At 55.2% G+C, this 67,006-nt stretch overlaps 4 protein-coding genes and 1 long non-coding RNA gene across 10 annotated transcripts; 3 read left to right on the forward strand and 2 right to left on the reverse strand.

Moving 5' to 3' along the window:
- Positions 1-1,266: 1,266 nt before the first annotated feature.
- On the forward strand, positions 1,267-9,143 carry GPRC5C (G protein-coupled receptor class C group 5 member C). The gene is made up of 4 exons (XM_040989414.1): positions 1,267-2,314; positions 5,651-5,745; positions 7,330-7,482; positions 9,111-9,143. The coding sequence occupies exons 1-4, from the start codon at positions 1,267-1,269 to the stop codon at positions 9,141-9,143; spliced, it is 1,329 nt and encodes a 442-aa protein (XP_040845348.1).
- Positions 9,144-19,140: 9,997 nt separating this feature from the next.
- Positions 19,141-29,803, forward strand: CD300A (CD300a molecule). Of its 2 annotated transcripts, none has more exons than XM_040989590.1 (7): positions 19,141-19,498; positions 21,553-21,882; positions 22,403-22,520; positions 24,833-24,927; positions 27,971-28,008; positions 28,360-28,458; positions 29,241-29,803. In XM_040989590.1, the coding sequence occupies exons 1-7, from the start codon at positions 19,438-19,440 to the stop codon at positions 29,388-29,390; spliced, it is 891 nt and encodes a 296-aa protein (XP_040845524.1). In that variant the 5' UTR covers positions 19,141-19,437; the 3' UTR covers positions 29,391-29,803. The 2 variants fall into 2 exon arrangements, with proteins under 2 accessions (XP_040845524.1, XP_040845523.1); XM_040989589.1 differs by having other exon boundaries at positions 19,170-19,498; positions 22,370-22,520.
- Positions 29,804-41,791: 11,988 nt separating this feature from the next.
- On the reverse strand, positions 41,792-49,862 carry CD300LB (CD300 molecule like family member b). Of its 2 annotated transcripts, none has more exons than XM_040989596.1 (4): positions 49,649-49,862; positions 44,563-44,892; positions 43,928-44,006; positions 41,792-43,305 (listed from the first exon to the last, which is right to left on the reverse strand). In XM_040989596.1, the coding sequence occupies exons 1-4, from the start codon at positions 49,686-49,688 to the stop codon at positions 43,140-43,142; spliced, it is 615 nt and encodes a 204-aa protein (XP_040845530.1). In that variant the 5' UTR covers positions 49,689-49,862; the 3' UTR covers positions 41,792-43,139. The 2 variants fall into 2 exon arrangements, with proteins under 2 accessions (XP_040845530.1, XP_040845528.1); XM_040989594.1 differs by having other exon boundaries at positions 43,928-44,009.
- Positions 49,863-54,164: 4,302 nt separating this feature from the next.
- CD300C (CD300c molecule) lies at positions 54,165-57,714 on the reverse strand. Of its 3 annotated transcripts, none has more exons than XM_040989593.1 (4): positions 57,632-57,714; positions 56,758-57,087; positions 55,409-55,484; positions 54,165-54,362 (listed from the first exon to the last, which is right to left on the reverse strand). In XM_040989593.1, the coding sequence occupies exons 1-4, from the start codon at positions 57,684-57,686 to the stop codon at positions 54,236-54,238; spliced, it is 588 nt and encodes a 195-aa protein (XP_040845527.1). In that variant the 5' UTR covers positions 57,687-57,714; the 3' UTR covers positions 54,165-54,235. The 3 variants fall into 3 exon arrangements, with proteins under 3 accessions (XP_040845527.1, XP_040845526.1, XP_040845525.1); XM_040989592.1 differs by having other exon boundaries at positions 55,409-55,520; XM_040989591.1 differs by having other exon boundaries at positions 55,409-55,526.
- Positions 54,465-58,338, forward strand: LOC121162534. Of its 2 annotated transcripts, XR_005884807.1 has the most exons (4): positions 54,465-55,205; positions 55,590-55,658; positions 57,018-57,113; positions 58,298-58,338. It is a non-coding gene; the product is annotated as an uncharacterized LOC121162534 (long non-coding RNA). The 2 variants fall into 2 exon arrangements; XR_005884806.1 differs by lacking the exon at positions 58,298-58,338 and having other exon boundaries at positions 57,018-57,637.
- The last annotated feature ends 8,668 nt before the right edge of the window (positions 58,339-67,006 follow it).

Consider the following 67,006-nt stretch of genomic DNA (forward strand, 5'->3'; position numbering starts at 1 on the left):
GGCCATCCTCGACTGCTTTCCCAGGCTGCAAGCAGGGAGCTGTGTGGGAAGTGGGGCTGCCGGGATTCGACCCAAGCGCCGTTATGGGATCCCGGTGTGTTCAAGGCGAGGACTTTAGCCAGATGATGCCATTTCCCTGTCAGCCAGGGAAAGCCTGACTACTTGTCTCCCACAGTTCCTACTCTGACTGGCAGACGCAGGGTTACAGCTGGTCACTTGAACAAATGTGGTGACTTAGATTGGGGAGCTTGCATTTCGTTCATCTGCACTTGATACCTTGCTTTTTAAGGCGCTTAACATTTCTGTCGGTGAAGCCAAATTTTGATTGGAAAACTCAGATTTGCTTCGTCACTTCCCTCTGCCTGTTTGTTTTCATCCTCCTTGCCAGACTGGGAGAATCGGACAGACATTGCGAGTTGGGGTTGGTATGGGTTGGCACAACTTCCAGGAGCAGTGGGGGAACAATATGTTACCTTCCGGGTGTTAAGATCTTCTCACTTGCTTTCTAGAAGTCTTCTATTACAGGTGCATTCCTTGGGGTTTTGCGTTGCCTGGTTCTTGGCTCTTGGCTTTTTAAAATGTTCATGCCTCACCGGAGAATTGTTGCATGAAGTCATCAACTCCCTAGCTGAAGAATGAGTTTATTTTTCCCCTTGCCTGGAGCATCTGAGCCACAAAGAACTCCAGCTTCAGAAGCGGAGAGTAGGCACTGAAGGGGAATGAAGGGCCGAGGGGAGCTGGAGGGCGAGCAGGTGTGCGTGGTCAGCCGCTGTCTCTTCATGTAGGAGTGTACACAGGCCGGGTGCTCATCAAATGCTTGCTGCATGAGTGAGTGCCTGGCCGTGGGTTTGGGCATCACAGGGACGGAATTTAGGGACCCAGCACCTTCATCCACCGGACTCTGGGAGTCCATGGGCAGAGAGCGAGTGCTGAATGGATAATCTTGGTTTTTGACTTGTTCACATGTCTCTCTGCTCCATCCCTGGCTGCTAGAGCTTAGGGAATATTTGAACCCAGATTTCGGGGTGGAAGGGAGTGGCTCCCTTTTCCCTGGTAGGGAACAGGAATGACAAACAGGCTTCATTTCATCTGGCTGTGTGTTCAGAAGGATTCAGAAGCACAGGTCCTCTAGCCCCTCGGCTAAGGTCTGGAGGGGCTGGGGCAGAGGCAATCCTACGTGTGCTGGGGTCTGGCCTTGGCGCACTGACTTTGTCCCTTATCCTTCTGTCTCCAGGGTCCCAGCTGGAGCCTGGCCTGGGAGCCAGGATGGCAACACACAGGGCCATGCTGGTGTGCCTGGGCCTGGGCCTCTTCCTCCTGCCAGGAGCCCAGAGTGCCCCACCAGGCTGTAGCCCGGACCTCAACCCCCTTTACTACAACCTGTGTGACCGCTCCGGCGCCTGGGGCATCGTCTTGGAGGCAGTGGCCGGAGCGGGCGTCGTCACCACATTTGTGCTCACCATCATCCTTGTGGCCAGCCTGCCCTTCGTGCAGGACAGCCGCAAGCGCAGCCTGCTGGGCACCCAGGTCTTCTTTCTGCTGGGCACTCTGGGGCTCTTCTGCCTTGTGTTTGCCTGCGTGGTCAAGCCGGACTTTTCCACTTGTGCCTCCCGCCGCTTCCTCTTCGGAGTCCTGTTTGCCATCTGCTTCTCCTGCCTGGTGGCCCACGTTTTTGCCCTGAACTTCTTGGCCCGGAAGAACCACGGGCCGCGGGGCTGGGTCATCTTCCTCGTGTCCCTGTTGTTGACCCTCGTGGAAGTCATCATCAACACGGAGTGGCTGGTCATCACCCTGGTGCGTGGGGCCGGCGAGAGCAGTGGTGGAGCTGCAGGCAACGGCAGTGCCAGCTGGGCCGTGGCCTCGCCCTGCGCCATCGCCAACATGGACTTTGTCATGGCGCTCATCTATGTCATGCTGCTGCTGCTGGGGGCCTTCGTGGGCGCCTGGCCCGCCCTGTGTGGCCGTTTCAAACACAGGCATAAGCATGGGGTCTTTGTACTGCTCAGCACGGTCACATCCATCACCATCTGGGTGGTGTGGATTGTCATGTACACCTATGGCAACGAGCAGCACAACAGCCCCACTTGGGACGATCCCACGCTGGCCATTGCCCTCGCTGCCAATGCCTGGGCCTTCGTTCTCTTCTATGTCATCCCCGAGGTCTCCCAGGTGACAAAGGCCAGCCCCGAGCAGAGCTACCAAGGGGACATGTATCCCACCAGGGGCGTGGGCTATGAGACCATCCTCAAGGAGCAGACTGGCCAGAGCATGTTTGTGGAGAACAAGGCGTTTTCCATGGATGAGCCTGCAGCAGGTGTGTCTCCCGACCCCCACCTGTGCCCTCCTGCCCTCCATCCGGCGTGATTTCGCTGCAGGCTGGGGAACCCACCTGCTCAACAAAAGGGAAGATTGTTTTAGGTTACCTAGATTGCTGCTTTAAAGTCCCCAGATACCACTTAACATTTTTTTTTATAAATATTTATTTTAATTGGAAAGGTAGAGTCTACAGAGAGAGAAGGAGAGACAAAAAGAGAAGCTATTTCATTCACTATATTACTCCCCAAATAGCCAGAGCTAGGCTGACTGAAACCAGGAGTATTCCACGTGGGTGCAGGGGCCCAAGGCTTTGGACCATCCTCCACTGCTTTTCCAGGCCATAGGTAGGAAGATGGATTGGAAGTGGAGCACCTGGGATACGAACCAGTACCCATATAGGATGCTGGTGTCACAGGGCAGGGTATTAGCCTACTGTGACACCTCGCTTGTCCCCTCCCGGGAATTCACTTTTAAAAACAATCATTGTGTGATGGAGACATTTTTCAGCTGCTGGTTCACGTCTTAAATGCCAGCAACAGCTAGTCTGGGTCAGGCTGAAGCCAGGAGCAAGGAACTCCTTCCAGAAGGGCACAACCCCAAGTGCTTCAGCCGACACCTGCTGCCTGTCAGACACATTAGCAGGAAGTGGATCAGAATTGGAGGTGGGACTTTGTCGCAGGTATTTGGATTTGAGTGTCCTAAGCAGCAGGTGCACCACACGCCCACCCCTAAATCCCATTTTCTAAACATTATGGCCCCTGCATGGTGGCCTAGCAGCTAAAGTCTTCACCTTGAACGTGCCAGGATCCCACCCATATGGGTGCCAGTTCTAATCCCGGTGGCCCGGCTTGTCATCCAGCTCCCTACTTGTGGCCCGGGAAAGCAGTCGAGGATGACCCAAAGCCTTGGGATCCTGCACCTGCGTGGGAGACCTGAAGAGCTCCTGGCTCTTGGTTTTGGATTGACGCAGCTCCAGCCATAGTGGTCACTTGGGGTGTGAATCACTGGATGGAAGATCTTCCTCTCTGTCTCTCTTCCTCTGTATATCTGACTTTCCAATAAAAATAAATAAATCTTTAAAATCATTATTTACTATCTGAATGGCGAATTATAATGACAGAAGGATGGAGGGAGAGAAAGAGATCATTGATTCATTGGTTCTCCGAATGGCTGCAACAGCCCTGGCCAGACCGAAGCCAGGAGCCTGGAGCTTCCTGGCCTTCCATGTGGGTGCAGGGGCCCAAGCACTTGGACCATCTTCTGCTGCTTTCCCAGATACATTAGCAAGGACTTCGATGGGAAGTGGAGCAGCTGGGACACAAACTGGCGCCCATAAAGGGTCCCAGCATTTGCAGGGAGAAGGATTAGCCAGTTGGGCCATCGTGCCAGGCTTCTCAGTGTAAATTTTCAGACATTCCAGATTAAACCGGATTTCCCTTCGCTGCCTCCTCAGTTCTGCCTTGTACCATCCTGATCCTTCCCCATAGGGACCACTGCTCGCTGGTGCCTCTGCAAGCCTTGGCATGCTTGCCTGTGACCCCTCTTGCATGGGTTCCACATGTGGGTGTGCACTGCTCGGGCCTGGCCAAGTGTCAGCTGTCTGTGTGGCTGTTATTTTACTGTTAATGTCTTGCTAGACTTCACTTTTCTTTCTCTAAGGATGCATTTATGTGTTCAAAAGACAGAGTTACAGACAATGAGAGGAGTTCTTCCATCCATCGGGTCACTCTCCAGTGGCCAGGATGGCTAGAGTTGGGCCAGTCCCAAGCCTGCAGCCAGACACTTCTTCTGGGTCTCCCGCATGGGTTCAAGAGCCCAGGCACTTGGGCCATCCTCTACTGTTTTCCCAGGCACGTTAGCAAGGAGCTGAATCGGAAAGGGAGCGTCTGAGAATCCAATCTGCATCCTTATGGAATGCTGATGCTGCAGGTGGTGGCTTAACGTTGCTATGCCACAGTGCCAGCCTTGAACTTGATTTTCTATTATGTGTGCATTCATGATTATCTTTATATTCTTTAAACAAAGGCCTTCCCAGTGAATGCTGCTTTTCCGCTGTGCAGCGTCTGAGCAGCCTGGAGGTCAACGGTGAGGACCAGCGGCAGTTGCTGAACGCCCTGGGCCCTGCCTCTGTTGTGGGGTCACAGTCTCAGCTGCTTCACTTGCAGTCCTGCTCCCTGCTAAGCCTTCTGGGAAAGCAGTAAAGGATGGCACGAGAGCAGGGGGCCCTGGTACTCATATAGTGAGACTCGGATGGAACCCTTCAGGCAGTGGCCACTGCTGGGGAGGCAGAGGCTAAGTGGTGAATCAGGCTCCTGAATGAGAGAAATCCCTGCCGCTCCACAGGCTGTGAGACCCTTGTTCTGCTGGGCCCTTGATCTTGACCTGTCCACCTGGGCGGCCTGAACACTGGCCCGCTCTGCCAGGTGCCACTGAGTCTGCATGGGGAGTGGCAGCTGATGAAGCCACAGGACAGAGAGGAACCGGGAGCCCTGGGGACACGTGCTGGGAGTCACTGCCCCGCCTCTGTTCTTCCCCTCGTGTCTGTCCATCCAGGCCAAACACCTCCCTGCTTTTGTCCTCTCAGCAGACACTTCTGGGGTGTGAGTTTATTTATTTATTTTTTAATGAAAAAAATCAATGGAATGAGGCCAGCACTCAGAGGATCCCCTATAGGTTGTGATCCCTACGCCCTAGAGGAGCCAGGCAGCTGCAGGGTGCCCCTGGCCTGCCTGTGGGCTCTGCGGGTGCAGCATGTCTGGAGTATTGCTGCTGTTACAGACAGTTCTGGAAACTTGCCTTGGGGGCCACGGGCCAGTTAGGCATTTAGTCTCCCCAGCAGGTTCCGGGTGTTGAGGGGGGGTGGTGCGGAAACTCCACTCAGCGTAGCCCTACTAAGATGTGAGGAGTCTTAGGCTGTGGGTGGGGGAGGGAGGGTCTCAGCTTGTTTACCCTGGCACCTGGCCTGTAGCGGCAGGGGCCGGAGCTGGAGGCTGGCCATCTCAGGAGGCCGGGGCGGAAGGCCCGTGTGCCCCTCTTGGCCTCTGGTCCTGGAGGGCGGATGGGGATGTGAAGGTGCTGACATAGCATTTTTTTCCAGAGCTATTCTAGAGGAGGGGGGTAGCCTGGCAGGGAGGTGGGGAGGGGTGGGGGAGGCGTGGGGGGAGTTCCACTTGGCAAGGAAGTCAAGCAATGGGAAAGGGCCCCAGTGCCCGCAGCCCAGCGCCACTGCTCTTCCCTGCCCTGCAGGAGAACCTGGCTTGGGTTGAGGGATGGGGGGTGTGGAGGGGAGCCCAGAGCCCAGGCACCCCCTAAGTGTTCCTGTTTGCCATTACAGCCAAGAGACCCGTGTCTCCATACAGCGGCTACAATGGGCAACTGTTGACCAGCGTGTACCAGCCCACTGAGATGACCCTGATGCACAAGGGCCCGGTGAGTGGGGTCCCTGGGCTGCAGGGGACAGTCCAGCAGGTGTATCGGGGAGGGTTAGGGCAGCTGAGGGTTGAGATGGAGCTGGCTGGCCTGGGCCAAGCCCAGGGTCAGTTCTCAGGCCCTTTTCTGAGGTCCAGATAGCCACTGCCTTGGACTCTGGCCCGGGGACCCCGCCTATGTCACTGACTGGCAGCACACCCATGCCAGGCAGGCTGCTGTGGAGCCAGCCCTCACTGGTGGCTTGGAGCTTGGGAAGTGACAGGAGGGTCACGGCCAGGCGCTCTTCAAGGGGCCAAAGGCTGTCTGTCCCAAGAGGGGTCTCCAGCTCCCCTCCTCATCCCGTGCACACAGGCAGCGCGTCCTGACCTTGCACCTCCTCTGGGGTCTGGAAGCCAGATGCTTGATTAGCCAGGAAAGCAGTGGGAACAGGAAGGCTCTGGGCTAGTCAGCACTGAGGGGGCGAGCTCACTGACCTGCCCGGGCAGGATGCTGGGAACAGGAAGCAGGGAAGTCAGCGGGCGGGGTTCTCACCACTCTCCCGCCCCCTCCCCTCCAACACACCAGCTTGGGCAGGCTGGCCCCAGTTCCTGTTGCCGCTGGAGCCTGTGATTGGGGCGGGACTGTGAAGGAACCTCTAAGAACAGCAGAGGACCAGCAGGGCGAGGGAGGAAGCCATGCTCCCCTTCCCTGGTGTGTGCGCTGAGGGCCACCTGCCTAGCTGGGCTGGTTTTCGTTTTTTCCTTCTGATTCTTAGAATGCAGTGCCCAAGCCCCCAGCATTAGGTTATCTGGAAACTGGCTTCCAGCATAGTAGGCTGCGTGGGGTGGCAGGCGAGAGACGCTGATATTCTCTCAGGATCTCTCTGATGTCACCTTGTGGCCCTGGGAGTGGAGCGACTGCCCCAGGCACATATGCCCTCTGTGTGAATCAGGGCTCCCACTCCCCACCCAGTGGGCTAACATTTACTGCCCCCTTGCCCTACCCAGTTCCAAGGGTAAGAGGCCTGACAGATCAGGTGAGTCTGGTGCCAGCAAGCCAAGGTTTGAACCGGCCCCTTTCTGTGGGGGTAAGGGAAGCAGGTGGACCTGGGAGTTCACGCTCCCTCCATGGCGAGAGCTGGTGCCTCAGGAGCCTCTGTCGCAGTCCCTGCTGCAGAATCTCCAGCTAGAAAGGGGCCTTGGGGGAGCGGGGAAGTTCAGGTTTCAGATCAGACCAGCCAGTCCAGGACCGTGGCTGGAGAGGTGTGGGTACTTCAGGGCCCAGCAATGGGGTGCTGGGCATTGTAGGAGACTCAGGCAGACAGGCTGGGAGCTGTGGCGAGCAGGGAGTGGTGACCCAGTCCTGGGTGGGGGATCTGGAGGTGCCCGCTGAGGCGACCCCAGGGGCAGGGAGAGGCTGCGGGCACCAAGCCAGCTCCTGTCTTCAGGGAGGCAGTCCTCCAGCCCAGATCTAACTGGAGCGGGTGGAGGGAGATGTGGGAGCCTGGCAGGCAGGCCCTGCAGGAAGCCAAGCCTGCATGCGTCCCGCCAGGCGGACACCTGCTCCCGGACCCCTCGCTGTGACACCGCCTGTTCTTCTTTGCAGGCTGAGGGAGCGTACGACGTCATCCTCCCGCGGGCCACTGCCAACAGCCAGGTGATGGGCAGTGCCAACTCCACCCTGCGGGCCGAGGACATGTACGCGGCCACCCGGAGTCACCAAGCGGCCACAGCGTCCAAAGATGGCAAAAATTCTCAGGTCTTTAGAAACCCTTACGTGTGGGACTGAGGAGGAGGTGCTTGGAGGAGCCAGATGGCTCTGGGGATGGCCCTGGTCCGGGCGAGGCAGCCTCGCAGAGCCTGTACCCTAGCTCCAGGCAGCCTTGGTCTCCGAGCATGAGGTTCCCTCTGCCAATGTCCCCGGATGGGGGTGTGCAGTCCTGGGCACGCCCACCCACACCTCAGTATTTGTGGAGTTGGGGAGCCAGCCCTAGCTTCGTGCCAGGACCCCCCAATGGTGCTCCTGCTCCGGCCAAATAGTATTTGTGGGGTGGTGGCCGCCAGGTGCTCCGGGCCTGAGCTTGCTCCTCTGTGAGGACCAAGATGCCCTAATAAACGTGTCTGCTTTATTAACCCGTGCTGCGCCATCGTGGTTCCTGAACCGGAAGTTCAGCGGCTGCGACCCAGTCTCTGTCCACAGGAACCTCTGGGTGGCTCTTACTGAAGATTTATTTATGTATTTGAAAGGCAGAGTTAAACACACACAGAGGGACAGATTTTCCATCCACTGGTATATTCTCTTGAAGGCAGCAGTGGCCAGGGCTGGGCCAAGCTGAAACCAGGAGCTTCTTCAGGGTCTCCCCTGTGGGTGCAGGGCCCCAAGCATGCCTCAGCAGGGAGCAGGATTGGAACTAGAGCAGATAGGACTCGAACTGGCGCCCACGTGGGGAGACCCACTGTTGCTGGCAGTGGCTTAACCCCACAAGCCTGACATGTCAGCCTCCGGGTAACTGTTCTCTTCCCAAACCCGGCTCTTGTGGAAAGTTGCTGTTGAGTTTTCCATCCATGGAATTCAGTGGCGGATGCCGCCGTCTGAGCAAGGGGGCTGGAGCGGGCCCCATGCCTGTGTCGAGTGTGGTCAGGAAGAACTGTGGACTCCTCTCGTACCTGGGATGCAGGCCTATGTCTGGATGGGGCCAGTGCAGGCAGCTTTCCCCTGGGGTGTCCTGCACTGGGTGCAACAGGAGCATAGCAGGGAGGCAGCCCCAGGAGCAGGCAGCTCTGGGGGAAAGAAGAACCACTCCTCACTAGGAAAGGGAGTGAAGAGCCTCGTGGGTTTCCCTGATGTAGGGGTGAGCAGAGAGGGCCAGGGCTGGCTGACCCCGGTGGAGACCCTGGTGGCTGCTGTCCTTCCTGGGCAGTTGTTGACATGTCCACGTGCTTAGTACTTGACTGGCAATAAGGGCTTTGTGCATGCACTTCCCTGGTGCCCACCTGAGACCCTCCTTGGCCTGCCCTGGGGAGGTGGGGTGGTCCACAGGCTCCAGCGTCCTAAGTCCTCCAGTAGTGTGGACAAGGAGGGGCACAGGCTCCAGGCTGCTCAAGCTTGTCCTGGGGACCTGCCCATCCCAGGCCTGGGAAAGTTGCCTCTACAGCAGTCAGAAGCTATTTTCTGACATTGGTTGTAGGGAAAAAGAATGTTCTAGTTTGAAAGGAGAGAAAGGATGCCGGAAGGAAAATGAGACGTCTGGCAAACTTCGCCCTCTGTTCAGACTGCAGCAGGCCCCTGGGGACTGAAAGCCTCATTTTTTATTTTTTATTTTTGCTAAATAAAATCACCCAGGCAGAGTGATTCCTTTGACTCTTTTTTTTTTCTGGTTACTTTAGGCTCAGTCCCCGCAAAATCCAACGAGATGGTAACGCCCTCTTCCCGGATGGCGCGTCGTCCGGGCCCAGCATCTTCCCTGCCCTTGGCCTTGGAGCCAGGAGGGACCAGAGGTCACTTACCTGACACAGAGCACTGGGTGGGGAGTGACTACAGCATCCCACGTGGCTCCCTGTCCCCTCTCAGTCCCCCTGCTCCCACAGCGTGGCTCTCCAGGTGGTCCTTGTACTGTGAGCAGTAGCCACAGAGGCTGTCTCGACACGCGACCTTCCTGGCCTGGTCACCTGAGTGCCGGCTCTGGGCTGTCCTGCTCTGGGCCTGGGTGGATCTTCTCTGGGAGTCTTCAGAGACTAGTCACGGTGACAGGTGGCCACCTCCTTCCCCCCACGACCACCTCAGCCTGGGCTAGGGAAGCCCGTTGAGCCGAGGCCAACCTCAGCCTGGACACCTGTGTGTCTCTTCATGGCCTGGGGGCCCTGACTGTGTGCCCTTCCCATCGTGACCCTGGCCAAGCCGTGCCCAGCTTTCGGCTAACTGGGTCCCACCACCAAGCCTGGACCTGGCCCGTCTGCTGTCTGTTCCCAGCTGGGCCACCTGGGATGGGACCACCACACTGGCCCCAGCTGAGGATGCGGTCTTCATCCAGAACTACCTCACAGGGAGCCCCGAAGAGTCGGAACTTGCACGATTTATGAACCACAGGTTTTCTCTCCGAGGCAGTTCAGAAGGTGGCTGTGGAGCAGGTACGGGTGTAAACGCTCCTGGGTGATCTGAACCCCACAAGTTATTGGGTGTAGTGCGGACTCCTGTGGCTATCTGGATGTCTCCAGTAAGGACTTACAAGCACCCTTAGGAGACTCCAGCAGGCTGTCAGGCTGTGTTCTTAGGGACCAGCGGAGGGTCCTGGACCAGACGGATCCAGGTCTGGGCCTTGGCTGTGACTGGGGCTTAGCGCTGGGTAGCGCTTTAGGGCTCCAGGACTGGTGAATGTGCCTCACCGTGGACAGCAGGTGGATGAGACAGTACTGCTTGCGTCACCAGCAGACCCTTGGAGTCCTCAGCCCTAGGACGAACCCCAGGGGTCCTCACAGCCACCCTGCAAGAGGGGGCCTTTCTCAGGATTTATATGATCCTGGCACCCAGGACAGAGTCCAGGGAGGGGACTTCTGGTAGCATCCTGTGTCTTGCACTTGGGGTCCAGGCAGGGCTGGCCTACTCTTGTCACATGGTCCCTGGAGTGCAGGCCTCAGCCCTGCATCACCTCCGGGTGCCCAGGGTTGGGGGTGAGCACCCCCAGGGTTGATGCCCAGGGTTGGGGGTGAGCACAAGGTCAGTAGGTGGTCCCACAGTTCTCCAGCACCACCCTGCTGTCCCCAGCTGCCAGTGACTTTGGACATATTAAGCCCTGACTTGGGACACCTGCACCCCAGAGTGCATCGGAGTGCCTGGTTCGAGTCCTGACCACTCCCAGATTTCCAGTCCAGCTCCATGCTATTGTGCCCGAGAGTCAGCACTTAGGTCCCTGCCACCCACCTGGGGGAGACCCAGATGGAGTTCCTGGCTCCTGGCTAAGTGCACATGGACAGGGCAAGAGGAGCTCTGTGTATCTCCACCTGCTCTTGACCTGGGTCAGTGGTCCCAGGATCCCTTGTAGTGAATAAAGGTGTTATCTTGCTTCCCTAGGCAAGCGCATCACAGGAGCCCCTGGCGGTGCCAGGCAGCAGGTGAACGTGGGTGTGTTTACTGCCAAGTTCCAGGGGTGGGGGTGGTAGGTCTGTCAGGGAGGCTGGGGAGGGTGGACCTGCCTGGACTCAGCAGTGGGCAAGGCCTTGCTTTCCAGTCCTGAGCTGCAAGGAGGAGACGGGGCTTTCTCAGAGGGGGCCGAGCTGCATCCCACCTGCTGTAGCTTTGTGGTCACCAGGCTAACGCTGGGTCTCTGCTGTGCCCAGGAGTTCGGCCTCATGCTGCCTGCTACTTTCTTCTGGCTGCAGACTGATTCTCCGAGCAGGAGGGAAGCCAAGCCTCTAACCGATGCTGAGTTCTCAGCTAGCCCAGAGACCAGGGGTCCCCTGTTTCCACATTCTGTGGGAAAGAAGGCATGAGTCAGCCTGGGGCTGGAGGAGGATGGGTCACACCTCCCACAAAGCAGTGCGGCTCCTGGTGCAGGTGCACCTGCGCAGCCCAGCTCACAGGTGAGTGTGGGGGACAGGCGGCAGGACGCCATCTGCCCCCAGCAGTGATTCAGCCCTCTGATCCTCTTTCACCAAGCCCAGCACTTTGTCCAACCCCCAGGGGGACCCGCCAAGGTCAGGGGTAGGGGTAGGGGGCTGGGCTTCCAGTCTGCTGTCTCCACCACCGCCACTGGCGGAAGCTGCAGCCCCTGCTCGGGGCCGCCTGCGTGAATTATTTAGCATTGCACCAGCCCGGTAGTGCTCAGCCTGCCCTCAGTCTCCTGGGGCTCCGGGTGTGGCTCTGACCTCATCCTCCTTGAAAAGAGCCTGCTGCTAACAGGCAGGGGCCCGGAAGTGGCCGGGAGACCCAGCTGTCCCGGGGCAGGGCAAGGAGTGGGGACAGGACCAGGATCTGCAGGTTCAGGTGCTGGCTCTTAGGGCTGCTCCCTGAGTCCTCTGTTTATTGGTAAAATGGACCTCTCCACTCATGCAGACGCCACTGAGTTGGGGGTCACCTGCAGCAGTCCAAGAGTACTCAAAAGTTTTACACCAGATCCTCAGGGCTGTAGAATCCCCCTGAGGACACCCCCACGGCCCCCAGCGCACCTGGAGTGGGGGCACAGCATCCGCATCCGGCACCCCAGCCAATCCAAGGCCGTCTGCCCAGGCGCCGCCTCCTGCAACCTGACCCAGTGCCCGCTGTCTGGACTCCCGCAGCAGCCCCCCCCCTCCCCCGGCCACGTCGCTTCCCAGCTTCCCAGACTGCAGTGGTCAGCTCTTGGCTGTCCCACCCTGGAGCCGGGACCTGCCCCCTTCCCGGCTGTCGCTTTCAGCCCAGAGCAAAGCAGGGCGTTGAAGAAGCAGGTCCCTGTTTCCGAGAGGGGAGATCCATGTGGGGTGCACAGGGTCTCCGTGCACACAGTGTGGGGCAGAGGGCAGCGTTCCTAGCCTGCCACCACCGGAGGCCAGCAGCACTGCCCAGGCTTCCCAGGATGTGACAAATGCCCTGTGCCAACAAGGCCATCTTCAACTTTCTGGGGGTGGGAGGTGAGGGAACATGGGACCAGGACATGGGTCCAGTCTGGAGACTGTAATCTTGGCCACCACAAGTGACCTGCCAACTCCTCACTCCATGCAATCCCGGCTGCCGCTGTGGGTGCCAAGCAGGTCCTGGGCAGGCCACCACAGAAGGCCCCTGATGCAGCCTTGGGGTCATGGGGAAAGGCTGGCTGAGGCCACCCTGAGCCTAGGGGCTGTCAGGGCATGTCCTGGGCAGCAGGGCCCAGCTGTGGGGCACATGTTGTACCCGGGACCCGGTCTGTCATCTCCTATAACTGTCACACATGCACACACAGAGCCACTTCAGTCATACAGTCACTCATACTCCATCACACATGCACACACAGAGCCACTTCAGTCAGACAGTCACTCATACTCCATCACACATGCACACACAGAGCCACTTCAGTCAGACAGTCACTCATATCCATCACACATGTACACACAGAGCCACTTCAGTCATACAGTCACTCATATCCATCACACATGTACATATAGGCACACACACGCAGTTCACGGAGGACCTTGTTCAGTCCCTATGCCAGACCCATCAGAGTCAGGGGGATGACGCAGAGACGGTGGGCAAGGGGTACAGGCAGCAGTGACCCCCTCACCCCAATATGCCTGGTAGAATGCAGAGGGGCGGTGTTTTTTTGAAAGTGACTCATTTGAGAGCTGGAAACAGATGGACAGATGCTGGTTCTTCCCCCATGCCTTTAGCACCTGGGGCTGGGCAGGAGGCGTGGGTGAGGCTGTCGGGCGCGGCCTGGGATGCAGGTGCCAGCCTGAGGCAGCTGATGGTGGGGGCGGGTGCCGGGCTGAGGCCCGCCAGTGCAGCTGCCAGAGGCGCAGGACCTCACGCCGTGGCAGCTGCGATGTCCACTAGGGCGTGGTCCTCGAGCCTAGATTGTGGCATGCAAGGTGTATGGGACAGTGGCTTTCAAAGGACCGATGCTGGGGCCAGCACCGTGGCTCAACAGGCTAATCCTTCGCCTAAAGACACTGGAGTCACATATGGGCGCCTCACCTCTTGGCTGCTCCCTGCTTATGGCCTGGAAAATCAGTAGAGGATGGCCCAAAACCTTGGGCCCTTGCACCCACATGGGAGACCTGGAAGAAGCTCCTGGCTCCTGACTTCGGATCAGCTCAGTTCTGGCTGTTGTGGCCATTTGCAAACTGAACCAGCAGATGGAAGATAACCTCTCTCTTTTTCTCTAAATCTGTCTTTCAAATAAAAGGACATGAGAATGGGAAAGTGGAAGGACATACATGGCTGCCCTGGGGCCAGCTGGGCAGGGGCAAGTCAGGGTCAGGACCCCTGGGAGAACTGCCCTTCCTGTCCCCTCCCCTTCTGAGGTTGAAAGCTTGCAGTCTTAGCTTCTGCCCCTCACCCCTGTGCCCCTTCCCCAGGCTCAAGGGACCGTGGCCCCAGCCCTTCTCCCTCCCCTTGCACTCTGGAGACCACAACCCCAGCCCCTCCCCCTCTCCCCTATCCAGACTCAGCCTGGAAGCAGAGTCCTGAGCCAGCCGTAAACCCTGGCTGCGGGCAGGGGTGGGCAGCGGTGCTGTGGCCTTGCCAAGCACCACAGGCGGGCCACGCCCTTGCAGCAGCCTCCTGGGTGTGTGTGGGGGGATCGTGGCCATTGCCCTGGCCTCCTTCCTCCTCCACCCGCTCCTTCACCCCTACTCCCTGCTGCTCTCCCAGCGGGAAAAACTCCAGGCAACTGAGCCCTTAGCATCTCCCAGGGGCGTCCAGAGTGCTCCACCACCTCCTCTCCTGTCAGGTGGTTAAGATAACCACCCAGGCCTCGGCGCCACATGTGAGATAACCAGACTGGGGTCTTGATCCTTGGGAACTGAGAATTATCACGTAGGTGGCTGGGCCTACTCTACCCTGCCCTGCCCACCCTGCCTTGCCCTATACCTGTACTGGACCATCGCATCTGCCACTACTGAACACCAGAGAAGTGCCAGGTGTTCCCCCAACTCCTGCATGTTCAAGCTTGCTCAAGCAGCAGGTCCCCTAACTCAGTAAGCCCGACCCCTTCCCAGACTCTGCTTAACGCAGGGCTGGGGGGAAGGCCTCCGGGGAAGCAGTCGCTGCTGAGGGCCAAAAGCTTTCACCTGCTCACCTTTTGTGAGGCGCAGAAAAGAGAGGAGCCTAATAACCCGAGGCTGTGCCCCAAGTCCAGTGTCTGTTTAGATGTTTAGGGACCGGCTGCATGGCCTGGAATGTCCACGGGCCTGCTGTCCTCCCCTTGGCAGAGCTGGGGGACCTGCAGGTCAAAGTGAGGACTGGGGTCCAGAAGCCTGGGCTGCTGGCATTTCATAGTAATTCCTGCCTTAAGGAGCCCTCTGTTTCCCTGTCTTTCGTTACACGTTTCCTACCGAGCCGTGAACTCCTAGAAAGGAGGTGTCGTCGTCGTATTTTAACCTTCCTGTCTTCCGGAGGCAGCCTTAAATAAGGTGCACCGTGGATGGTAAGTGGTACCTGGGCTTTGCGCGCCCCCTGGTGGACATGGAGGAGCATGCCGCATCTCAGATTCCAGCAACTGCATGAAAAAGGTCGGGGCAGCAGGGCAGAAAGTTCAGGCCTGCGTCTTAAAAAAAAAAAAAAAAAAAAAAAAAAAGCTCCCTGTATGATTGTTAAGATTTTTAAAGGCAATTTTTTACAAATGTATTTATTTTGGGGGCTGGCTCCATGACACAATAGGCTAAGCCTACATCCCACATAGGCGCTGGTTCAAGTCCCAGCTGCTCCACTCCCATCCAGTTCCCTACTCATGGCTTGAGAAAGCAGCGGAGGATGGCCCAAGCCCTTGGGATCTTACATCACACGGGAGATACAGAAGATGCCTCCAGTTCCTGGACTCAAATCAGCTCAGTTCTGACCATTGTACCCAGAGAGTTCTTCCATCTGCTGGTTCACTCCCCAAATGGCTGCAACGGCCTGAGCTGAGCTGATCCAAAGCCAGGAGCCAGGAGCTTCTTCCATGTCTCCCACATGGGTGTAGGCTTTGGGCCATCCTTAACTGCTCTCCCAGGCCACAGGCAGGGAGTAGGGTGGGAAGCGGGACCGCCAGGATTAGAACTGGTACCCATTTGGGAACCCAGCTTGTGTAAAGCAAGGACTTTAGCCACTAGGCTACCATACCAGGCCTGAGTTTTATTTATTTTTAAAGATTTTATTTGCAAAAGTGAGAGATCTTCTATTCTCAAATGCCCACCATAGCCAGGGCTGCACCAGGCTGAAGCCAGGAGTCAGAACTCATTCTGGGTGTCCCATGTTCGTGGCAAGGATACAACTGCTTGGAGCATCTCCTGCTGCCTCCTGGTGTGCACAGCCCCTCTGGGTCTCACTGGCTACCCCTTTAGGCAGTCAGTGGCATCCCAGAGCAGAAACCTCAGACGTTCTCGGCCGTGGGTGGACGAGGGCTGGGCACTGTCCCCTTGTGCCCTCTCCTTTCCCTCCTCCTTCTCCACCATGAGTGCCACTGATCTCTGGCATTTGGAATCCTCTCCCGCAGGGGCGGAGCCCCCCGCTGTTCCTGGTCTACTATGTCCCAGGTGACACAGAGTCCTCACTCCCTGGCTGGCTCATTTCTGACCAGCCCATTCCTGACCGGCCATTCCAGCAGCCACCAGCAGGTGGCAATAGGGGCGACTTGTGGCTGGCCTTGGACTCTGAGTGGAGCAACTTTGCTACGGGGGACAGAGTGGCTGGCCCGCCTGTGTCGGACCTGCCCTCCTTTGCTCTAGACACCCCTGGAAGTGACACCAGAATAATGGGTCTTTCCAAACACCAGCATACAACTTCTCTGTTCTGAGGTTGGGTCTGGCCATCTGGTCTACCCCAGCTCTGCTCTGTCCAGTCCAGGTGCTTTGAGGCTGAATGGTCCTCATGGAAACCCTGGAGACCCATCAGGCAGAGGACCCATGAGCTGGGACAGGCTGAGCTGGAGCCACATGGAGCCAGGTGGGAGCTGGGGTTGAGAGGGGGTGGCAAGGGCACTGGGCTGTTCGCCACACCCAGCTCCTCAGCTGCTTGGTGGGACGGAGGCCACCAGTTCCACCAGTTGCTCTGCGGGGCTTTCCCTCCAGTGGCGCACAGCTCCTGGCCGGCTCTCCCTGCACCCCTCCCCCAGTGTGGCAGGAGGGGACTTGCCCAGAGTCGCAGGCTCAGCTGGACCTGTGCTGAACATTGTGGCCTGAGGTTCTATCTGCTGTGGACAGTTTCCTTGTCATCGTTTCCTAAGCCATGCCGCAGACCACAGACAGAGTCATCTGTGTGTGCACAGTGCTGAGGGAAGGGAAGTGGCCAGGTGGGCTGGGCCTCAGGAAGTCAGAGAAGTGGGGAGAACTGCCTGGCCGCGTCCCAGCCTCTCCTTTTCTCTGTAAGTAGCTTGGACAGCGCTCCCCGGGGTAGGAGCCCCTTGTGCCCACAGCTAGCCCTGGCCCGTTCCAAGCACTGCTGCCGTTGGTTGGCCTTGTCCACTCTCAGAAACACTCATTCTCTAGCCTCTGGGACCCTCTGTGGGCTGGAGAGGGGGGAGTCGGGGGGCGTTGATGTCTGAGGGTGAGGTAGGAAGAAGCGTCCACCTTCCAGGATCCCTCCCTCAGGGCAGCGTCAGACACTTGCATGTCCAAGCTCGGGCTCACACGTGTCCCCAGAGCAGATCCTACCACCAGGTGGCCTGGCTACTGCTGGTCCTGCAGCCCCGAAATGAGCACAGGGCCAGGGGCTGATGGGACAGGGTCAGCATTTGATGTGTGGCTCTGGAAAGTGCCAGTTCCTGGGTCCATGGCTAGGACATCTCCACCGCCTTCCTTAGCTCTTCCACCCTCTGTTCTGGGGGTCACCCCTGCGTGTCACTATGTGTAGGGCAGGTCGTGGTGGCCGACTCACCGCATACGTGGGTGGGGTATGAGGGTCGCACAGCTGAAGGGGCTCCCTTGTCCAGCCGAGCAGAGTGCTTGAGCCCCCTCTGGAACGTGCCGGGGTGCAGGAGGCAGGTCCTGAGCTGTGACTGTGTGTGGGAGCCTGGGCTGGGGCAGGGACGGGGACTCCATGTGGCTTACACAAACTCTCCCAACCTTCTCAGCACCAGAAAGAGGCTCACAAAGGCCCCCAGTGTGGTGACCTGCCAGGGTGGGCAGGTGACCTGTGCGAGGCACCCTGGGCGGGGCACCCTCAGGAAGCACAAGGCGAAGGAGTGTGCCCAGGGGGAGGAGTCAGAGACAGGGTTAGGAAGGGTTAGTCAAGCAGCCGGGAGGTCCAGAGGCCAGATGGCCAGGAGCCACTGTCACTCAAACCCTGGGGAAGGGACCCTTTCATTGCCACTCCCCGACCCTGTCCCCCATCCTGTGGTTTCTGACTCAGGCTCGGGTCTGTGTACTTTCGGGACCTAGCAGGTGTTAAGCCCTGGCTGGGTATGTTCAGCCATAATGGGAAGCAGGCACGGGCGGTGCTCACTCCAGGGGGTTTGGTCCCATCATGCTGTGCAACCCACGGCATGGAACACCATTGCACAGGCTGCCTCCTGCTTCTGGTCCCTGGTGCCCGACATGGGGCCACCCTGGGGCCAAACCCACAAGGTCAAGGCCTCTTCCCGAGCTTCCCACTGTCCTTCCCACTCAGGGAAACCAGAAACTCCCTCCCATACCCTCAGGAGGTAAAGGGGAAGGGGACTCTGCCGAGGGGTCCCACGCCCCAGATCTCTTCCAGGGACCTTATGGTGGATGGACCTCCATTTGCACCAACATATGTCCCTCTGGTCTCTGAGCAGGTCCCTGCTCACTGGGAAGAGCTGCAAGCAGAGGCAGAGGCGCTGTGGCTGCCACACGGTACATCCTAAGCAGGGGACTCACCCCAGGGTGAGGCCCGTCGCCCCGCAGCCAAGAACTGCCCTTCCCCCTTGCCCAATCTCGCTTGCTCATCTTCCTCGGGGCCAGTGGACCGGCTGGGGTTGTGGGGAGGGAACAGCAGGAGTCGAGTCCCCTGGCCCGTTGGTCTTGCTGTTGGGACAGGGGATCGCATGCCCTGGACTGAGATGCGTCTCCGTGTTGAATGTCATTTCCTCTTGCTCTCGTTGCCAGCAGGAGGGAAGAGACGGGCCTGAGGACGCCAGACACAGCATGATCGTTATCATCCAAGTCCCTCGCGTGGATGATCTGTGGTTTGCTCTAGGTCACGGTTCAGTGGAGTCCCACGAGGACCTCGCAGGGACATCCGCCCGATGCCCTCGGGGCTCTGTCCTCACCACTTCTGGTAGAGCCAGCAAGTCTTGGCTCGCCTGGCAGCTGGTACACTTGTGGCCAGAAGGAAGGAAGGGCGCTCCTGGGGGGTCCCTCACCAGGCCATGAACAGCTCCATGGGATGGACACCAGGAGAGAAATCCCTGCCAGCTTCCAGAGGAGGTGTCCATGAGAGGGTCAGTGTCAGCTGCATTTGTATGGCCAGTCCGTGCAAGCTGAGGGGTGCAGATCTCCACGCGTCTCTGAACTGCCAGTGGCCAGAGCAGAGCGGGCTCCCTCCAGGCTGGCTGAGTCCCTGCTCTCCACTCAGCCCTGAGCGGGGTCCAATGGAGATGCAGCCTGATGACCCAGTCTGAGGTCACATGGAACCCGTATGAGAGTAGGAGTCATCCATTGCGCCAACTTGGGCTCCTGGCATGGTGTCTTCATGGTGGGTTCAGCTGGCCCCGCCTTACAAGGTGACTTGTCCTGACCACAAGGGGACCACAGGCTGCCAGCAGGAAGCAGGGCCCCGCAGTCCTGGGGAATGTGAGAGGAAAGCAGAGAATCTGTCGGAAGAGAGACCCTGTGACTGGGACGGCCGAGCCCCGCCTGCCAGGGCGGAAGAGGATGTTCGAGTCCCCGGGGGTCTCAGCGGGTTGTCAGCCCCTTGACACTTCCAACTTCTCCATTTTCTGACCAGCTGCGATTCAAGAACCAAGAGAAGTCAAACAAGGAAGCAGCCAGCACAGAGAAAAAGCAGAAGTGGGGGCCCACGGTACTGTGCACCTCGCTGAGTGGGCCTGCCAGCTCGGGTCCAGCGGGGGCCTGGCTCTGCGGCCACGGTGACACCTATGCAGGAGGGATGACCTCTCGGGGCCCTGCCGTGGGGCTGACCTCAGCGCTGCTGCTTCTCTGGCTGCCAGGTGAGAGGCTCCCCGCCCCCTCCGGGGAGGAGTAGGAAGGGTGTCACATGGGACCCTGCACGGAATGTGGAGTGGGTTGCCTTCTGTCCATCGTGTGAGATGGGTGGACAGAAGGACCCCAACCCCAGGAGGGGAAGGGGTGAGTGTCTCTTCCTCCTCTGCCGCTGCCTGGGCCACAGAGGGGTGCGAGGCAGAGGCAGGGAGGGTACCCAGAAGGGGTGCGGAGGAGTTGAAGTGTGTTGGTGTCAGGAGGGATCAAGAAAGAGGCAGTTGTCCCGAGAGGGGAAGGATGGCCACAAGGAGTACACAGATTGCTGGAAGGCTCTGCAGTTTGGGGGTGTGGACGAAAGGTGGAGACAGGGAGGAGCAGGTGTTAGGGTGTGCAGACTAAGCCAAGGTGGCCCTGCAGTGTGCTGGGCAGGTGGCAGCTCCAGGGAGGGGGTGGGTATTCAGGGAGGCAGAGGAGTGGGGAGGGGAGGTGAGCAAGGGGCGAGGGCTTGGTCTGGGAGAGGCTCCGGGGTCTTCTGGTCACAGCTCGCCCTCTGCTCATGCGGGGCCCCTGGCAGGTCCTGTAGTCTGGGCAAGTTGAGTCCCGGGAGAGTCAAAATCTTTTTGGCTGCATTTCTCGTAAGTCACACGTTCCTTCTCTTGCGGCTGTGGCCCCACGCAGAGCACTCACTTTCTGCGGGTTCATGGACATGGGGGCGTCTTCCCACGGCCAGTGTCTTGTTGGTTCCCCTGGGATTCCTTTGGGACGGGCTCTCCTCCCCTGCACAGGGGATGGCCTGGACTCGTGTCACAGCTACACCGTGGTAGGGACCTCTGATAGGATTTTCTCTGCAAAAGCTTAAGCACAATTGGAATTGTTCCTTCCTTGAACTTGTAAAACTGTCCCAGGTTTGTGCATTTTTGGGTGGGGATGAGGAGGCAGGAAGGAACTCCCTGAAAACCCTGCCACTGATCTTGCTTTTATTTTTTTGCTTGAAAGACTTACAGAGACACAGAAAGAGAAGGAGGTTTTCCGTGCTCTGGTTCACTCCCCAGATGGCCACAGCAGCTGAGGCTGGGCCAGACTGGAGCCCTGAGCCTGGCCCTCCATGTGGGTCGCCCCTGTGGGTGCAGGAGCCCCGAGCCCCTCCTCCTTGTGGGTCGCCCCTGTGGGTGCAGGAGCCCCGATCCTGGCCCTCCTTGTGGGTGCAGGAGCCCTGAGCCTGGCCCTCCATGTGGGACACCCATGTGGGTGCAGGAGCCCTGAGCCCCCCTTCTTGTGGGACACCCCTGTGGGTGCAGGAGCCCCGAGCCCCTCCTCCTTGTGGGTCGCCCCTGTGGGTGCAGGAGCCCTGAGCCTGACCCTCCATGTGGGACACCCCTGTGGGTGTAGGAGCCCTGAGCCTGCTCCTTGTGGGTTGTCCTTGTGGGTGCAGGAGCCCAAACACTCTGGCTGTCCTCCACTGCTTCCCCAGGTGTGTTCACAGGGAGCTGGATTGGAAGTAGAACAGCCAGGACTCGAACCAGCGCTCATGAGATGCTGACTTCCCAGGTGGCAGCTAAGCCCACTATGCTGTGATCCGTTATTGATTTTAAAAAGACCCAGGAGGGAGGCATTTGGCACAGTTGTTAAAATATCTAAGTCTTATAATGGAACGCCTGGGTGTGAGTCCTCGCTCTACTTTACAGCCAATTTCCTGAGGGGCAACAGGTGATGGAGACAAGTGTGCCTGGCGCTAGGGTCAGATGCTCTGCCAGCCCATTGAGGTCCTGGCTTGTGTGCCTGTGGTCAGGCCCAGCGGGGCAGTCAGGCTGGGATAGCCTACCAGGGAGCAGGCAGCTTTGCTGCAAGTGTAGAGGCCCCTGGGGGAAGTTGGGGGGCTAAGGGGAGAGGCCATTGTGATGAAAATCCTGGGGTGTCTGAGTGGAGGGGAAGGTGCTGGAGCTCTGAGCAGGTGGATGGGGTTGACATGAGGGGAGAAGTGGGGGGCCGTTTGGAGAAGGTGACCCTAAGCACTGACCCAGATCCACCTGGTGAGGACCTGTCCCTGGCTTGTGTCTTCCAGGCTGTTTGTCCCTGAGCTGCCCCAGAGTCGTGGCAGGCACAGTCGGGGGCTCCCTGAGTGTGCAGTGTCACTATGAGGAGAAATATAAAAACCACAGAAAATTCTGGTGCCTTCAACCGTGTTGGGCAAACTGGGAGATCGTGAAGACAGAAGTGTCAGAGAGAGAAGTGTGGAATGGCCGTGTGTCCATCAGGGACCATCCTGCAAACCTCAGCTTCACAGTGACCCTGGAGGAGCTCCGCCTGCAGGACGCGGGCACATACCAGTGTGGGATCGATATAGCATTGAGATGGGATACCACCTTCTTGGTTGAGGTGCGCGTGTCCCCAGGTGAGTGCCAGGACTGCTGCAGTGGGCACAACTGGAGAGACCTGGACTTGGAGCCAACTGTGTGTTTGTGTAGGAGGGAGGTGCGGGGAGAGGAAGGGAGGCAGGGAGGCCTGCAGGAGCAGCTGCAGCCTCAGGGACCCAAGTCCCACGGAAGGTGTGCATGAATCAGTCGGAAACCCAGGGCTGAGCAGTTGGGGTGGGGTGCAGGGTGGGGCAGGTGACAAGTCAGGTGGCAGCACATGGCTGTGGTTGGATGGGTGAGACCCGGCTTGGTGGGGGTGACAAAGGACTCCTTGGAGGGCCCCCTCCCCACGGGCAGTGTGGAAGCAGGGGTGCTGGGGCGGTTTCTGTGTTCTGGTCAGGAGAGCCCCGCAGGCCCTGGGGTCCTGGGCCCCCTTCCCTGGAGAGCCTTCTGTGTACAATCAGACCAAGCCATGGGAGCGCCACAGATGAGATCCCAGTGTCTGATTCGGGGTTTTGCCACCAGCACTGACAACGATGACGTCACCAACACCTGCAGATACCACTGCCACCTGGACCACAATCAGCATGACGACAGTGCCAACTGTGGCATCCACTGTGTCAGCTGCAGACAGTGCCAGCAACCAGGAGGGCCACCACAGGGACCACGGCATTGGGTAAGGCATCCTCGCCCCGACCTTGTCCTTGGCCCGCTTCGTCCTGGGCATCCAGCTGGGATCAGAACCCACATCCCTGCTGTTTAAGGCTTAGGCGGGAGACTGAGGTGTGTCTGTCCACGTCGGCCTGCTGAGGCCACACTGGACACCCTCAGAGGGTGGGGGCAGAAGGGGAGGCAGAGGTCATGAACATGGGTGACGTCCTCTTAGCCCCATCTGTGCTGAACGTGAGCTCTTGATTTTCTCTTTGGTTCCTTACTGTCACCTGTACCATCATTGTGCCCATTTTACAGATGGGCAAACCAAGGCTCGGAGATCTTCAGTGATTTGCCCCCTTCAATAGCTATAAGCACCAAGGCTGGGCTCAGGTTTAGGGGACCCTCAAGGGGCCAAGCTCTTCTAAGCAGTGATTCTTTGCATTTCCTGAAGTCACCGGCCCCACCAAGAGTATGGTGACATTTAAAGACCCTCTGTCCACCCTGACACCCTCTGGGACACCACTGGACAGGTGTCACTGACCACCCAGGATTGCCAGGACCCCATGGGTTAAGGGCTCTGTCCTTCACCCTTGTGTAGGTGCCAGCTGTACTTTGGGGATCCCAGGCTATGGGAGTGCCCATGACCCCTGAGTTTATTCATTCCTTGGACTCAGAAACATGGAAAGTACTATACAGGGAGACTTGGAGAGCTGTGGAAAAGAGGAACAAAATATAAGTGTATTTTGACACCAAATGTCTTAAATTCATATATATATATATTACATCACGTATGTTCAATGAACTGTTGAACAACTTTTTAGCTCTATTTTTTATGAGCTTTTAAAAGCGTTATCTATCTATTTGTTTGGAAGGCAGAGCATCAGAGACAGAGAGACAGGGAGAGACACAGAGAGATCTTCCATCCGCTGGCTCACTTCCCAGGAGCCCACGTCAGCCAAGGCTGGGCCAGGCCAAAGCCAGGAGAAGGGAACTCCATGCAGAGTTCTCAAGTGAGTGGCAGGGACTCCGGTATTGGAGCCATCTCCCGCTTCCCCTCAGACACGTCAGTGAGACCCTGGGTAGGGAGCTGAGCAGCTGGGACTCAAGCCGGGGCAATCAAGTAGTGGCTTAGCGTGCTGCACCACATGTGAGCTAGATAAGTTCATAACATGTCTGCACTAAGACAAACTTATATTGTAATTTTGTCTTCCCTGGACTTTTCAGAGTGACCTCATAGATTCATATTTGCTTGTATAGAAATAAAATGTCTCTGGAAGATTCTAGAATACTGTGTGTGTGAGAGAGAGAGGTGTAGGTGGTAGAAAAGATTATGGGGCATGGCATGGTAGCCTAATGGCTAAATCCTTGCCTTGTATGCCCAAAATCCCACATGGATTCGTATCCTGGCTGCTCCGCTTCCCACCCAGCTCCCTGCTTGTGGCCTGGGAAAGCAGTGGAGGACAGCCCAAAGCCTTGGGACCCTGCATCTGCATGGGATACCTGGAAGAGGTTCCTGGCTCCTGGCTTCAGATCGGCTCAGCTTTGGCCATTGCAGCTGCTTGGGGAGTGAGCCAGTGGATGGAAGATCTTTCTCTCTGTCTCTCTAGGAAAAATAAATACATTTAAAAATGAAAACAAAACAAAAAAAAGATTATGGCATCTATTTTAATTGTCACTTCTGTATTTGAGAAAGAGAAGTAAGCAGTGTTCCGTTTTTTAGAAGACATTTATTTTTATTGGAAAGGCAGATTTACAGAGAGAAGGAGAGAAATATTTTTCATCTGCTGGTTCACTCTCCAAGTGGCTGCAGTGGCTGGAGCTGAGCCGATCCAAAGCCAGGAACCTCTTCTGGGTCTCCCACACGGGTGCAGGGTCCCAAGGCTTTGGGCCATCCTCGACTGCTTTCCCAGGCCACAAGCAGGGAGCTGGATGGGAAGTGGAGCAGCTGGGACACAAACTGGCACCCATATGGGACGCTGGTGCATTCCGGGGAGAATTGGCCAGTTGAGCCATTGTGCTGGGCTCAGGTAGAGTGTTCCTACTTTATCTACTAGTTCACATCATGACTCCTGTGCCTGCAAAGGTTGGGCCTGGAGCCAGAAACTCTATCCAAACGTTATGTATGAAGGGCCGTAGTTGAGCCATCACCTGTTCTCTTCCAAGGTTGTGAATTAGCAGGAGGCGGGAATCAGGGCAGGCAGTTGAAGCCAGGTGTTGGGTGTTCGACCCAGGTGCCAGGCTAGAGGACTGCGCCTCCTGCTGGTGACTTGAGAAGCCAGGGGAGGCAGGCTGTCCCGGGCAGGCCGGCCACCCAGTCTCGCACCTCCCCTCCAGGCTCCCGCTGCTGCTCTCCCTGTTAGCCCTCCTGCTGCTGCTCTTGGTGGGAACCTCCCTGCTGGCCAGGCGGATGCTTCAGAGACAGGCCAAAGGTGAGCTCCCTCCGCTGCCCCTGACCTACGGACATCTCTGATCACACAGGCTGGGGGCCCTTGGCCGGTGGGCCCCTGGAAGTCTTCCTAGAAGCGGGGGCCTTTTCTGCTGCCGGTGAGGGATGGGCTGTGATTCTTCAGAGAAGCTGTGTCCACTTCTGCTTTCACTCCAACCCTGGTACCTTCCCATGAACGTATTATTACTATTATGTAACATCTCCAGCCACAGGCAGCAGGCACCCAGGACACTCAAAGCTTTAGCCGCCCTTCTCTGAGCTCTGAGAAGCAGAGAGCTAACACAGTGCACACACAGCACCATGTCCAGGGTCAGGAGGATGGTGTTCAGGGAACAGCCGATGGGCAAATTGAACATGGGAAAGGAGGCAGGTACAGCGTGGCAGCAGGAACTGCAGTGACCCCAGTAGGAGCCGCCTCTGGCCCAGGTAGATGGAGGGTGAGCCCTAGGGTTCCTCCATGCTCTTTGTATTAGAGAGAGAGAGAGAGAGAGACTCGGTCTCCAATGTATTGGTTCGCTCCCTGAATGACCATGATGGCCAGGGCTGGACCAGGTTGAAGCCAGGAGACAGGAGCCTCATCCGGTCTGCCGTGCAGGTGGCAGAGGCCCAAGCACTTGGCTCATTCTCTGCTGCTTTCCCAAGTACATCAGCAGGGAGCCGGACCGGAAATGGAACAGCCGGGACTTGAACTTGCGCTCATGTGGGGTCACCAGTAATGCAGGCAATGTCCTTACCTGCCTCCTGCTTTGTGAGCAGAGGCTGTGAGGACTGTGTCTGCAGCGGCTGGAGTCTTTCAGGGCCGAGGGAGATCGAGGCAGGGTTGAGGGGCTTGGGTTGCTGCAGGTCCTGTAGTATAGGGGGTGCCACTGCCTCCCAGTCTGAAAGGCACTTCCTGTCCTGCGGGGCTCAGCGTCACCCCCTGCATGGCCCGGGCTTTGGGGGTGCTGGAGGGGGAAGCCCAGCCTGCACTTCCTCCTCCTCCTCTGTCATCTCTCTGGTCCCCCCCTTCCACACGCTTGCCACAGCCAGGTTTTCCCAGCCTGGGGGCCTCCCAGCTGTGGCTCCCAGCAGTCGCCTCGGTTGCCCTTTCACCCAGAAGCAGGGCTCTGCCATCAGTACAGGAAGGATGAGGAAGACATGAGCAAACAAAGAAGGGAATAAACTCCCTGTGGCCAAAATTCACACTCCACCACCCCAAAAAACCCAGCCCGCCGCACGTGTCCTGCAGTCTGGTCTCTCCTGTACCTACTACGTGTGTGCCCAGGAGTCCTTCAAAAGTTGGCTGCACATCCCAAGTCCTCTTTTAAACTGGGATCTTTGTACTTGAACCATTTCCCCTGCTCTTTTATGTAGTTTTAAAAGAGACAGAGACATCCTCCATGCTCACTCCCCAAATGGCTTCACTGGCGGGGCTGGGCTAGGCTGATGCCAAGAGCTCCACCCTGGTCTCCCACATGGGCAACAGGGACCCGACCAAGCACTTGGGCCCATCTCCCGCTGCCTTCCCGGGTGCACTAGCGGGGAGCTGGATGGGAAGCAGAGCAGCCGGAATGTTGACATCACAACCAGTAGCTTCGTGTGCTGTGCCATGCCATGGGCCCCTCCCGGCTCCTCAAGGCTCAGCAACCACAGAGCTGGCCCGCATGTGTGGGCAGCTTACACCTTGGCTTACCCTAAGTCACTGTCCAAACGCCTGGACTCCCCGTCTGCTGCTTTGCATGTCCCTGTCCTCTGCACCCCCACCCTAGGTCTGATCCACCCACATTCAGCCTGCTCTCTTCAGCCATTCATTCACTTATTCATTTCAAAACTCTTTCCTGAACACCTGCTGTGAAGGCCTGTGCTGGCCTGGGGGACACCCTCGTGACCGGGGTAGGGTGGGCAACACCTCCCATGAACTTCCTGTGAGGCTGGCTGCCCACAGACCTGCTCACAGCCTCGCTCCTGCTCCAGCCTGCAGCTCCCGTCTCCTCCCCGCCTCCCTCAGCACACCCGCTCCACACGGGGAGGGCACACAGAGCAGTGGGGAGCAGAGCGCCCGGCTCCTGTTCTGTATCAGCTCAGGTCTCAGCACATTGGTCATGCATGCTCTGTGCCTCCCTTTAACCCCAGGGCTCCCTAGAGGGAAAGCAGGGTCTCTCCCAGCAGCGTCCAGTGCTGAGGGCCCTGGACTGCCTGACTTGGACCTAGACCAAGGACATCCACCTGTGCTCACCTCACCCACTGCCACTCACTGGCGCCTGGATGAAAGGGTCGGGGTGGTGCCGATGTTGTGGCACAGCGGGTTGAACTGCCACCTCCAATGCTGGCCTCCCATATGGGTACGGCTGCTTTACTTCTGGTCTAGCTCTCTGCTAAATGCACCTGGCAAAAAGAGGATGGGCCAAGTGCTCAGACCTCTGCACCCATATGGGAGACCCAGATGAAGCTTCTGGCTTCTGCTTGGCCAGCCCTGGGTTGTGAGTCAGTGGAGCAAAATTTTCTCTCTCTGTAATCCTGCCTTTCAAATAAGTAATCTTTTTTTTTTTTAAATGAATGGCAGGAATCAGGTGTGCAGAGCTGGACATAAAGGCGGGACACCCCCCGCCCCCCGGCCAGCGCGGCAGGTGCTGGAAGCCGAAGTTTGGCTGAGTCTGAGCTGGGATTCTCTGAGTCCTTGAGCCTCCTTCCCAGAGGCCTCTGGGGCAGCAGGCGTCTGAGGAATGGAGCTGTGGCTCAGGGTGGTACCACAGACACCCCAATGACTGCTTGTGGCTTTGTGCAGTTTCAGATCTCTATAAGGACCCCCTTGGGGGTCCGGCTCCCCCTCCTACCTTCCCCCCCAAACCACCCAGTCATGTTTCCGTGACTATTTGGACACCTCACTCTGGCTGTTCTCCATTCACTAATTCACTCACTCAGCGAACCCCAGAGTGGCTGCCACACTGACACCCGTGGGGCAGGTGCCCAGGGCTGACTGAGGTCTCCAGGGAAAAGCCTGTCCCTGTTCGGGGGCTCAGCCTCCTTCCTCTCCTCATGTCCCCTAGGTGGACAGCATCCAGAGCCAGTCCAGAGCACCGGGCAGGTAACGAAAGGCCATGAAGGAGGAGGGTGCTGGGGTGGCAGAGGAGGGGCACGGAGGCTGTTGGGGGCTGCTCAGGCCCTTCTGCTGGTGGAGGTTCTGGGAAGACCCTAGATGGCTCAGGTGCATGGCCCAGAGATCTGTACCCTCCCTGCTAGGGGCAGCGCAAGGTGGAGGGGTCTTCTGGGTGGATCTGCCCAGAGCCGGACATGGGGTGGCAGAGGAGGCAGGGCTAGGAGGCTGAGGCACCCACAGTGGGGAGGGAAGGCTGGCAGGAGGGATGAGCCCAGAAGCAGGGCATGGTGGGGTTGCTCGCGGATCCCTACCAAGCGCTACGCGTCCTGCCCACCCCAGGTGGCAGAGGCTCACTATGCCAACCTGCAGCTGCAGCCACTGCGCCCGCGGGAAGGACCAACTCCCGCCAGGCAGCAGGAAGTGGAATACAGCACCGTGGTAAGCACCACGCCCAGTGGGGGCGGGAGCAGGCAGAGATGGAGAAGGGGTGTGGATTTTGCCAGAGCCCATCCCCACCTGTCCCTACCCTGGCCCTGGTGCCCACTGAGTCCCTTCCCAGACATGCTGAATCACCTGCTGGGGAACAGGGGCTTGGCTCCGAGGGACATATCTACTGGCTCTGTCCACCCAGGGGACGGAGGACTCCATCCTGCACCTTTCTGGGTTCCTGGAGAGCCATGCCCTGCCCCACCCCTGCCAGCTGTCTGCAGGACAAGCCACTCATCTTGGCTTCCTCTGCCAGGTCCTCTGTGGAGCTGGCACAGTCGGGGCCCTTGCTGGTGGCTCCTGGCCATGTGTCTGGAGTCCCCTGTGACCAGCTAGCCTAATGCTTTCTTCACATGACACGTTCTTGTGGCCACACAGCACCTGGGCCCTGGAGCAGGCTGGCTTTTATGACTCGATGATGAGACTTCAAGTCTCCTTGCTACAGGCCAGCGTTGTGTCCGCAGCACACAGGGTTTATCAGTGCCCTGTGCTGGCCAGGCTGTCTGGGGCCTGAGGAAGGAAGGGACTCATGGCTCGGGGGTGACCTGGGGGGAGCCTGGCCTACCCCGTGGGATGGACGGAGCTGGGTCTGCTTTGAGCATCCCAGGGACCACAGTGTGCTGTGGCTGGCACAGGCAGACAGGCAGCCTCCACTGCACAGCCCCTGAGGCTCCCTCGGGAGTCTCCCTGCTGAGCTGCATGCTGCCCCGCCCTGTCTCCTCCTATTGTTGCAGGCCCTCCGAAAGCAAGATGAGATACACTACTCCGTGCTGACGTATGACACACAGCCGCAGAACCGCCCCGCAGGCGGCACCCCTGCCCAGATGCGCGCCAAGGAGGAACCCGTTTACACCATGATTCAGAGACCCAGGGGCTGCCCCTGAGTTGCTCCCCTCCTCCCACAGCGTGCTCCCCTCCATGGTGACTGATGGGCAGCTGGGCTTCCCTACTGCTGACCCTCCTATTCCACCAGCTGGGCTGGGACGCTGGGAGCGGCAGGAAACCCCCTCCTCCTCCGTTTTTTTCTCTTTTTCCCTACTTCCCTCTGGTTCTGTATGTGGGGGGAGAGGCATGCAGCTCCTTGCCCCCATGGCTCCAGGAGGCGACAACTCCTGCAGGGCAGGCCCGCGGCTCGGGAGACCTGGCAGGGGCCCACATGCATGGGGACGTGGGGACACCACAGAACCTCCTCTTTCCCAGCTCATCCACGAGAGAAGCAAGGCCCATTATTAGTTTTATCTCAGTGTAAGAGATACAAACAGGGGCTGGTGTTGTGGTATAGTGGGTAAAACCACCACCTGCAACAGCAGCATCCCACATGGGCACTGGTTCGATGCCTGGCTGCTCCACTTCCAATCCAGCTCCCTGCTAATGCTCCTGGGAGAGCAATGGAAGACGGCCCAAGGGTTTAGGCGCCTGCACCCATGTGGGAGACTTGGGAGAAGCTCCTGACTTCAGCCTGGCCCAGCACAGGCCATTGTAGCCACCTGGGGCATGAACCAGCAGGTGAAAGATTCTATGTAACCCTGCTTTTTAAAATATTTTTAAACAAGAGATACAAATAAAGTTATTAAGAGAGAAGGAAGACAGCAATCGTAGATTAAAGGAAGCCGCGGGCATGGGGATGCTTGGGCAGGGAGGGGCGGTGCTGGGACTGGGGACATCCCGTCCATGCTGTCATCAGAGGGAGATTCTGACAGGGCTGCTTCCCCGCGGACAGACAGCACAGCTGAGTAATTGTGCTGGGTAGAGTTCAGATGTAACACAATCGGCTACTGGGTGTGTGAGGTGGCTCTCAGTCCACCTTCCCCACTCTCTGGGCCATGACGTCTCTGATTTTCTTTGGACTGTTGATGTCGTTTTGACTTTCTGTTTATGGAAGCTTGGCCAGCCTTTCCCTTGAGTGGAGTGTCTGCATGCTGATGTCCTAAGCAGATCAGGCCCCCAGGGTGGTTTTCCATGGGATGTGGCCCTAGGCTTCCAGAAGGATCTTGAAGGGCGAGTGGGTGGCGTCTCCTTTAGATTTCTCATGATTCGTGTGTACACGGCGTGTGGTATCTCATCTTTTCTTCTTCCTTGTAGTGATGCTTTGAGATGCAAAAGGGGAACCACAGACACACTGTGCCCACCGCGAGGCCCATGGGGTGCAGGATGATGGGAAGGGCTGGTCTCAGTTACAGAGGCCAGGGGTGCAGTTCACAGCGCTCCCATGCTTTCAGGTCAGCCCGAGGCAGTGGCTAGGTGGGACACCTGGCTAAGGGGACTTAGCACAGCATCAGTACCACCCTGGCTATTCATCTAGACCCCAGGCAAGCACGTGGGATCCTTCCTCTGGGGAGGAAGAAGTCTCAGAGACAGGGTGGCAGGGAGGAGGGAGGGGACCCCATTTCTGGGTGTGGACTGACTCATTCTGGGAAAGTCCTGTTTCTATTACACAATGAAACACTCCTTCCCTCCTCCCCTCCCCAGGCCGTGGCCGTTTCTGCTTCCTCTATCTGCTTTTTTGCCCTCCTGGGATAGGCCAGCGCAAGGGCAGCCAAGGTGAAGGACAATAGCACCTTCCAAAAAGAAGCACCAGAGTGGCCATCAGGGCTGATGGCACTGTCGGGGCACGAGTAAGGCCCAGGGTGGGTGTGGGTGCAGCAGTTTAGATGCCATGTGGAATGACCACATCCCCGATCAGGGCATCTGGTTAGAGTCCTGGCTCCACTCTCAATTCCAGCTTCCTGTTGATGTGCGCCGAGAGGCCACTCAGGTCATTGAGTCCTTGCCGTCCACTTAGGAGACCCAGTGAAGTGCCAAGCTCCTGACAGGCCTGGCCCAACTTCACAGCTGCTGCGGGCACTGGGAAGAGAAACAGCAGCTAGCAGCCCTGTCTCTGTGCCTCTGTGCCTTCCAAATACACAAAACACATTTTTGTTTTTTTAAAGTCAGGGCGGTGGGTCCTGTTTCTTCTGACCCTGGACTTGGGAGTGAAGCGGGGAGAGGGGTAAGATGCAATGAGGAACTGTTGATCGAGCATCCACTTTCTCTGGGTGTTCAGATGCAACGCCATCTCAGAGGATTCCCATCCGTCTTGGGTGGGGTGTGAATGCATGTGCGGTTAGATTACAGGAAGCCTGTGGGGAGAGTGAGAAACTGAAAGACATCAGAACCTAAACGGAGCCACTGGTGTCCAACCCTAAGAAGACCGAGGTGGGAGGCCGTGGTCTCTGTTGCCTGTGGCTTCATAGAACTCCCAGGACTGGGCAACAAGGCTCATTAGGCTGGAAGATCTGATGTCTGGCCAGCTCAAGATGAGGTGACCACACTTGCTGAGGTCCTTCCTGCTGGAGGGGACTCTTCTGGGTGTCACATGGCAAGAGGGGAACCTTCCAGAGAGCACCCACAGGATCCCGGTTCCACTGATCCCTGGCCCACTGGACCCCCATCCTATTGACCCCTGGCCCATGGGACTCCCGCCTTATTGACTCCTGGCCCATGGGATCCTTGCCCAATGAGACCCCTGCCCTATTGACCCCTGGCCCATGGGACCCCTGCCCTATTGACTCCTGGCCCATGGGACCCCTGTCCCACTGACCCCTGAGCCACGAGATGCCCTGCCCTATTGACCCCTGCCCCCATGGGACCCCTGGCCCACAGAACCCCTGCACCATTGACCCCTGGCCCACGAGACCCCTGTGCCACTGACCTCTGAGCCCAAGGGTCCATTACTCTGTGACTGGCTCCTCCCATTCAGAGGGTGGAGTTCCTGAGACCTCATCACTGCCTATGCCCTCACCTGGTTCCACCTGGTGGTGCCTGGAGCGGGGATTGAACTCCAGCGTGGCTTTTGGTGGGGACGTAGGAGCCACAGCAGTCACAAGTGGCGGGGATTCCTCGTGTGTATCTCTCAAAATCACCAGAGACTGTTGAGCCATCAACAAGCCCACTTGTATGAGGGCTCCTGCCCTGCCCTGCCCTGTCCCGCCTGGCAACATCCTGTGCTGGCCTTTATAGCCCTGGGGAATTGTTTCAAAGCCACTGATGTCACCTTTCTCTTTCTGCCTTCAAAAGCCCTTGCCTTCCTCTGCCTTCTGGGTGCAATGGATGACCCCCAGGGTCACCACGACCGGAGTGTCCTAGGTCGCAGTCCCTCGGTCTCTTGGATTGGAGGGTGCTGGGGTGGAGGCCCTGAGCAAACCACGATGCATTGTGAGGAGGGCAGGGGGAGACTGGGTCCCCGTGTGTCTGTGCAGTCACTTCTCTGCATACACTCCGCCAATGCCAGGCTTAAGCAGACGGCCCGATCTTGGACTGGGACCCTCCAAAGCCTTCCTCCCTAAGTCCCTCCTCTCAGTTTAAAGCCTTGAAATCTGATTAATTCAGGCCGAGGATGGGATGGGGATATCTGGTGAGGGTCTTTTTGTTCCTTATAAAATGTAGCAGAAGCATCTTTGGGCAGGAGAGCATCTGAGGGGCACATTTTTACAGGAAAGCTGCTCCCATGAGAACTAACTGGTGACCTCATGGTCTAATCACCTCCTGCAGGTCCCACCTCCTAAGCCCACCACTTTGGAGGAGACATTGGAGCCATAACAGAAACAATCCAACATTGTGTAGCAACAGGGGCACGTCCTGGGCAAGTGTCATTAGGAGATGGTGTTTCTGTGCCGATGTTACAGTGTTTTTACCTTCTGGAGGCCTGCTCTCGATGTTACAGTGTTTTTACCTTCTGGAGGCCTACTCTTGATGTTACAGTGTTTTTACCTTCTGGAGGCCTGCTCCTGCTGACTCGAGAGCTTGCAAAGGATGAGTGGATCGGCGAGAAGACAAGAAGAGGCAGAGGAGGCATGGACCACTATAGCATGATGCTCATAATGGACAACTCAGAAAAGTTGCCTTCTTTATTTATACACAAATATCACAGGCTTTTGCACAATATCCAATTGTTTTATTTTTACTTCCATTATAAAAGAATGATTATAAAACCAATCCTAAAAAAACATTATTATTATTTTACATCAGAGAAAATATTTTCAGCAAGCTATTAGTCATTCAAACCTGCAGTGACCTGGCTGAAGCCAGGAACTCCACAGTTGGCAGCACATACGGTTACGTAGTGACAAGTGGTTACTTATATCCAAAATCAATTTTCACTAAACATAAACTAATATTACTTAAAATATCAAGAGTACAGAATTAAATGGAAAGCTCATAAACGAAAAGAGTTTATAAAGGCATATCACAGATTCTTTATTAAATCTTATATTCAATCATGCATTAATTACCATCACCTTCACCTAGTGCTGATTCAATTGTTTTTTGTTCTTTTGTTAAAGGGCAGTGAAAGGAATCAAGGCAGCTCAGCCATTCCACAAACAGAGGGCCTTTACAAGAAACTTAACTATAAGTGCCAATATAAGGTAGAAGTTTTTATAAACCATTTTCTTTCCCTAACTATAAGTGCCAGTATAAGATAGAAATTTTAAGCCATTTTTGGGGAGGTTCACATTTGTCTCCCTTTGGAAGATGTCCCATATACTTTCTGCTTTTCCTGGTAAGAAACCAAAATGTGTCATTTCATGTGTTGTAACTGTTTGAGGCACATGGTGAACAAATTCTTTGTACCTCTATGATTGCCATCTGTTCCAAGATAATATCAAGTCATTTCTTAAGGAAAACGTTACTTATATTAGGGCAAGCTCCAGACAAAGGTGGGCACATAACAGGATGTTTGGAGGTGCTTTTAACTGTGTGTCATTGCCTTACATCACTAAAGATGTTTTTATCATAACATGATTCATCAGCTTGAGGTGTTATACCAGTTACAGGAATCATCTCACATTTGCAGAAAAACAACAACACCCTCAGAAGAATTCTATGAAACATCAGAGAGGTGATTGAGTGTCCATGCAATGGGGTGAGGCAGCAATGAGGTGACCAGAGACATTCTGCCGGGCCTTGCCTCGCAGCCAGAAACTCCTTGTAGCCTTGCTAACTGAGGAGCGGTGCTCATCACACACCCATGCCATCCGACCCAACTGCACGGCTTCCCACACTTACCCAGGCTGGATGCCATAGTCTGTTATAGCTCTGGGCTAAGTGGAGGTGAATAAGGCATTGCCTGAGGCTCCTTGGGCCATACTGAGCAGAAAAGTACAATATTAAATCAGACGTAAGAGAAACATGTTCCCCAGCTGTAGGCAACTTCTGGAGCCTTCCATGGGCCAGGCACTGTACTCACAGATAGGCAAGGGAGCTGAGGCAAAGTGGCTTGGTGTGGGAGGCCCCAAGGGCATGTCTAGGTCAGGCCAAAGTACTTGGCCAAATAGGAGACCTGGATTGGGCTAAATAGTATTGCTGCCTGCTGGCACATGCAAAAACTGGCTGGGAGGCATGCCTGGCGGGGCTAGTTCATAGTGCCTGCCCATGAGTATGAGGCAGGGGCAAGATCCAAGACTGAGAGCATGCCTGTAATGGAACTGTGGGCACTCCCCTGCTAAGCTTACCTACTGCTGGTGAGCATGAGAACTAGGGCTGGGTGCACACCAGGCTGGACAGGGCAACAACACCTATCAGTACATGTGAAGGTCAGCTCTGGGGGTGGGTCAGGCTGAGCTAAGCCACAGCACTCATGGGTGTGCACAGGAGCCATACAGGATGTGGGCTGGGCCGGGCTGGGCTATAGCATATGCCAGCACATGTGAAAACTGGGGCTTGGGGCAGGCCTGGTGGAGTTACTGCAGGTCTCTCCAACTAGGCTGTAGCATGCGCTGCCACACGTGTGGACCAGGTCTGTGGTGATTTGGCTGGGCTGAGCTGCAGCACGCAGCAGTTCCACACTTCAGTGGAACTGATCAGGCAGCTGCATCCACCAGTATGTGCATTGGCTGATGCAGATGGTAGACTGAGCCTGACCCTACACTGGTTGGAACATACAAGAGTCAAGTCCGAGGTCACCGCAGGTGAGGTTTCTTGGGAGATCAGATCACCAGACTAAGACCCCAAGCTGGATGCCATAGTCCGTTGGGTCCTGGCCCCTCTGCTTCCAATACAACTTCCTGTGAATGCATCCAAGGAGGCATCAGGATATGTGGGCTGACCTTGGAGGGCATGTATCAAGACTGGGCCTCCTCAGTAGCTGATGCCTGTGCAGTGGACAGTGTGCCTGAACACACACGGGGGTCATGACGGCCAGCTTACTCAGGCCAGCAGGGGATGTTGATTGCCTCGTAGAAAGCAGAACAGGTTGGGCAGTTCTCCTGGCCAGGCTTTGCAGCATGTTCCTAGGTGTGTGGATGCCTTCGGGTGCATCAACCGATAGACTTAGGAAAGATTTTCTCAGTCCTGGTGCAATGAAGCCGATGCTTCTGAACTATCAAAACCACTCAGGTAACACCCCCGGACCGCTCTTCCTCACACCGGGGTCTCTAAGGTGTCATCCAATCCTGCACCCTGCATCCCTGGATTGTGATATAGTTTGACAGCAAAGAGCAGTCTCCTCTGCTCCTCCCCTCTGGCCACAGGAGAAAAAACCAACTACAACGACTCCACCCACCTTCCTCCACACCTGACTGCCCATGTGGGTAGGCATCCCTCTTAACTATGTAAACAATATTAAAAAGAAAAAATTTTAGAAAGCAAAAAAAAAAGAAGAAGAAGAAGAAATATATTGCAATAGATGTGGTAGACGGGATGAGTGAGGCCAAGCTGGCGTGACACATTTTTAAAAATAAATGGCATCCTCTAAAGGGATGACAAAAGGTGAAGTGTAATAAGTGCCTAAGCCAGGCACGCAGCTCACTTTACCTCGACCGCTATGGCCTGTCCACAGCTGCAGAGGAGGGCAGACCGCGAGCAAGGTGGGACCCTGCATCCTTACGACGGCTGTGACATCGTCACCAGGGGATAGGGCTTCTACAGGGCCATGGTGATTTTATGGGGCCACCATGACATCCGGGGTGGCTGTGACTGCATTCATGCTGCACAGGTTTCCGGGTGTCCTGGAAAGAGCCCCTGTGCTCTTTCCTCCTCCCCACTCCTCCTGGGCTTCCGGGTTTTCTTTTTTCCTTCTTTCTTTTTTTTTTCAAGGCTCCACCCACGTGAGCTCGATGGGTGGCCGTCGTTCACTGCCTCCTTGGACGCGTTAGCAGGAAGTTAGATTGGAAGCAGAAGGCAAGGACTCAGATCAGCACTCTGATGTGGGAACCAGCGCCACAAGAGGAGGCTTGGTGTGCTGCCCCCTCTTTGGCTGCTGCACCTTGGTATCATCATGCCCCAATAGCCTTGGAGCCTGTCTGCCTCTGGTGGCTGCTGCAGCGTATTGCATTATACTGTGTCATTTGACCTCATTGTGGCACCATGTGTCATTTGTACATGCTTTACAGAGGCGCAGGACAAACACGGGTCAGGTCTAGGTGCCTGTACACTCGCAACTTTCCTAGACATCGCCAAGCAGATGGCGCCTGTTAAACAGCCGTCTCTAAGGACCACCTTCCCAGTTGCCCCTCCTCACGTCAGGGCACCATACGAATCTTCTCTTAGAAGGTAATCTAAATACATGAAGAGCACGCTCAGGCTCTCAGATTTAGATGACTTAAATACGAATACGTCAGTTCTGCCCAAATGAATCAATACCTTCAGGGTGGTCCCTGTCAAGAAGCAGCTGGGTGTTTTGAGGATCAGCTTAATACACTCATGCTCAGGTTTACACAATGGAATCAAGGACTGAGTCCAGCTAAGCCAACCTTTCAAAGAAGTCCAAAGGCGCCGTCCTAAGGGAGACATGTGCTCGAGCCAGGCTAAGAGAACCAGGGTGACATGACTGCCCAAGGCCTGCCAGACAACAGCTCATGTAGGGTGTGGAGCTGAACCACTGTATGTCCTTCAGCCTGAGCCAGCACAGATGAAGGGATGCATGCTCTTGGGCCATCCTCTGCTGCCTTCCCAGGTGCGTTGGTAGGCACCCGGCTGGGCAGTGAAGCAGCTGAGATGCTCCTATGGATGCCGGCACCCCAGGCAGCAGCTTAACCTGCTGCGGTACAGCGCCAGCCCCTGCCGTGGTCTCTGTTGATGAGCCAGCCAGGCTGAGGTGTCACTGTGGGGTCTCTCCTTCCAGGGGACGTCAGGAGAAGGCCTCCCTCCTAGTGCTTGGTCTTTGTTTTACAATCAAGGTTCTCCTTCCAAGCACAGTACCTGTCCGGCACTGAGTGACACGGGGGACGTCTTTGCAGGCTTAAGACACACGTGTTAATCATTAGTGCATTGGTGGCTTGGGGGGCTGCCGAGGCCTTCAGAGACAGGGCCCCGGCAAAGTTGGCCTGGGTTTAGAAAAATAACTGCCTTGTTCTCACAAACCCTGCACTCCACAGCTTTACTGTCTGGGCAGACACCAGCTGCAGGTTTAGAACCAAAACTCAGCCATTGCATAACTGTATGTCTCCATCCCATGGCCTCCTCTGGAATAGACCTCCCTGGGCCCCTGAGCTCCAGCTGGAAATCAGGGGAGGGACAGAAGACTGCTCAGACTCCCTCCCCTAACCCACCCCCAGGGTACTCCTTGCCAAAGAACTTGCTTTCTCCCCAGCCTGGAGCTGCCATGGGTCGGGGTAAGGAGTCATGACCCCACAGTCTTGGGTCAGGTCTCAAACCTCACACGTGCTCCTGGCATTATTCAAGGCCACCCAAGCCTCAGTTACCCCATTTGAAATGAACAATGGCCCAGCCTGGAGACAGGCTCTTTGCTAAGAGCACCTGCTGCTCTCCCTTGCCGCCCATCCCACTATCCTGCCCCACCCCTTGTCTCTAGGACACCTGACCTCACTTTCTGCGAGGCCTTTGTTCTGGTCCTCTCCCTTATGCTTCACTCTAGTCCCTTTCGATTTGACCCTTTGACTCCCATTGTGCCAATCTGGGCCATCTGGTGTGGTTGGACACACAGCAAAAGCCTGAGACCCAGGCTGTGACCGGAAAGGGGCGTGGTGAATGGGCGTGGCCAAACCTAAGTTTTCAGGGCTATGCGGAGCATCCCAGAAGCACCTGTGACGTCCTAACCCAGCAATGTTCCTTCTTCCCTCGTGTGCGCCTTCACTCTGTTCTTTAATCCACCTTCCTTCGTTCCCTCCCTCTTTTTTTTCCTTCCTTTCTTCTCTCTGCTCTCTCCTTGTGCTGTTGCACACCAGCCGTTTGTACCTGTATCTTGGTGCGAAGCTGGGAGTGTTTCTGCATGAAGATTTCCCACAGGGCTATTAGTTAACAGGCACAGGCATTTAGAACTTCGGTCAGCAGCTTTCCCTTCCACGGGTCCTGCCCATTTCTCAGCAATCACACACACCATCAGCAACTGTGCTCCTGCCAGGCATGGATATTTTGGGATCTTTATTTTTTTCAACCTAAGGGGAAAAATAATATTATGTTAAGAATCTGCATTCCTTTAGTTTCTATTTTGATTTCTTTCCGCTGGACTACTCTTGCTTGTGTTGCAGTTGAATTATTCATCATTTTCATATCAAATTTCTCTCTAAGTTCTTTGTCAACCAGCAAAATCAGCTTTTGGTCAAATGCCTGCAACATTTCCTCTGTGGTGGTTTTTTTCTTTCCCAGAACTTTAAAAGCTTTTAAAAATGATGTTTGAAACTGTTATTATTGATCCTTACTTTAATTTTAGAAAAATATTTATTTATTTTCATCGACTGGAAAGACAGCAACAGAGAACAAGACAGAGTCAGAGAATTTCCTTGTACCGGTCCACCTGCTAAGAGCGCGAAGTTGTCACGGTTGAACCAGGCTGAAGCCAGGAGTCCTGATGTCTGTCCAGGTCCCCCATGTAGGTGGCTGAGCTACCCAAGTCAGCATCTGCTGCCTCCCAGGATGCGTTAGCAGGGAGCTGGAGCAGAGGCAGAGAAGCAGCGCTCTGATGTGAGGTATGGGCGTCTCGAGTGGTGGTTTAACTCACCGCACCGTGACATTGGCCTCTTTGAGTGTCTTCATCCAGCGGTTTTGTAATTCTATGAAGTCAGATTCATTTCATTTTCTGCTTATTTTTGGTTTGTTCGAGAAGCAGACAGTCCTAAGGAGGCCGCCAGCTTCCACGCACTGATTTGCTCCTCAGACGTCCACAAAAGCCAGGACTGGATTGGGGCCAGGTGGGAACCCACGTCTCCCACGGGGGTGGCAGGAATCCAGCTGCTCAAGCCAACACGATGCCTCCTAGGGTTGGCACTAGGGTCAGGACCCCGCCCAAGCTCTCTGATGTGCGACGTGGGCTTCCCAGTGACTGGTCTAAACACCAGCTCCTCGTGTTCTGTTAAAGTCTTCGATCCATCTGTGGGTTATTTCGGCTTACAAAGGGAAGGATGGGTGGGTGGAAAATCCTTTCTCCGAAGACTTGGCCAGTTCTCTCCACCTGTTGAACAAGCTTTTCCATCCCCACGCCTACCTTGTGCCAAGCTTCATTCCACCAGGAACGGGGACAAGGGACAGGGGCTTGCCGGATATCCAAACATGAAGTCCACCCTCTTTCCTGCTACTTATTCAAATCAGTCGCACAGCCAGACCGCTGGGTTTGTTGGGGAGGGTCTGTTCTTGTACGTGTGAAGGGACAGCAAGTCAGTAAGGTCTACACCGCACAGGACAGGTCGACGTGGACTCCGGACCAGCTGCCCCCGCACTTTCATCCAAGGGTTCACCTGGCTCCCAGCAGAGGAGTGCAGGACATGGCCACTAGGGGGCAGCAGCTGCTGCTCACGGCTCTCCCAGAGTTTTGGGAAACCCCAGAGCCCAGGACCTCCCTGCCCACCTGTGCCCCTCCCCTGGGTGCTCATTTGTGGGGGTCCCCAGACCTCACCACACCCTGCTCCTCTGGGGGAACCTGGGAGCTCCAGGGCTGGGCCCACTGGTCTAAAGCAGCCTCAGGACCAGCTTCGGGGAAAGGGAAGTCCCTAGTCTGGAGTGGGGCTTTGTGACTTTGCTCTTGAAAAGTGCCAGGGTGAGAGGCGGGAGTTGGTACCGTGGCATTGCAGGTAAAGCCGCTGGCATTCCATACGGAAGTCGGCTTGAATCCCAGGTGCTCCCCTTCCCTTTCAGCTCCCTGTAAATGCACCTGGGAAGCAGCAGGGCATGGTCCCAGAGCTTCGGTCCTGAGCTTACCTGTGAAGGAGACCCAGATGAAGACCCTGGCTCCTGGCTTTGGTCTGGCACAGCCCTTGTTTTGAGGCCTTTGGGAAAGTACAGATTCATTCTCTCTCTCTCTTTCTCTACCTCTGCCTTTCAAGTTAGTAAAATAAATCTTTTAAGTGGGCCTGGCGCAGTTTCCTAGTGGCTGAAGTCCTCGCCTGATATGTGCCAGGATCCCATGTGGGCACCGGTTCTAATCCACTCCCTGTCTGCCTCTCTGCCTGTGGCCTGGGAAAGCAGTTGAGGACAGCTCAAAGCTTTGGGACCCTGCACCTGTGTGGGAGACCAGGAAGAGGCTCCTGGCCCCTGGCTTCGGATCGGCTCAGCTCTAGCCGTTGCAGCTGCTTGAGTGAATTAACAGATGGAAGATATTTCTCTCTGTATCTCCTTCTCTTTGTATATCTGCCTTTCCAATAAGAATAAATAAATCTTTTTTAAAAAGGAGGAGTCTGGGGCTTCTGACTAGTTGTCCATCCTAATGGGGGTTGGGGCAGATATCTAGGCTTCTCCCCGCAGCCTGGGTGCCCATGGCTCTCACCAGGAAGGGTTAGATCGCGGGGTGGGGGGAGGAGGGGGTCTGAAAATGGGAGAAGGACTTGAGAAGACACACAATTAATACAGGAAAGACTGCTCAATGTCCGTAATGGTCGGGGAGACGCAAACTAAAATCCCAACGAGGCTTCACGTCACACAGGCTGGGACAGCCGGCCACGCTGAAAACAGCCCACGCTATGGAGGCTCCGGAGAGGCTGCTCCGAGGGGTGAGAAATGGCTGACTCCAAAAACGCCAAACGGCGCCGCAGTCCCACATGGGGGTATCTGTGGGGGCAACGTGCTGGTCCACCCCAAACCTGAGTCAGTCACCCCCAGAATCCAGCCACGCGCCCCCTGGTGGATGAACGGATGGATGCACAGCGTGGTGCAAACTGCTACAGGATGGATGAGCTTCCTGCTGAGCAAAATAGACCAGTCACAGGACAAACCCCGCGTGACCATGCTTTCCAGGAGGGCATCAAACTCAGAGAGGTATGATGCAAAATGGGAGAAGCCAGGGCTGTTGGGTAGGGACAGGGCAAGTTCAAGAACATTCTAGAAATCTGCTGTTTGTGTTATATTGGCTATATTACAATTATAGATTATAATATATAAGTTCATGTGAAGAGCTCATGTCCCAGGCCCTGGCGACGGGCCCCGTCTCACTGTCCTCTTTCTCTGTCCTGGGCTGCTGCTGACTCCTGCCCCTAACCAGCTTCTCTCTGCCCTGTATCTGCTCTCAGAAGAACCTGGCCATTTCCCCATCATAAGGGGAGTCCCCCTGCTCTGGGAGGAAGTCTAGCCCTCCTCTTCAAATAGCATCACATTTACTCTTTTCACTTCTCAACACTGACTCACTTTGGCTTGCCTAATATCAACGCTGTGGTTAGTACATAGCAAGTCCTTCTGGTCTACCACCCTTTACCAGCACCCAGCTGGCCGGCTCTAGGGGTTCACATACGGCTTCTTCATCTTTCTGTCCCAGAGAGGGGGTGTGTCGGGTGAGCTGTGCTCCTCTGTGTACAGTAGAGCCCCTTGGGACTGACTGTTCCCCAGAAATGTAGCAAGGGTGGGGGCTGGGCTGGTAAGTCAACGGTGCCTCTGCTTCCAGGGAAGTCGCCAGCATGACAGCCCAGCCGCAAAATCTCCACAGGGAACAGAGCATTCATTGCAAATATTTCATTTGTTTATTTGTTTGTGCCTTTTTGAAAGGCAGGGTTGCAGGAGGAGAGACAGATCTTCTTTCTGTTAGTTTACTCTTCAGATGGCCGCAATGATGAGATGGGCTTGTGCAATGCCGGGAGCCAGGAGCTTTTCTGCACCTCCTTCACGGATGCAGGGGCCCAAGCACTTAGGGCATCTTTCATCACTTATCCAGGTGCCTGTTGGTGGCCTGGGCGGGCTGGTGGTCTGTGAGCTCACAGTGGACTCCCCTGGGGAGAGCAGACACCTCCTGGGCCTGGCTCGTGTCCCCACACCAGGGACTCAGTTCTAGCAGGAGAGCTTCACACTTGGCTGGACATCAAGCCCAACTTGAACAGCAGGCGCCCCGGCAGGTGCTGCTGGCCTCAGGAGTGACGGGAAGCACCCACTGGGCAGGTGCCCTTCTCTGCCTCCCAGAGCTTCCGGCCCAGGCTCTGCAGCATCAGTCCAGCAGGGGGAACACAGCTGTTGGGCCGTCCAGCTGTCTGACATCCTTCTGTCCATATGTCTGACAGCCCCCTTGCCCTGCTGGTTGCCACTTGGGCTCCACCCAGCAGCTCCTGGCCCTGAGCGCCACCCTTGGTGGTGATAGGGGGAGCACAGTGCAGGAGCTTGCACTGTGGGAAAGGCCAGGGCTGGGTCTCCACAACTGGCCTGGGTCATCCCACCCCCCCCCAGGATTTGGGGTGACTGCGCTGGGATGGAGGCCCAAGCTGGGTGGGCCCTTGCTGTGTATCCCACTAAGGGCCCACGTCATTGGCAGACCGTGGAAAGGGTGCATTCCCAGGGGCAACCAGAATCCACTGCTCCTCTGGGACCCTGCGGGAGCCCCTCAGCCAGAGGACCACGCTGACCAAGATGAGAAGGATGGGCACCTTCACAAACACCAGGAGCACGTAGTGGGTCCTGTAAGAGGGAACACGGTTGTCAGAGCCCTGAGAGCCCCCCCTCCGGGCCCTGCCACTTCCCACCCCCTGACATTACCACACCACCAACCAGTTCAGCAAAGTTCAAGACCCTGGGCCCTGCAACTCCTCTCTGCAGAGCTTCATGAAGCCATGCCTGGATTCAATCACAAGGGTTCCTTGAGTAGTGCCCACTGCTGGCCTTGTCCTGGGTGCTCTCTGGGGCTCCCTTAGCCCCAAGCAGCCTCCAACTCAAGAAGCACCTGGAGCCCACCCAAGAAGCTGCTGCTCCCAGGAATGCCAGCTCCATGCTGGCGACCACCGTTCCTGCTCTATGGCCCTCATCTCCTGCACCCACATAGTCACCCATACTCATTGGCCAATGAAATGAGTGCAGGAAGGGTTGGAGAAGGCCCCTGGGGATGGGCTGTAACGTGGGGAATGGTGGGCAAAGAGTACCAGGGGCAGCAGGAAGGCTGAAGGTGATCCAGGGGCCTTGGCTTTGGGGGTAACAAGCACTGACATTTAGTGTGTGGCTGCAGGCAGGAAGGGTGCTCAAGCCTGGCTTCCCCGCAGCAGGGATCCCATAAGAGACAGGAGGAGGAAGGACCCTTGGGACTCACCAGCGTTGGGAGCCTAAGGACATTCCCGTGTTGCTGGGCCTGGCAGGGGAGTTGCTGGATGTCGCTGTGTTGCTGCTTCCTGCTGCAGGGGTTAAGTCGGCCACAGATCATGGGCACAGGCTGAGGGTTCATGCCCGGCTTGCACCACCAACCCTGCCATGTCCACACTCACCAAGAGAGCCCTCTGCGCTAGGACTCAGTGCCGGGGACCTTTGGGGTTGCCGCAGGTGCCCACGGCCATGCAAGTCAGGGCCCAGGGCAGGTCCCCAGCATGAAACCCGAGGATCAGCCACTTCCCAGCATCCTGTCTGGGCACCCTCTGCGGGTGTCTGGGGCCCACCTGGGGGCTCTGCTGAGAGCGGTGAGGCTGCAGGGCTGCCCAGCTCCAGGAGAGCAGGGTTGGGCCATGGATGACTAGCACTGACCTGCTCCCACCCTGCCAGCCCAGCCCTGGTCGGCTCGGACATATCAGAGAGACCCCAGGGTGGCAGTGGCGATGGCTGCTGCTTCTCTCCTCAGTTCCTCACGTCCCTCCCTGCGCATCCGTCCATCCTTCCATCTGTCTGCTGTGCTCTCGGCCATTGCCCTTCAGCCCATGGGGGCCCTGGCCCTGCAACTGAGGACAGAATTCTCACCTGGGTCAACGTTCACTTTCACTTGTGCTCCGTGGTCGACTCCAAGTTTCTCAATCCCACACCAGTAAGCGCCCGCGTCGTCTCGCCTGAGTCCCTTCATGGTCACTGTGAACACACGGTCTTTTTGGTTGTCCCTGATGGACACACGGTCACGTGTCACTTCTTGCTCTGTCCCACTGGTTTGGACAAGCACACGGCAAAAGGTCCAGATCCTTCCTCGGCACCACCACTTGTTGTAAGTCTCCAACCCGGGGCTGTAGTGACACCGCACGATTGTCGATTCCTGCTTTCCACCTGTCACCGTCCTGGGACCCCGAATGAAGCAGTACCCTGGAAAACACAATCCCTGGAAATGGCTGCGAGCCAGGTACCGTGAAACCCAACCCCCTGCCGTCCCACCCTGCCTCCTCCATGCTGGCCTGGCCCTCATGCCCCTGGCCTTCTACGAACATGTGGCACTACTGATTTTGTGTCACCCTCTTCCTTGTTCTCCAAATGCCATTCTCATCTCATCCTCTTCTTGGACTATCCTAACCCCAGGGTCTTGTTGGGGTCCGTGCAGTCGATGTGGGGGACATGAAGGAGGTGAAGAGTGTTGTTCCATTGCAGGCAGGGCCGCAAGGAATTTCCCACTGTATGGCAGGGCCCGCCTGGCGGATGTCACTACAACCACCTGAATGCAGCTCCACCTTTTTTTGCATGGACACCGGACCACCCTGTGGAAGAATTCTAATCCATCCTGGCATTTGCTACTGCTCAGCGTGAGCTTGGAGGTCAATGTCCTGCAAAAGGGCCCTCTATTATTCCTACTGTCTTGGCTGTCCCCATTGAGCCTATGCTAACCAAGGGATCTAGATTTAAGCTTTCATTCTTTCCTCATTCTTTAGATTCCCCTTTTCTTTGTGATACAAGATTGAGTTGTAGGATAAGAATTGTAGCAGGAACTTCTAGGTACTGGCAGCAGGAACTTCTAGGTATTGTTTCTAGGTAATACTATGGCAGAATTATTCTTAGAAATTCCCAACTTGACGGTGATGTAAAAAGTCTGAGGCAGAGTTTGACTGATTTTGTATAAATAAAGCGGACAGCTTTCCCGCATTGTCCATTATGATCATGAAATCCTAGTGGTCCGTCTCGTTCTTTGCGCCTCATCCACGCACCCTTCGCGAGTTCCAAACTCAACTGGAGCAGGACTCCGGCAGGGTCTCAACTTGTCTTCCTTTGACTGCTCTCCTTTTAAAACAAGATTCATTTTATTTTGTTTGAAAAGTGGAGTCATAGTGAAGGGTGGGGTTGGGGAGAGAATCTTCAATTTGCTGATTCACCCCCTAATGGCTGCAGTGGTTGGAGATGAGCTGACACGAAGCCAGCCTCTAGGAGTTTCTTCCAGGTGTCCCACATGGATACAGGGGCTCAAGGACTTGAGCCATCCAACGCTGCATTCCCAGACCATTAGCAGAGAGCTGGATGGGAAGCAAAGCATCCAGGACTCGAGTCTGCACCCATATGGGATGCTGGAGCTGTAGGTAGAAGCTTAGCCTACTATACCACAGTGCCACCCCCTGCCTTCTCGCTAAGTCTGGTGTAAGCAGTGCTGTGTGGGTAAATAGTTAGCAGCACGTTGGCTGTAACAGGTGCCACTTTCTATAGCACGAGTCCTCCCACCGTGGTGGACGTCAGGTTGTCACTGGACAGAGCTAGGAAGAGGTCTCAAAGCCAGCTCTTCTGAGCTGCACACTCCGGGGGCCCCATGAGGCTCCCACTCCAGCCTTCACCCTGGCCCATTTTCTCCACTCCCGTGGCTTCAGTTGCTACCAAGTGCATCTTTGTCCCTACTCCCAATTCAAGGGCCTTGAACTCCAGTGCCCAGTTCTCCCAGCCTGGCCTTGCGTCAATGTTTGCTGTCTCTGTGGGGACTTGGTTGGGCAGAGCTGGGTGGGAGTTAGGCAGCTGGAGACACACATGGTCTCACGGACTCCAGGCAAGCTGGGGCTATCCATGTATGCACCTCCTGGGAAAGACCGCTGGTTCCCTCTTGACCTGGAAGTGGATCTATGGAGAACAGAAATCACCAGGGGATGCCTCAGTTGACCTTCTCATGGCCTCAACCGTGGGCCCAGGTCATGGGGCTCTGTGGGCTGGAGGGGGTACTACTTTGTAGCACCAGCCAGGTGTTGGACTGCTGAACCTTGGTCTCTGTCCCTGACTCTATTTTACCTGACTTGCGTTTGCATATGTCTGGCAGAATAAGGTCTGACTCTGTTGATGACATCTGAGACATGTCCCCCTACAGGGCCAAAGGCTCTTGGCAGGAGGCATGATGTGAAGGAGCCCAAGATCAGGACCAAAAGGGAATTCCATTGGAAGATGCTGCACAGCTGGCAGAGTCTCCTGGAGTCGTAGACACAGTGGAGGAGAGCAGGCGACTGCAGGTTCTCGGCTCGCATCTCCAAAGAGAACACAGCCCTGCCCGCCCCTCAACTCTAGCAGGAAAGACATCAGACTCCTGTTCTTCCAAACGCCAGGACGATGGCCTGGTGTTGTTCTCTGACACAGCACCCACCAGAAGGAGATGGCACAGCAGCAGACCAGCGGAAACAACATTAGTTCCTCCAACAGAAGACTCCACAGGGAGTCGCATGAGGAAACACTGTGTTCCCCAGCACCCCCTTCCACCCCAACCCGTCCTCTCCTTCACCCTCTGCCCCTCCGCAGTCACCCATGCAGTCAATTTGCCCTTGGAAATGCTCCTCAGAATACCCTGTTTTTGCCACCCATGAGAACGGCATGGCCCAACAGAGAGCTTAGGGCCCAAAGAGACACTTGCCTGTGCACTGGCTGGGAAGCCTGGCCAGCCTCACAGCCTCTGTGGGCATCACTTACTCAGAGATGGCCATGCTCTCTTTATGGCTGCTGTCTGAGTGTCACAGCAGTCAAAAGGGTAGGGACCTCGGCCACTGCCTGGGTAGTGACAGGGGCACATGGAGTGCTCACTCCGCGGCACCCCCTCCTCAATTCTCCTCTCTCTATCTCCTGATCACTGCCACCCAGGGACACTTCTGAACCTGAACACCTCCATCCTGGCAGCCCCAGCAACTCCAAACGTTCTCATTTGATGCCTATTGCTTCACTCAACTATACCCCCTTCTTGTCAGCCCTGAACCTCCTTGCTCCCCACTCCAGATCTGATTTGGATTTGAAGATGTGCTACATGGCTGGCTTCCTAGTTGGAGGAAGGGTCCCAAAGTCCGGGCAAGCAGAAGACACCAGGAAACAGACCCTGCCTGGGCCTCCACAAGGCCCTGTAGACCCCCTCCAGTCCACAGAGCCCTTCAACCTGGGTGCAAGGCTGAGGTCAAGAGAAGGTCAACGGAAGCTTCTCTTGGGGCTTTCTGTTCCCCCTACATCCACTTCCAAGCAACAGGGAACCAGCGGTTTTTCCCAGGAAAGCACCCACATGTTCCCTGTGACCTGACAGAGCCCTCCCAGGCTTGTTCACATCCTTGCCCTAGTGACCCACTTCCAACGCCTGTCCTAGTGCTGGCCACCCACTCAAGACATTTAAGGCTCTCGGTTTCTTTTATAAAGTCTTCCTCCAATTTCCCAGCCAGCCCTGCTTCCCCAGTTGCTGCCCTGGCCCTGAGCCCAGATGCCACACTGGGACTTCATGGCTATCACCTGCCTCTTCCATTGCCCTGGCTAGGATGCTCATTGTTAAGAAGACCCCCTAGTCAGGCCCCTCCTGCTCCAGCCCCAGCCCCGGCCTGTGTGTCTTGCTTAGTCATGGTCTTGGACTTGATCATTTCACTTCTAGGATTGGCTGTAATCTCCACACCCCCAGACAACAAAGTGTGTAAGGATGCTAGTTACGATGCTGACGGAACAGTAAACGTGGAGAACAAACTCAAATGCCATGGACACGGAATTAGGCTAACAAATTGTGATCCAGCCATGACATCATTCTAAAGAAAAAGACAAATCTGCAGATAGAGAGGAAAGATGCCCAACATATGTTACTATTGGGCTAAAAGAAGGTTACCTGGGGCATTTGACGTTGGCCTCAGGTTGTATGTGAACTCAGCAACCCAGGGGCTCCCTATGTCAATGCCAGCATCCAGTTCCCCAAGGCCAGGGGCTCCTGGTTCACACAGACAGCATGGAAGGCAGCTTCATTACACTGGCCATCTCCTCCTGTCCCCTCCCTGGGCTCTTCATGGACTGCCCACAGCCTCAGAGCTCATGGGAATCCTGACCCAGGATCAGAAACTATGACATCAGACCCAGGAATCCAGACATGACATGGAAACTCAGGTGCTAGGACAACAAGGGCGTGGCTGGGACCAGGTGATCCAGAGAGGATTGGAACTCGGGCCTCAAATTCCCCTATTCCTGTCTCTGTGGACCTGTCTGCTGTGTCATTCGGCCAAGTGCCCCCCCAGAGAGACCACAAACCACCGCACACACTGTGCAAACTTCTAGAGTGTTGCATGCTGCCTCAGTCCACAGAGATTTCTGCTGGAGATCTTCCAGGCCCTCAGTGTCCCCTTTGAAAGCAAAGGCCAGCTCTGAAGCCTTTGCAATCTTGCCTGCTGCATTTCCAGAGTGGGGACACCCTAAGGAACTTCACAAGGCAGCGCCCTCTCCCTGGAACGTTCTCTCTGCTCTGTTGGGGGTGCTGTCCCCTTTCCACAAGGCCCCTCGGTGGACACCTGCAGGAGGCTTGCCTTGGCTTTCCTCAGCCACAGCTGCATTGGCCTATGGGATCATAGCACCCTGCCTGAGCTCCTGCCCTTGCTGTCACCCATGTGTGTACCCTTCACCACAGAGCAGCCAGGTGATTATGGCAATGGCAGCCCGACAGCTCAGGTCTCTCAAGTCCCAGGATCTGGTGCATGCAAGTGTGGGGCAGTGCAGGACCCCAGAGGGCCTTTGCTGAATCAGTCTTCAAAGTCTTCGGTCCTTTGCCTAGACCTGGCTAAGACAGACACCTCTACCTCCTGACCAGCCTCTGGAGCTCGCAGTAAACCTTCCTCCATAGCATCTTTCCCCTAAATACACACCGCTACCACGTCCCCGTGGTACTTACCCGGGAGGCCAAAAAGGAGCAGAGCTGGCAGCAGCTGCATGGTCCTTGCTCCTCTCTCCTGGCCCCTTGACGTACCAGCAGAGGAAAGCACAGATCCCAGCTGACCCTGAGAGCGGGACCTGCACCCAGGCTTACACCTTCTGCAGGCTGACCTGCCCTGGAGCTTCTCACTCACTTCCTCCTAGAGAATGAGTGTTTCCTCTTCTAATTATGCAGCAAGAGGGGCATCATGTCTTTGTAAGCTGGGTTGCTTGTCAGGAGCGTCCTCTGCAGAGGGGACTATGCAAGGGGGAGGAGGTGTGTCTGCAGACAGGCTATGGGGCATCTGGGTGCTGGGTCTTGGGTAATAAGAGGTACAAACCCGAGGACTCCAACTCCATCGGTGGCTGGCTCTCAGAAGCAAGGAGTCCTCCACTTGGCTGTCAGGTGCTTGGCATGCCAGGCATGCATTTGCTCAAGTGCCATGGAGAGGTTCAGAAAGTACAAGGGATCATGTGTCCACATGGTCATGAAGGCATCAGATTCACCGCACATGGCCTCTAGGCCACACAAGTGCTCCTTATAAGCTAAGTGAGCGAGACACCTTAACCTAACTTCGGAATCTCACTGTTTCCATCTGCTTGTAACAACTGTTATGAGATTTAAGTGAGAAAAGCAGGTAAAGCCCCGAGGACAGAGTCCTAATGTCGAATGAGTGCTGTGCATTATCAGCACCCTGTGTAAACCCCGATGAAGGTAGCATCAGGTGGGCTCAGGGCAGGGCCCTAAGATGAGCCTGCTGGCTTCTGTCACAAGGAGGAGGGCAGCCCTAACCATCAACCGCCATCCCTGAGCTGGCACCTTCGCATAGAACCCAACAGCTAAACCCTTGAGCATCAGCTGGGGGAAGCAAGTGAGGGACTTTCTCCCAGTGTCCAGGGCCAGCCTCAGGGGGACGGCTCTGTCCTGGGAGGCCCTGGGCTTGCTGTGGCTTGGGACATACACAGGGGTGCAGAGGGTTGGAGGGGGCAATCAGGCCTGTCCTGGGAAGGCATACCAGCACCCAGAAAGCATGGGGTGATGAGTGTGGGAATAGCAATGGATCTGGAGTATGGGCTCTGCCCGGATGGTGTGAGCCAGGCCACTGTCTCTCCTTTTTCCTTCCTCTGGGAGGGTGGAACAGGTTTGGCTCAGTATCAAAACGAGGGTCATTCTTCACACCTGCGGACTAAAGGAAGCAAGCCAAACAGCCGTGTCAACAGGTGCAGCAAAGCACCGTTAAAATCCACGGCTCCTCATGGGAGGCTGCTAACCTGAGCAGGATGTTTCCAAGCAGCCCATCATGACCAAAGACCAGTCATTTACGGTCTTCCCTTCAAGACCAGCAGGAGGGCAAGCAGGCTGGAAATGACCACAGTGACCCAGCACTTGGCCTAGCTTGCACAGCACCACAGAGCAAGGACGCTTGGGAAGCAAAAGTATCTATTCCACACCAATACTTGACGGGCATGTAAAATCAGCATGCAAAGACCATTTTTTTTGTTGTTGTTGTTGTTGTTTTTTTGTTTGTTTGTTTTGTTTTTCATTAGGAAGGCAGAGTTATAGAGACAAGGAGAGAGAGAAATACACATCTTCCACCTATTGCTTCACTCTCCAAGTGGCCCCAACCACTCGAGTTGGGATAGTCTGAAGCCAGGAGCTGGTTCTGACTCTCCCATGTGGGTGCAGGGGCTTAAGGACTTGGGTCAGCCTCTGCTGCTTTGCCAGGCAGGGAGCTAAGGGACGTGGCGCACAGGGACTTGTATGAGATGCTGGAACCACAGGTACAGCCTTAGCATCCTATGAAGCCAAATCAGCCCAAGTTCAATTATTTATCCATAGACAGGCAAGGAGCAACTTCCAATGCAATTAAAAGCTGCCATTTAAAGTAGAAATAAAGCCTATGATATACAGAATGAAATTTACCATATATATGAGCAAATTTCAATAAGAAAATAATATGTCATTATAAGATATTTTAGGGCCTTGTGAGCAGCTCAGTGGTTTAATCCTTGCCTTGCACACCTCGGGATCCATATGGGTGCTGGTTCTTGTCCTGGCTTTACTTTCTATCTTGATTCCTGCTTGTGGCCTGGGAAATTAGTATAGAACGACCCATAGCCTTGGCACCCTGCAATCACATGTCAAATCTAGAGGAAGTTCCTGCTCCCAGCTTCAGATCAGCTCAGCCCCAGCTTTTGTAGCTACTTGGCGAGGGAACCAGCAAACAGTGGATCTTTCTCTTTCCACCTCCTTCTCTTTGTAAATCTGACTTTCCAGTAAAAAATTAAAAATAGATGTTTTTAGAAACTTAAAGCGTAATTGGGATTACTTATCATGTTCATGGATAAGAAAATGGTCCGGAAATGGGATTTGATATACTTCCATACCAAGCTTCAACAGTTATTTTTCAAATCCATTTTACAATCTTCCCTGGATAATCCCCAAATCTATATAGATCAGGAAATGGCTGACATCTGCAAAGACAGGCCTGCCAGTGAAGAACAGTGTGTGTGGCAAACACAGCTGGAAGGACCACCCCATGACATAGCCAGCTAATCCTCCACCTGCGATGCCAGCATCCTTTATGGACACTAATTCATGTCCTGGCTGCTCCAGTTCTGATCCAGCTCCCTGCTTATGCACCTGGAAAAGAAGCAGAGGAGGGCTCAAGTCCTTGGGTCCCTGCACCCATGGGGGACACCCAGAAGAGCCTCCTGGCTCCTTGCTGCCGGCTCCTGTCTTTGGACCAGCCCAGCTCCAGCCATTGCAGCCATTTGGGGAATGAACCAGCAGAAGAGAACTCTCTCTGTGTCACTACTTCTCTATGTAATTCTTCCTTTGAAATAAAAATATACAAATATTTTTTGAGAAATACAATAATGTTGTATTGCTTCAATGAAAAGCACCTGGAAATTTAATGGGAATAGTGAAATCAGGAAGGAGCCACACACACTCAGGATTTAGAGATGCCAGTAGTGGCACTGTCGGACCGTCGGCTGTGCAGATAATGTTAAATCAGGTGGAAGAGAGAAAACGGATTCCTCCCTCAGCCTAGAAAACAGTCAGAAGTGGGTCTAGGACTGAATTGTGAAAGGGAAATTTAAAGCTTTTAAAAGATAACGCAGAATTTTTAAAGGTACGCTTGGATGTGGATAACAATAATTTATTAAGCAGATGTAAAAGATATAAACCCTATTGAATAATATATTCCAGTATGGCTAAAAACTATTTCCCAAAGATGTCCTAGGCAGCTAGGAAACTCTATCTGGAAGGACTTACAAAGAGTTTCTACAAACAAATCGGAAAAACAGAAACAAAAGGAACAGGTGAATGACTCCAACAGACACGTCTCAAAAGATGAAATCCAAGGAGCCTAAACACGTAGAAGGAGCTTGACCTCCTGGGGGTCCTGTGTCATGCACGTGATGACCAGGATGTCCTATTGGTGAGGCTCAGGGCCCTGGGACTGCATATGTGTGTGGGGTGTTGCCATGGCAACTTTGGGACACGTGGATGGTTAGGGAACTGCTTGAGCAGTGACAGCAAAGCCCAGCAATTTCTCCTGGGGTCTGGGAGACCCACTCGGACCAGAGAGCCCTTAGGTCACATTGGGACACATGTTTGACCAGGTTCTTAAAAATATTGTAGGTAACAATTGCAAACTGAGAAGCAACAAAAACAGCAAAAAGGGAAAGAAGAGAAAGCAGAACAAAGAAATAGGAAAGTGACCCATATCTTCAGCAGAAGGGATAAACATGTTATTGCAACAGAACACAGAACTTGCAAGGAAATGGCTCAATCAGGAGCTGCCAAAATGTAACACTGAATGATAAAATCATGTCAATCACAAAATGAAACCCTGCTTCCTTCTGTCTTCTATAAAGTCCAGAAACAAAGCCACATGAGACACCCTTTGGAAATCCGTGTGTGTTTCCTCCTAATGCAGTGAAACACGCCACACAACTGCCTGCAAACAGAATTCCTACTGAACTGTGCAGGGGACACGGCTCTGAGTGGGAAGAGCTTGGGGCTCCATCACCCCACGTGCCACTCTGGTTCACCATGCAAGGTGGTGTCCAGATGTCACGTGTGGCTTCATGTGTGCACATGGGCTAGTTACATTCTTCTGTGCCTGTGATCTGCTGATGGATGACAAAGAGCTGACATCATGGGCCCAGTATTGTAGCCTCGTGGCCAAAGTCCTTGCCAGGTAAGTGCTGGGATCCCATATGGGTGCCAGTTCATGTGCTGGCAATACAGGTTCCCAGCCAGCTCTCTGCTCGTGGCCTGAGAAAACAGTCGAGGACGGCCCAAAGCCTTGGGACCCTGCACCCATATGGGAGATTCGGAATAGGCTCCAGGCTCCTGACTACAGATTTGTTCAGCTCTGGCCATTGTGGCTTCTTGGGGAGTGAACCAGTGGAAGGAAGCTCTTCTCTGTCTCTACTCTTTTTATAACTGACTTTACAATAAAAAACAAATCCATACTTAAAAAAAAAAAAAGAGCTGACATCACTCCGATCATCTCATTCCCAGGACACTCCTGTAGGGTTGAGCTGGCCTCTCTCAGTGTGCCCTCTGCAACCTCTTTTTCATCCAGAGGACAGCCCCGAGCGTGCCCAGGAGCAGGGGCAGCTTCAGGAAGACCGGGAGCAGGAGGAGCTTCAAGGAGTGGACGCTGCTGAGCTGGGACCTGCCAGGGATGCGATGACAGAGAGTAAGTCTCCTTCCCAGAGGGAGGCAGTGCAGCTCTGGGCTTCATCCCCATCCATTCAGCCCAGGTCCAGTGTCCACTACAATGCAAGGAGGACCAAACCCGGCAAAAGGACCAGGGGCCTGTGACTATGAGCCAAAGGGTCACCCTTGAACTTGAGCTTGGGACGCTGAGGAAAGGCATTCCCAGACAGGGCAGTGAGAAAACACCCTTGGATCCAGGACAGTGCTGTGGCCAGAAGATCCTCCCTGGCTCCACCACATTTAGGGCTTGCCTCTCCAGGGATGCAGGATCCAGGCTGGGTGTAAATGTTTCCTGTGGTTCCACCCCGCCCTCCCTCGACGAGGAAGTTAGTGGTTTCTGTGATGGAGGGGGCTCAGGGTGAGGAGCAAGTGCAAGTTCTGGGCATGCGCCACAGAGGTCTGGTAGAACTGCCTGCTCAGGGCTCCTGTGCCTCAGAGGGCCAGACTTGTCAAGGCAGGCTGACTGCTGTGACCAGGAACGGGGCTGAGGAGCCATAGGGAACAACACCCAGGTTCCTGGTTCCCCAGACCAGCTGCAGCAGCACAGCCTGGTTGGCCCTCAAGGCTCCTGCACAAGGATATTTGTATTAGCTTGGCACAAGGGTAACCTGGACTCCAATCCCTGTTTGCCCGAACCCCTACCCTGCAGGACTGCACTCAACAAGGCCACCTCTGAACACCTGGTACAATGGCATGATGGCACAACCTCCTGCCCACACTTCCCCCTCCAACTCAGTGAAGTCATCTTTCACAGCGTTCAGCAGAAACGGGCCTTTCTATGACACAGGGAATTCAGCAGGTGACTCCAGAACTGTTATCTCCGGTCACTGCTAAGCGTCAGGGTTGAGAAAAGGCCACTGCCCCAAGTAGGACCTGCTCAGCAGAGTGTGGGAACGTGAATACAGGAAGAGCCAGGAGGAGGGAGACACAAATCCACCTGCTGCCCCTTCCACCCAGAGGAGAAGCCTCAGGAGGCTCTGACCCAGATGTGGTCCCCCTTACCGAGGTGGTGGGCTGGGCCGGGTGTACACAGGCAGGGTCAGCTCCGGGAGCAGGGTCGTCACGGGGACCAGGGTGTCTGTGGTTTTCAGGGGGTTGGAGGATTGTGTCGGATCTGTGGCTGAAGCACAAGTCAGTGTGGGGACTCTCCCCTCACCCGTGCACCCCTCCGTCCCCATACCAGGTCACCCGGTGGAAAGGACAGATGTGCCAAATCCAGCATGCCCCATGGCACTCCCACGCCTGATCCCAGGTTGGTACCTGCCTCAATTCCATCTCCATCAGCTCAGCAGAGGGGGCGCTGTGAGCACCTGTGGCAACACACACATGCCTGCCCCTCTCCCCCAAGACACACCCACTCCTCTGCCTGCTCCCCACCCTCCTTAGAGAAACACTCCTAGATGTCCACTGTGACCTGGGACTAGGGGCCCAGGCACTAGATGGGGCTGAGGACTGCTGGAGGCTTCGAAGCAAGAGCAGGCATGGTCAGCAGGAGGCTGAATGCTGGGAGGTGTTGTCCACCCAGCCTGCTCAGTCCCGATGCTGGGAGCCAGGGCTTGGCCACAAGCAGCATCCCTAGGCCATCATCTGTGGGGGATTAGGAAGAAAGATCTAGAGAGAGTGGACTGTGGGGAACTGGCTACTTCCCTGCTTTTAAAGTTGACGTTCCCCAGGCTTGAGAGGAAGCCCTCCATGGTAAGTGGGATGGTGGTAACCATAGCCAAGATGGAGGAAGTCAGGGGAAGCCCTGTTCATAGCTGTCTTGTGTTTCTGCCACATTCAGAAGTTCTCTGTGTTCGTGCTGCAGTACAAGGTGCAAGAAGAGAGGGAGACAGGATCACCTGAGGGGTGCGGGTTGAGGTTCCCAAGGGTGCCTGCAGGAGTGAGACCTGGCTCCTCCCTTGGCTCCCCCTGGTGGCTGCTGAAGACACCTGAACCACAACTGTGAGGGTGCTGCCCTGACAGGTGGTACTGTATCAGAGCCCATACCCACCCATCCTGCCCTGCTCTGACCCCTGTTAGCCAGGGCAGCCTGGGAGGGAGGGAGCAGGTGTCCTTAGACCCTATTCCCCCTTGGGAGGCTGCACACAGTTGCACAGGAGATGGAACTTGTTCAGGGTAGGAGGGCAGCAGATACCTGTGGTCTCTGGGACATGCCCACTCCAAACCCAAGGAGAGCTAGGTCTGAGCAGTGAGGTGGGACCCAGAGAAGAGTGGCACCACTTGGAGCCGGTGTGGTGCCATCTCCCCCAACACATGGCATGCCCCCTTCCCATGACACTCCTCTATTCAGAGAGGCAATGGATTGACTCTGTCTCAGGCAGCTTTGGTGCTGGGGAAAAGGGACTCACCTGGGGACACACGCACCTCAACCAAGAAGGTGGCATCCCAGCTCAGTGTTATATCGATCCCACACTGGTATGTGCCCGCGTCCTGCAGGCGGAGCTCCTCCAGGGTCACTGTGAAGCTGAGGCTTGCAGGATCGTCCCTGATGGACACACGGCCATTCCGCATTTCTCTCTCTGGTGCTATTGTCTTCACGATATCCTGGTTGGGCCCACACGATTGATGGCACAAGAATTTTCTGTTGTTTTTATATTTCTCCTCATAGTGACACTGAACACTCAAGGAGCCTCCGACTGTGCCTGCCACGACTCTGGGGCAGCTCAGGGAGAAACAGCCTGGAAGACACACACACAGGACCCAGGTGTGTGTGGGTGGGGTGTCCTGAAGGCAGGTCCTGGAGGTGTGGCCTGAGAGGGACCCACAGGGGACTGGTTTGCATCACCCTGGAGTGTGGACTGGGTGTGGGGCATGAGGCACCTCTCCCCAAGATGGGGATGTGAAAGTGCCCATTCTCCCAGGGAGGGCAGGGCATCTGTGAACACTCGTGTGTGTGTGTGTGTGTGTGTGTGTGTGTGTGTGTGTGTTAGGGTCAAGACAACATTCCAGGTTGCATATTTAGAGCAAAAACCTTCCTTGGCATACCACCCTGAGCCTTGACTCTACACTGTGTTTAGGAACCTGGTTCCCCTGCTTTGTGCACAGAGCCCACTGGTCACCTCTGAGACAGGCGCGGAAGCTCGTGGATACCTCTCCACCCTCCTGCCGTCTCTCCACAGCCCAATACCCTCTGGTAGCCAACAGTTTCACACCCGCATGCCGCCCAGCCCACGGCCCTCCCACTTAGGGCACAGCGTCCTGGTCCAGGCCCATCTCACTCACCTTGGACATGTAGGAGGAACAGAGCTGACAGAAGCCACACAGATCTGGACCTCATTTCTGCAGCACAGTGGTCACCAGCAGCCACTCCAGGTCCAGCCAGGGACAAAGCAGAGCCTTGTCAGAGAGGGTACAACATGCACCTCCCCGCTTTTGCTTTTCCACTGCTGGGGTCTGAGCTGGTCTGGGCTGGGTGCAGGCACAGCTGAGCTGTGCAGGCAGCTGGTCTTGGGGTCCTGGGATCCTGTCACTCCCAGTGATGGCACAACCTGGGGACTGGGGATGCAGCCGCTGGTCTCACTATCCCACTCACACACACAGCAGAGCCCACTGAATCATTTCCTCCTCCATACTTCCTCCTCGCCCCTGTGATATGTCACTTCCTATCATGAGAACAGCTCTGGTTGTGGGGCCTAACTCTGTCCATCCTCTCCAGTCTCTGTGGTGACACGGAAGGGCTGTGTCTCCCTGCCCACTGACCCAGACTGGCTGCTTTGGGTGGGACTTGACAATCACAGGAGGACATGAGTGTCCACAAGTGTAGGATGAAGGAGTGTGAGATGGCACCCCACCTCTCTTGTCCTCCATTATATTTCTAAAATACTTGTATTTTGTAATGTTCAGGCATCTCAGGGCCTTGCAAATTCAAGGGGAGGCTTCCCCTTCCAGGATTAGCTAATTCCTCAAAGAGATAACCAGCGAGCTGCAGGTAAGTCCCAGTGGTCCCCTGTGGCAGCCAGGCTCATCGCAGGAGTCCTCTCAGAGGGTCACTCCCTGGGTCCTTCTTCCACTTCTTGGCTTTCTTCTCTGGCTTTTTCTGGGTTCTTTTCTCAGAGGTGGTTAGAGAGGGAGGAATCTGGAGGCACATGGTACTGTGGGGTCAGCTAAAATGAGTGCTGAGAGCGTGCTGAACGTCCTGACTGACATGTTCACTTGTGTTCCCCAAGAAGATCAAGTTGCTGCATTCCTCTCCCTTGGTGGGCTTATTCAACCACATCATGACCGAGGCCAACAGCAAGGAGAATCCTGTGCTTCTAGAGCCTCCGGGCTAGTCCTCTGCAGGTAGCCGATTTCCTGGTGCTGGCATGAGCCGTCCCTCTGTCCAACACCATCTCTTTGCAGGACTCTGTGTACCGAAGCTGAGCATCTCAAAATGTCGGCTTCAGAGCACCAGGTCAAGTATGTGGCCTCTCTTGTGCGACCCCACAGGGGGACATGCCCACGACGCTGGCCTTCTCTCTCTGTGTGTCCCTTGTGGGTGTAAATGACAAGGTTGGGTGCACCCTTGGGCACACTCAGATCTCCAGAACCCATGCCCTTCTACTGGCCACACCAGACTCAGGAATGAACACCTGTTTTGGTTCTGTGCCATCCCTGACTGCTGTCCATGGTCCTGCTATCTGCAGACTTTAACACACCAGGCCAAGCTCATCTCTCACCTTCCCACCCCGGCAAGATTCTTACAAGCACGAAAGTTTCAAAATAGCACATCCCATCGGGACAACAGCCAGGAAACCTAAGCAGTCTTCAGAAACAGAAAAACAGTAAACTCCCTTCAGGACTAGGGAGAGAAGCTATCTCTGGTTCTTACTTAGCTCCAACTTCGGTTCCCCACCCTCTCTGCAATGACCATGAGGGATGCTCCACAGGCCCCCCCAACACACACACACACACACACACACACACACACACACACACACACACACACACTCACAAATTGGAATGGATAGACAGAGAACAACAAGGAAGGCTTGGTTAGCATGGACTCACACACACCTTACTAGGTAGGACACAGGGATTAAGTACTCCTCACCAAGGCATGGAAGATTTCTCTGCACACCCCTCCTAAAACTGTTTTGCACCTCAATTGTTGAAATATCATTGAAATAGTCACAGGAGGTTGTTAAGAACTTGCATCCAATTTTAACATATTGGTTACTCAATAGTTTGTCAATTTATCCCTTAACGTTATATAAGTTGCTGATGTTATGTTAGGGCTTTTAATTGACCGGGATTTTACTCTGTTGGCTCTACCTTCAGACTAGAGAAGGTCTCCCCAAGAAGCCGCTGAACTTGACCAGACAATGAGATGCTGGACTCTATGCTTGGTGTATGCTTACAATGAAGGAATCTCAACTAAACTTGAACTGTGGTTATGCAATGGGAGGGAGGAGCCCACCATGGGGGGAGGGTTGGGAGAGGGGTGGGGAGAATCTCAGTGCCTGTAGAACTGTGTCACACAATACAATGTAATTTAAAACATATATATAATAAAAAAAAGAGAGAGTAAAAAAAAATGGCACATCCAGTGGGGCGGACTAGGCTAGGTCCCAACCTCAACTTAGCCATGTACAAGCTATATGGGGGCATGGATGACCGTGGCCGCGCTGAAACACTCTACAGCAAGAACCAGAACGGGATGATGGCCAGTTAGGAAAGACCACTGTTCCTACAAGGATAAGAGGCGAACTGGCACATGGACCCACTGACATGCGCGAAACCTGGCACATGGAGGGGTTCTGATGGAGGAGCTCAGGCAACTCCTCTGGCAGGACACAGACCCTGCATGTCAGCACAAGGAACATGCAAGGCAACAGCCAAGAGGTCATAGAAAGTGTCCCACTGGCATGCATTTGGCTTGGGTCGGGGGCAGACCAGGCTGAATCTGTTCATGTCATCCACTGGTGAATCTGACCGCCAGAACAGAGTGTGGGTCGAACCAGGTCCGGTCGTAACAAAAGCAACACGCAGGCTGGAATGCCAAGGTGAGGTAGCCTGAGTCAGATGCAGCCGCAGCACCCAATCAACACAAGTGAGAACCAGGAAAGGAGGCGGCAGAGCTGACAGGAGAAAAAGGGGAGGCTCCCTAGCTGAACAGCAAATTACACTGAGGAGCGGGAGCTGGGTGGGGGGTAGACTAGACCAGGCAGGGACACAGCGCCTGTGCACCTCATGGGGACCAGATTGGGTGAAAACCAGGCTAGGCTGACCAATCCCACTAGAGTAAGCTACAACCAGAGTTGGTGAGGGTTGTTGGGCTTAGTTGTAGCAACAGAAGGGTACTGGGGACAGACTGGGCTAGTATGCCATATATACTGGCAAGCCAGGGTAGGAGGTGGGCCTGGTTGAGGCTACTGTGGGCCGCCCTGACTGGGCTGCAACTCCTACTAGTTCGTGCGAGGGACAAATGCGTCCAGGGTGGAACCAGGCGGGACTGCAAGAAGACACGGGTGGAGACAGAACCGGCCCAGCAACTGCAGCCGCCAGCTGACCGGGGCAGTGGACTGTGATGGGCCCTATGCTACTAAAACAGCAGGAATCTGGACTGGGAATACCTCAAAATTTCTTCGAGGATCTTCCCATTCGAGACACCGGACTCGGAGTCCTAACCAGGGAAAGACAGGACAAATCAAGCAACAACCTCAGCCATCTGTTGGCAGCAGAGACTGGGCAAATGGAGACCCTAGACGGGACTGAGTCAGTCAATGAACTCTTCAATGACCACATCATGATTGGGGTGGCGAGACTGGCAACGACCCATGAATAGTGAACTATTGGAACCACTTGATCGAGTATCTCGGAGCGCACCCCACTTCCGGGACTTGGGGTGGGCGGGAGATTGGGTGGGGCTTCTTCCTCTATATCCCCCTTTAGACCTTGACCCTTTTTTACCCCAATTAAATTTGTAAGGATTGTCAAAATTAAATAAAAAAAAATGGCACATCCAAAGGCAACTCAGGGATACTGAGACAGAAATGTGTCCCATTACACAGGAGTCGGCTGTGGCGGGTTGACAGATGGCAGACCATTTGGAACTTGTGTTGGAGAAGGCAGACTCTGGCAACTGGTGAGCTGGGTCCAGGGCACTGTTACTCATCATCTCCTCCTTGCGAGCTAGCTCTGCAAAGGTCTTTCTTGCTTGCTCATTTGCAGCTGCACTGGGACTCCTCACAGTCTGTGTGCCAATGTGTGTGTGGTGAAGATGGTGTAGTGTGGGCGTGTGTGTGTATGTGTGTCTGGTGTGTATGTGTGTAGCTGCCTCAGGCATTCCGTTCTACGCTCAGTTCTGTGAGGACAGAACCTCAATGGCTGTCCCTGACTTCTGCCTCAGCTTCCCCTGCAGGAGGCTCATTTGAGGTCAAGCACTGACACCTCCCTCCCAGACAAAACACCTACCTAGGTGCGTGGGGCTGTCATCAAACAAGGATGCCCACCACAAAGTCAGGGTTCCAGGCTCACTCTTTCTGTTTACCAACTCTGTCTTTTTAAGATCAATTTAATTTATTTGAAAAGCAGAGTTATTGAGTCAGAGAAAGAGAGGGAGAGGGAAAGAGAGAGAGGGGGGGAGGGAGAGAGAGAGAGAGAAGGAAGGTCCTTCATTTTAAAAAAGATTTATTTGTTTTTATTGCAAATCCAGACTTACAGAGAGGAAGAGAGACAAAGATCTTCCGTCCAGTGATCTACTCCCCAAGTGACAACAGTCAGAGCTGTGTCAATGTCGATCCGAAGCCAGGAGCCAGGAGTTTCTTCTGGGTTTCACACATGGGTGCAGAGTCCCAGGGCTTTGGGCCTCCTCCACTGCTTTCCCAGGCCACAAGGAGGGAGCTGGATGGGAAGTGGAGCCGCCGGATTTAGAACTGGTGCGATACGGGATCCCAGCAGGTTTAAGGCCAGGACTTTCGCTGCTAGGCCTCCTCCAGATGGCACCAATGGCTCTCCTAGACTGATTTTTGGTCAGGAGCTAGGAGATTCATCTGGGTCACCACTATGGGTGCAGGTGCCCAAGGCCTTGGTTCATCTTCTGCAGCTTTCCCAGGGGCATTAGCAGGGAGCTGGATGGCAAGTGGAGCAGCTGGGACTTGAACTAGCATCCAATTGGTGGCAGCCCTGCTCTGACAACACCTAACCCCAAACACTCTCATTTGACATTCTATTGCTTCACTCAGCTGCACTCCACTCAACTGTACCCCAGAGGGCCTTTGCTGAATCAGAGTCATCGGCCGTTTGCCTAGACCTGGCTAAGACAGATACTTCTGTTCCTGACCAGCCTCTGGAGCTTGCAGTAAACCTTCCCCCATAACTTAATACACCCTATGGCCACTGCCACCAGGTCTCTAAGTAACACCCGGGGAGTCCGAAAAGGAGCAGAGCTGGCAGCAGCTGCATGGTCCTCGCTCTTCTCTTCTGGCCCCTTGACCTACCAGCAGAGGAAAGCACAGATCCCAGCTGACCCTGAGAGCGGGACCTGCACCCAGGCTCACACCTTCCGCAGGCTGACCTGCTCTGGAGCTTCTCACTCACTTCCTCCTAGAGAATGAGTGTTTCCTCTTCTAATTATGCAGCAAGAGGGGCATCATGTCTTTGTAAGCTGGGGTTGCTTGTCAGGAGCGTCCTCTGCAGAGGGGACTGTGCAAGGGGGAGGAGGTGTGTCTGCAGACAGGCTATGGGGCATCTGGGTGCTGGGTCTTGGGTAATAAGAGGTACAAACCCGAGGACTCCAACTCCATTGGTGGCTGGCTCTCAGAAGCAAGGAGTCCTCCACTTGGCTGTCAGGTGCTTGGCATGCCAGGCATGCATTTGCTCAAGTGCCATGGAGAGGTTCAGAAAGTACAAGGGATCATGTGTCCACATGGTCATAAAGGCATCAGATTCACCGCACATGGCCTCTAGCCCACACAAGTGCTCCTTATAAGCTAAGCGAGTGGGACACCTTAACCTAACTTCGGAATCTCACTGTTTCCATCTGCTTGTAACCACTGTTATGAGATTTAAGTGATAAAAGCAGGTAAAGGCCCGAGGACAGAGTCCTAGTGTAGAATGAGCGCTGTGCGTTATCAGCACCCTGTGTAAACCCCGATGAAGGTAGCATCAGGTGGGCTCAGGGCAGGGGCCTAAGATGAGCCTGCTGGCTTCTCTCACGAGGAGGAGGGCAGCCCTAACCATCAACCGCCATCCCTGAGCTGGCACCTTCACATAGAACCCAACAGCTAAACCCTTGAGCATCAGCTGGGGGAAGCAAGTGAGGGACTTTCTCCCAGTGTCCAGGGCCAGCCTCAGGGGGACGGCTCTGTCCTGGGAGGCCCTGGGCTTGCTGTGGCTTGGGATATACACAGGGGTGCAGAGGGTTGGAGGGGGCAATCAGGCCTGTCCTGGGAAGGCATACCGGCACCCAGAAAGCTTGGGGTGATGAGCGTGGGAATAGCAATGGATCTGGAGTATGGGCTCTGCCCAGATGATGTGAGCCAGGCCACTGTCTCTCCTTTTTCCTTCCTCTGGGAGGGTGGAACAGGTTTGGCTCAGTATCAAAACGAGGGTCATTCCTCACACCTGCGGACTAAAGGAGACAAGCCAAACAGCCGTGTCAACAGGTGCAGCAAAGCACCGTCAAAATCCACAGCTCGGGCCTGGCGCAGTGGTGCAGTGGTTAAGGTCCTCGCCTTGCACGCCCGGGATCCCATATGGTCGCCGGTTCTAATCCCGGCGGCCCCGCTTTCCTTCCAGCTCCCTGCCTGTGGCCCGGGAAAGCAGTCGAGGACGGCCCAAAGCTTTGGGACCCTGCACCCGCGTGGGAGACCCGGAAGAGGCTCCTGGCTTCGGATCGGCATAGCATCGGCCATTGCACTCACTTGGGGAGTGAATCATCGGACAGAAGATCTTCCTCTCTGTCTCTCCTCTCTGCATATCTGCCTTTCCAATAAAAAAATAACAAAAATAAATCTTTAAATAAAAAATCCACAGCTCCTCATGGGAGGCTGCTAACCTGAGCAGGATGTTTCCAAGCAGCCCATCATGACCAAAGACCAGTCGTTCAAGGTCTTCCCTTCAAGACCAGCAGGAGGGCAAGCAGGCTGGAAATGACCACAGTGACCCAGCACTTGGCTTAGCTTGCACAGCACCACAGAGCAAGGACGCTTGGGAAGCAGAAGTATCTATTCCACACCAATACTTGACGGGCATGTAAAATCAGCATGCAAAGACCGTTTTGTTTTTTTGTTTGTTTGTTTTGTTTTTCATTAGGAAGGCAGAGTTATAGAGACAAGGAGAGAGAGAAATACACATCTTCCACCTATTGCTTCATTCTCCAAGTGGCCCCAACCACTCGAGCTGGGATAGTCTGAAGCCAGGAGCTGGTTCTGACTCTCCCATGTGGGTGCAGGGGCCTAAGGACTTGGGTCAGCCTCTGCTGCTTTGCCAGGCAGGGAGCTAAGGGACGTGGCGCACAGGGACTTGTATGAGATGCTGGAACCACAGGCACAGCCTTAGCATCCTGTGCCACCAAATCAGCCCAAGTTCAATTATTTATCCATAGACAGGCAAGGAGCAACTTCCAATGCATTTAAAAGCTGCCACTCACCAGTTCTAGTCCTGGCTGCTCTGCCTCTCATGCTTTCCCTTACTTGTGGCCTGGGAAAGCAGTTGAGGACGGCCTGTAGCCTTAGGACCCTGCACTCTCGTGGAGACCTGGAATAGGCTCCTGACTTTGGATAGGTGTAACTCTGTTCGTTGCACCCAATTGGGGTATGAATCAGCAGCCAGAGGATCTTCCTCTCTGTCTCTCCTCCTCTCTATATCTGCCTTACCAATAAAAATGAATAAATCTTAAAAAAAAAAAAGCTGGCACCTAAACCTGTGATAGCCAGAATGAAAATAACAAATATGACAGCAAGTTTCAGGGAGAAAATAATATATTATTAAAATATATTTAAGGGCCCGCAGAGATAGCCTAGTAGCTAAATCTTCACTTTGCACACACTGGGGTCCCCTGTGGTTGCCGATTGATGTTCTAGCTGTTCCACTTCCCATCCTGCTTTCTGCTTGTGCTGTGGGAATGCAGTAGAGTTGACCCAAAGTCTTGGGACCCTGACCTGAATTGGGGACCTGGAAGAAGGTCATGGCTGCTAGCTCCAGATCAGCTCAGTGGTGTTGCAGCCACATGGAGGAATGAAACAGCACGTGGAGATACTGTCTCTGTCCATCTCCTTCTCTCTGTAAATCTAATAAAAATAAAATTTAAAATCTTCAAAAATTATGTTTTAAAAGGTCAAAGATTAATTGGAATTACTTCTCAGTTCATGGACAGGATATGTGGCAACAGGATCAGGCTTTTCAAACACAGCTGGAAGGACCACCCCATGACAAAGCCAGCTAATCCTCCACCTGCGATGCCAGCATCCCTTATGGGCACCAATTCATGTCCTGGCTGCTCGGCTTCTGATCCAGCTCCCTGCTTATGCACTTGGAAAAGTGTCCCGTCCAGCAGGACAGTCAACAGGGTCGCAGTCAACCTAGGAGAGAAGGGGGGACAGGAGACACAAGAAACGGACAGCAAGACAGGATGTCTGATCAAGCTGACCAAATTTTATTTTTCACACACAAACTTTTATACTCTACAAAACAGGATGTACGGGTGAGGGGAAAGAGAAAGCAAGATCTGAGGTATGCTTTCACAACTCTTTCTAGGCAGACACTTCCAAAAGCCCCTTATGCTCGCAAGACGATGCTGACAGATAGGGCACAAGCCAACATCCTGTTACGAGCACCAAGGGTGATCAGAGCAGGGTGGGTTGAAGGTAACCTGAAAACCGCAGGGCATCTTAAGACTTGGTTTCTCTTTCACCTGGCTGGCTGGCGTTTTCCCACTGACCTAGATCTATATTAAAAATGGCTTCAGGGGCCCGGCGCGGTGGCGCAAGTGGTTAAGTCCTCGCCTTGCACGCCCGGGATCCCATATGGGCGCCGGTTCTAATCCCGGCAGCCCCGCTTCCCTTCCAGCTCCCTGCCTGTGGCCTGGGAAAGCAGTCGAGGACGGCCCAAAGCTTTGGGACCCTGCACCCGCGTGGGAGACCCGGAAGAGGCTCCTGGCTTCGGATCGGCATAGCATCGGCCCGTTGCGCTCACTTGGGGAGTGAATCATCGGATGGAAGATCTTCCTCTCTGTCTCTCCTCTCTGTACATCTGCCTTTCCAATAACAAAATAATAAAAATAAATCTTTAAAAAAAAAAATGGCTTCAGTTGGTTAAAATAGATGGCTCCCAACAGAAAAGAAGCAGGAAAGGGCTCAGTCCTTGGGTCCCTGCACTCACGGGGGACACCCAGAGTGTCTCCCGGCTCCTGGCTCTTGTCTTTGGATTAACCCCAGTCCTTTACTCCAAATGGAATTTAACTAATTCTGGAAGGGGAAGAACCCTTGAATTTGCAAGGCCCCAAGATACCCTAACACCACAATAAGCCTTTTAGAAACATGACAGGGACCACAGCGGTGGGTTGTGGTCTCAGCATCTTCCATCCTTGACTCCTGTGGGAACTCAAATCCTCTTGTGGTTTCAAGATATATTGCTACCAAAGCAGCCAGTCTGGGTCAGTGGGCAGGGAGACAC

This window comes from Ochotona curzoniae, unplaced genomic scaffold, assembly GCF_017591425.1.
Source record: "Ochotona curzoniae isolate NIBS_2020 unplaced genomic scaffold, NIBS_Ocur_1.0 contig_523, whole genome shotgun sequence".
NCBI lineage: Eukaryota > Metazoa > Chordata > Mammalia > Lagomorpha > Ochotonidae > Ochotona > Ochotona curzoniae.

Bases quoted from the DNA above. Each gene is read 5' to 3' on its own strand.
- GPRC5C (XM_040989414.1), top strand. From the start codon at position 1,267: ATGGCAACACACAGGGCCATGCTGGTGTGCCTGGGCCTGGGCCTCTTC. The intron at 2,315-5,650 runs GTGTGTCTCCCG...TTGCCATTACAG, and splicing joins CATGGATGAGCCTGCAGCAG to CCAAGAGACCCGTGTCTCCA. The intron at 7,483-9,110 runs GTCTTTAGAAAC...TGGTTACTTTAG, and splicing joins AAGATGGCAAAAATTCTCAG to GCTCAGTCCCCGCAAAATCC.
- CD300A (XM_040989589.1), top strand. From the start codon at position 19,438: ATGACCTCTCGGGGCCCTGCCGTGGGGCTGACCTCAGCGCTGCTGCTT. The intron at 24,928-27,970 runs GTGAGCTCCCTC...CATGTCCCCTAG, and splicing joins GCTTCAGAGACAGGCCAAAG to GTGGACAGCATCCAGAGCCA. The intron at 28,009-28,359 runs GTAACGAAAGGC...TGCCCACCCCAG, and splicing joins CAGTCCAGAGCACCGGGCAG to GTGGCAGAGGCTCACTATGC.
- CD300LB (XM_040989594.1), bottom strand. From the start codon at position 49,688: ATGCAGCTGCTGCCAGCTCTGCTCCTTTTTGGCCTCCCGG. The intron at 44,010-44,562 runs GTGAGAATTCTG...TAACCCCTGCAG, and splicing joins GAAAGTGAACGTTGACCCAG to CAGGAAGCAGCAACACAGCG. The intron at 43,306-43,927 runs GTGAGTCCCAAG...TCCCTCTTACAG, and splicing joins TCCTTAGGCTCCCAACGCTG to GACCCACTACGTGCTCCTGG.
- CD300C (XM_040989591.1), bottom strand. From the start codon at position 57,686: ATGAGGTCCAGATCTGTGTGGCTTCTGTCAGCTCTGTTCCTCCTACAT. The intron at 55,527-56,757 runs GTGAGTCCCTTT...CTTGTGCTTCAG, and splicing joins TGAGGTGCGTGTGTCCCCAG to CCACAGATCCGACACAATCC. The intron at 54,363-55,408 runs GTAAGGGGGACC...CATCCCTGGCAG, and splicing joins CGGCCCAGCCCACCACCTCG to GTCCCAGCTCAGCAGCGTCC.